Source organism: Pleurodeles waltl, chromosome 2_1 (genome assembly GCF_031143425.1).
Source record: "Pleurodeles waltl isolate 20211129_DDA chromosome 2_1, aPleWal1.hap1.20221129, whole genome shotgun sequence".
NCBI lineage: Eukaryota > Metazoa > Chordata > Amphibia > Caudata > Salamandridae > Pleurodeles > Pleurodeles waltl.
Window position 1 is genome coordinate 817,274,135 of NC_090438.1, and position 72,089 is coordinate 817,346,223.

The following is a 72,089-nucleotide window of genomic DNA, read 5'->3' on the forward strand; positions in this document are numbered from 1 at the left end:
GCCCAGCGGAGCGGTGCATAGACGGCGGGCCCCTGTTCAGCGGTTCTTGTCACGGCGGGCCCTGTTCAGCAGTTCTTGTCACTGCGGGGCCCTGTTCAGCGGTGCTTCTCCCGGCGGGCCCTGTTCAGCGGTTCTTGTCACGGTGGGGCCCTGTTCAGCGGTTCTTGTCATGGCGGGGCCCTGTTCAGCGGTTCTTGTCACGGCGGGGCCCTGTTCAGCGGTTCTTGTCACGGCGGGGCCCTGTTCAGCGGTGCTTCTCCCGGCGGGGCCCTGTTCAGCGGTGCTTCTCCCGGCGGGGCCCTGTTCAGCGGTTCTTCTCTGTTCAGTGGTTCTTGTCACGGCGGGGCCCTGTTCAGCAGTGCTTCTCCCGGCGGGGCCCTGTTCAGCGGTTCTTGTCACGGCGGGGCCCTGTTCAGCGGTGCTTCTCCCGGCGGGGCCCTGTTCAGCGGTACTTGTCCTGTGTTTCTAGGGAGCCAGACCTGGCCAAGACTTCCCGCTCAGTCGCCATCCGACCTTGCGGTCGCGGGGCCCTCCTGTGATGGAGTCCTGGGCCCGTGGGTGTCGTCCGTCACAACCGGAATGGGGCTGGTGGGGCCCTCCTGGGCAGCTCGCCTGCTGCCTGACTTCTCCGCCCTGCTGCCCTTGCCCTCCTTCGCTGAAGCTCTGTGGCCCTTGCCTCCCTTTGATGATGTGGCAGGTGACGGGGCAAGGCTACTGTCCTTGGTGGCAGCCATCTCAGGCTTGTCGCGCCAGCCCTTTTTTTTTTGTCCTCTTCCGAGGGGGTGGGCTGGCTGTCCCCTTGCTGCTGACCGATGTTCCTGCCCTAGGAGCTGGTGGACTCCAATAGCCCTGCACTATGGTCACAGTAGATGCAGGGCTGGTGGTGGCTGAGGTGCTTTTTTTACTCTTACCAGATGGAGGGGGTGGGTCAGTGATTGGAACGAGCTCAAGGTTGGAAAGGAAAAGGACTTGGGAAGGACAGGGACGGGTAGCTGTAGTGGGTATGGGAGTGGAGGAAGAGGATGTGGTTGTAGGAGAGTGAAGTGTGCTGTCTTTGGGTGCAGGTGCTTGTGACGGAGGCTGTCGTGAGGTGGATGGCTGTTGGGTGGGTGGCTGCCTGCGTTTGTGTGCTTTGGAAGAGGGGGTGACAGACACACTGGGAGAGGACACAGGGGACGTGTAAATGGCAGTGGGGGTGGTGACTGCACGTGTGCGGACTGTAATGGAGGGTGTGCTGGTGATGGAAGTACTGGCTGATGGTGGTGTGCATGCAGGTGTGAGTGGAGACATCACAGGGAGGGAGGAGGGAGATGAGGAGGTGGGGGACACAGAGGTGGTAGTGACTGTTGGCATGTCTGCATCTGGATGTTGCTTGGGTGAATGCTTGTGGGATCTGTGGTGCTTATTTCTGGATGAGCTGCCCTTGGGTGTAGAGGTGTGTGCAGGCTGGTCTGATGGTGTGGCTGGGATAGGCAGAGGAACAGGAGACTGGGACTGGGTGGAGGGAGTCAGAAGAGGGAGGCTGGAGACAGGGACAATGGCTGCCGTCGGTGCTGAGGCCAGAGCGTTGAACGATCGCTGATGGGCAGCCTGACCCGAATGAATGCCCTCCAGGTATGCATTGCTCCGATGCACCTCCCTTTCTACACCCTGGATGGCATTCAAAAGGGTAGACTGCCCAACAATGAGTGTCCTGAGGAGGTCAATGACCTCCTCACTGAGGGCAGCAGGGGTAACTGGGGCAGGGCCTGAGGTGCCTGGGGCGAAGGAGATGCCCGCCTTCCTGGGCGAGCGGGCACGGAGCGAAGGCTGAGGGGCTGCTGGGAGGGCGGGGCTGGTGCGCTGGGTGGCGGCTGTACCTGTTGTGGCGGTGGGCATGGATGTTGCCGCCACCGCTAGGGAGCTCCCTTCCGAGGACGTGTCGGTGTTGCTGACGTCTCCACGGGTCCCCGTTGTGGAGCTCCACTCGCCCTCCGTCTCACTAGTGTACTTGGAGTCTGTTGTATGGCCCTCCGGGGCCATGTGAGATGCAGCTCCGTCGTGCGCCGATGCCACTTCTCCTCTGCCTGATGATGCTAATGCACACATGAACAGGAAGACAAAGAAAATGGGGGGGGGGAGAAATGAAGACAGGTTGAATGCATGCATTGGCAACACCGTTGTCGGAGAGGACAGACACAGAAGCCCCCTGCACTAGGCCGCGCAATCGGGGTACACTACTCAGTTATTGTGACTAGGCCTACAGGTCTATGGACGACAAATGCACACATGGGTGAGGCCGGACCATGGATAGCTGTACTTGGCACCCTACAGAGGTGGGGGGCGGGGGCACAGGGCTGTGTCTAACGGAGGGGCCTAGCCTACAGAATGCGCCCTGGCCTAGAGATAGCCACAGCCCTCCTCCCCCACCCAGACACCTTCACTGCGCGCAAAGATAGCAGAATGTGCTGATACTCACCCCCTTGTGTCTGCTGTGATGTCCTCACGCGCCCATCCAAATCGGGGTAGGCCACCGCCAGGATCCGGGACATCAGGGGGGTCAATTGGCGGCTGGCACACCTCCTACGTTGGGAGGCCATCCCCAGCAGAGACTCGGCGGTCTTTCTGGTCCCGCGGCGGATGTCCTCCCACTTCTTTCGGCAGTGGGTGCCCCGTCTGTTGTGGACCCCCAGGGCCCGGACGTCCTTGGCGATGGCACGCCAAATGTCGATCTTCTGATGGGCGCTGACCTATATGGCATGTACAGGGTGGTAAAGGAAATCGCATCAGTTTTCTGCCTGGTCAATGTGAGTGGCCCCCCCCTCCCCAACCTTGCCATGTGGCACATGCTCTCATCTTTTGTGCGTTGCACTCCTCATTCGCTCCCCTCCCCACCATCTTACATACACCCCACTCAACACAGGCATAGCCCATTCAACATGCACCCTGTGTACTAACCTGTTGGTCTGGAGGACCGTAGAGTAGCGCATACTGGGGGAGGACCCCATCAACAAGTTTCTCCAATTCTTCGGAAGTGAAGGCAGGGGCCCTTTCCCCAGTCGCAGCAGCCATTGTATCTCCCACACCGAGGTCACAGCAGCACTTGCAGTATAGGTCCTCTCCTGTGGATGATCAGGTCTCGAGTGATTAAGCAGTTAGAAAATGGCGGTCACGCCCGCGGCGGTGCGTACCGCGGCGGTGCGTACCGCGACCGCCGGCGCACATCGTCATTGGCTCCTGAGACCCATAGGGTTCAATGTTAACCAATGCTGCTTTGTGCCGCGGTCTTCGACCGCCTACCGCCACGGTGTGCCACGGCAGCGCAGTGACCTCACATCCCACTGTCACACTTAACAGGTCAGGCAGCCGCCATTTCAAGGGCCCACATGGCATAATTTCGACTGCGTCACACAGGCCTAGGCCTTGAATTGCCACTCATACAAGCCTTTCAATGCATTTGCGATTCGTGTACTGTGCAAGCTGTGTGAACGAACCTGTGGGTTGCTTGACTCTGTGCTCCATGTTGTCCTTCCTAGGCACCGTCCGCTGGGACTTGCGAGGAGAAGGATGAATCCTCCTGTGTACCGACCGCTGGTGGACCTGTCGACAATGGAAGAACGACATATCCTACTTACATACAGGCTTGACAGAGCAACTATACATGAACTATGTGCCCAGCTGGAGCCAGACCTGATGTCCCCCATCTGCCAACCCACAGGTATTCCCCCTCTGGTGCAGGTTCTGTCAGTACTCCATTTTTTGGCAAGTGGGTCTTTTCAGACAACAGTGGCCATATCATCTGGGATGTCTCAGCCTATGTTTTCTAAGGTTTTGTCCAGAGTGTTGTCTGCCCTGATGAAATACATGCGGAGCTACATTATTTTCCCTGAGGTGGGCGAATTGGCTACAGTGAAGGGTGATTTCTATGCCCTTGGACATACCCCCAACATCATTGGTGCCATTGATGGGACCCATGTGGCTTTGGTTCCCCCCAAAGAAAGTGAGCAGGTGTACAGAAACAGAAAAAGTTATCATTCGATGAATGTCCAGGTGGTCTGTTTGGCTGACCAGTACATCTCCCATGTAAATGCCAAGTTCCCTGGGTCAGTGCATGATGCGTATGTCATGCGAAATAGCAGCATCCCTTATGTGATGGAACAGCTACAGAGACACCGTGTGTGGCTAATTGGTGACTCTGGTTACCCCAACCTGTCGTGGCTACTGACCCCAATGAGGAATCCCCGGACCAGGGCAGAGGAACGGTACAATGAGGCCCATGGGCGAACTGGGAGGATCATAGAAAGGACCTTCGGGGTCCTGAAGGCCAGGTTCAGGTGCCTCCATATGACAGGTGGATCCCTAATGTACTCACCAAAGAAGGTGTGCCATATCATCGTGGCCTGCTGTATGCTTCACAATCTTGCTTTGCGACGCCAGGTGCCTTTTCTGCAGGAGGATGGTCCAGATGGTGGTGTTGTAGCAGCTGTGGAGCCTGTGGAGAGTGAAGAGGAGGAAGACAACGGGGACGACACGGACAACAGGGATACAGTCATACAACAATATTTTCAGTAGCACACAGGTAAGAATCACCCACGCCATTTTACATTTACTTAAGGCCTCATGCGTCTCCACTGTCTGTGTTTCCCCCCAGTTCCTGTTAACTGATTTGTGACTTTCCCTTCCCTTTTCAGAGCTGTATGACCCACTGCCTGACTTCAGCTTTGTTTGCCCATGGACTGAAGCTTATTGAAATTGGTATGTTGTCATCACAAAGTAACTGGACATTATTGCACTGTTATGTGTAATACATTTGTTAAGAATACAAGCAGACTCCTGTTATTTTAAGTGCAATAAGTGATTTATTTTAAGTGCTACATATAGGTACATGATTGTAAAACGGTGATGGGTGGGGGTGGAGTAATGTCCATGGCAGAGTCCATTTCTCAGTCGCACAGGTGCATTGTCCATATGCCTGTGGAAGGATGGAGCAGGGGCAGTTCAAGGTTGGACAGGTGACAATGTGGGACAGTGGGATGACATCAGGGGGTATTGTTTGCTGGCGGGGGTCTTGCAATCCTACTCTGTCTTCTTGTGAGATCTCAGGTTCCGCTTGCGGGGTGGTTCTTCTTCTGCAGGAGGTGGGGTTCTGGTGGCCTGTCGTTGTGTGGGGGCCTCCTGTCCACTAGCGCCGGCGGAGGTGGTAGGCTGTTCCTGGCCTGGGCTAGTGACAGGGGCCCTTTGGGGTGCCACATGGTCCCGCAATGTGGTGACTATCTGGGTAAGGGCCACGACGATGGTCCCCATTGCGGAACCGATGTTCCTCAGTTCCTCTCTGAACCCCATGTACCGTTCCTCCTGCAGTGCCTGGATCTCCTGGAACCGGGCCAGTACCGTCGCCATTGTCTCCTCGGAGTGGTGGTAAGCTCCCATGATGGAGGAGAGGGCCTCTTGGAGAGTCGGTTCCCTGGGCCTGTCCCCCCCCTGTCGCACAGCAGCCCTCCCAGTTCCCCTGTGTTCCTGGGCCTCTGTCCCCTGGACGGTGTGCCCACTACCACTGCCCCCAGGTCCCTGTTGTTGTTGGGGTGGTGGGTCAACCTGGGTGCCCTGTAGTGGTGGACACACCGCTGATTGACGTGTCCTGGAGACAGAGGCATGGGCCCGCTGGGTGGGAGCTGTGCTGGTGTTCCCAGAGGGGGTTGGGTCTGGTGTAGCCTGTGGCTGTCTGTGGGGAACCGACTGCCCAGAGGTCCCCGATGGGCTGGGCTGGTCATCTGGGTCCAGGGAGACAAAGCTGCTGTCATCGCTGGGGGCCTCTTCTGGGGGTGGGATGGACATCTCTGTACCCTCTGTGGCGGTGTGGTGCCGTTCGGGTCCTGCAGGGGTATAAAGGTATGGTTATAGCTTCTGTGTGTGGCCTTTCGTGTGATGGGTGGGTGTCCGTGTACCCAAGTGCAGGCATTCCCTTGTGGGGGCTTTTGTGAGGGTGGCTTGTGGGGGTGATGTGTGTGTGCAGTGGGCATGCTTTGGTGATGGGTGTCCATGCTTTGTGGTCGCATGCTGGGCTTGGTGTTGGGATGGGTGGGTTGTGATGGGGAGCCTTTTTCTAGGAGTTGGTGTGATGGGGGTGGGGGTGAGGGTGGGGGTATGATTTGGCATGCAGGTGGGGTGGGGGTGGGAAGCAGTAGTGAAGATTTGACTTACCAGAGTCCATTCCTCCGCCTACTCCTGCGAGGCCCTCAGGATACAGGATGTGCAAGACTTCCTCCTCCCATGCTGTAAATTCTGGGGGAGTAGGTGGGGGTCCGCCGCCAGTCTTCTGCACCGCAATGTTGTGCCTTGATACCATGGAACGCACCTTCCCCCGTAGGTCGTTCCAGCGCTTCCTTATGTCATCCCGATTGCGTGGATGCTGTCCCACCGCGTTGACCCTGTCCACTATCCTTTGCCATAGCTCCATCTTCCTGGCAATTGTGGTGTGCTGCACCTGTGCCCCAAAGAGCTGGGGCTCTACACGGACTATTTCCTCCACCATGACCCTGAGTTCTGCGTCAGTGAACCTGGGGTGTCTTTGGGGTGCCATGGGGTGGTGTGGATGAGGTGTGGGGTGGCGTTTGTGGTGATGAGTGTGGTGCGTGTGGTGGTGTGTGGTGTTTGGTGCGTGGATTCTGTGTGGGTGATGGTGTTGTGTGCCTCTGTGTTGTGGGATTGTCTATTCTGTGCTCTCTCTCTAGCCTTCGTCAATAATTTCGGGTCGTAGGGGTTTGTGGGTGATGTGGGTGTGTGTTTTATATTGTGTTGGGTGTGTGGGAGTGGTGTTAGTATGTGTATCAGGTGTGCGTGTTTCAAAATGACCAATGTGGCTGAGTTTTCTTTGTGTGTGTGTATTTTGACCGCGGCGGTGTGTACCGCCAATGGAATACCGTGTTTGAAAGACCGCCGCGTGGATTTGTGGGTCGGAATGGTATGGGCGTTTTTCTGTTGGCGTGACGGTGGAGGTTTGGTCATCGCCATTTTTTCGCTGACCTTTGGTGTGGCGGACTTTTGTGGATGTCGGGTTTTTGGCGGTTTGCAGGTTGCGGGTCAGAATGACCGTGGCGGTTTACTGCGGCCGTGGTGGTGTTATGGTGGCCTTCTGACCGGCGGTAAGCGCCTTTTACCGCCGGGGTCAGAATGACCCCCTAAGTGTCCTCATGGGGTAGGAGTTTTTTCTCAGCACGTGGGCGCGTTGAAGGAGAAGACCAACCCACGGACAGATGTGGGGATATACCTCAATTCAGGCAGAGGTGCATGCTGGAACTTCAACAAGGGGGATGTTATTGTTATCCATGAATGTTCAGGCACAACTGGGGATGGAAGCTTTCACTCGTTCACTACTTTGAAGGACAAAGTATGGGTGCTGGTCTTTGGGGAAAAGGAAATACCTATCAGCACTTACACTCAATTTCCACACCAGGGATTAGATAGGTCTCAGCTGGTTCAATGTCGGGTTTAGTGTTGTGGACAGGGACACCAAATCCGGGTCAGATAGTTAGGGAGTTGGAACATTAGACTTTGGTGTGTACGATGAATGTGGACTGCATTTGTTTGAAACCTTTTCCAAGATGGGGACTTTCCTTTTATAATGGAATGTCTGGCCATGTGATGATTCCAATCCAATAATATGCCCACTAAGATGAATCTGTCCTTCTCTTTCTGTACTATGTCATCAGTGGCAATAACAGTATAACAGGTCAGGGATAGAGAAGCACTCTGCCTGGCAACATTGAGTGTTGGTGAGTTTTCCATTCTTCTGTGCAGTTCATAACCATGCTTTCCTTTTGTTGAAAAAGGATTCCACCCATTAAGTAGGCCAGGAGTTTTTGCTTTTTGATCACCTAGTTTTTGGACCTTTGTTGTGGGTGAGTCTCATTACCTAAGTCTCATGGTACTTTCATAATAATTGGACTTGTGTGTTTAAAGCTAGTATACACACTTTATGATAGGGCCACTGTGATGCAGGTAGGGTAAGGGGCGCTGAGCTACTTACACATGAACCTGTGCACACACATGTGTGCAGGGGTGCAGGCTGCACATGAGAGACTACAGTCAGCTGCAGCCTGATAGTTGCACACAGGTAACCTACCGGGGCAGTTTTAAACTGCATGTTTGAATTGTCAAAACATCCTGTTTGACAGGTTTAAACCTTCCTTTTGATTAGTAATAAATCGCTCACATATAGGTCTTATTGCCCATAATGGCAGGGTGCATGATATTGAAAAGTAGGAAATATAGAAAAGAATGCTGAATATGTCCTTTCAGTGAAATATACACAAAATATGTTTTACTCTAGCAAGGCTGGCTGCTTCCATAGCAAATCATTAAACTACATTATTAAATGTATTAAATGCTTAATGTGGATTGGTAGCATATCCAGAAATTCCTCTTCCACTCATTTTGACTGTAATTTAAAATCCTCTTTACTGGAAATTTTAGATTTAAAATTATTGTTTTGAAAATTACACTTTTAGACCGTTGCCTTTTCCCTGCCTAACAATTCTTGGGCCGTTCTGTGACTGGCCAGCTGCCTCAGCTGTTGAAGACTCTCACACTGGGAAATCTGTATTGGGGCCTAACAGTAGACAAGAGGACCCGGGTGTAGAACTTGACAGGATAACTTGGGAGTAGCTGTGCCCTGCCCTTCTTATACTTCCAAAGGGGTCTGCCCCAGCTAACACAAACTTGCCAGTATGCCTGCCCTTGCCTTTATTTCACTAGCCGGGCTGGATCCAAACCCATGAAAAGGGAATGAACTGAGTGCCAGTTTTAGGGCTAAGCACAGGGGTGTCCCTCACCAACAGGCTGGCACTGGCATAAATGTTGTCTCCTTAGAACCTGAACCTGAAGGAGAGCAAGTCTCTGCTATTGGAGAATGATGGTGGTAACACAATGGACAGCTGGAAGGACAAGCCTCCTAATGCTACGATGAGCAAAAGACTCTGTCTGCCGCTGACCCCCAGGACTAGACAGGTCTCTGTTTAACTTGGGCAATTCAGTGTTGCATACTTACGCAATTACTTAAGAATTCTGCAAGCTTAAGCAAAATTATGTGAGAAGAGTAATTCTGTATTTAATGTTATTTCTTAGAGCACAATTGCCCCCTTGCATCCAAAATGGGCACAAGAATGCATTTTTCCTTAAGAAATAGCACTAAATGCAATAGAAGATGAATGGTGAGCATAATGGCAAGCGCACGCAGCCACTCGCACAAGCTAAATGTGTAGGAATTTCCCCCAACTTACTCCCGGGCAGGCAGCTCTATTTTCTTTTGAGCAGTTGTATCTGAAATGGATGTGAGGATGTATTTTGAGCTCAGCCATAGTGCTAAACATAAATGGCCTGCTAAATGTCCTCTGGCAGTAGGATTTTCCCCCCAAATTAGTCTTAATTATGTGTTATTATTGGTAACTCCACATCATAGAGTACTGTAAAAGTGCAGAAATTAGCTCCATTACTCTGGCACAATTCTGCCCGGGCCTAGTCTTTATTGAGCCAGTGTTGCTGGCTACCTCATATCTTTGAGGACCAGTTGGGGCCAGGGAAGGAGAAGGCTTCTGCAGAGAAAAAAAAACCTCTCCTATGGGAGAATCCTCACTGCTGTGTGGTTGGGAATGCCCTGTAGTCCCCTGTAAGGCTTTGGTTTCCATATTTCTCTTTCCTGTGGTGCCCCAAGGAGGGGCACGGACACCACCATGTTATTTTCTCGTGTTGTGAAGGCTATAGGGAGTGCATCGTCCCTCTTTAAAGGTGATTTTAAAAACTACCCAGAAGTTTCCTGGGTCACTGAATTCATGGTGCCAATTTTTTTTTATTGTTTGTAAAGCATCCCAGAACTAGAGCATTTGCTCAAGAATTTTTGTAGGGATCTCTAGTGGTCATTTCATGGTGGTATTTTATGTGGCCTACGGGTGTAAAAGAAAGACTCAGAAACATATATTGATTTCTATTGCTTTATTTAAAGCATATTGTTGACATTGATTTTTGGTAAACATTACAATGCTTTTTTGACAATAATGCTTGTGTTTAAAAAATGGTTACTGATTCTAGTGATAGGATGGTGATTGATAAAATATGAGTATTGGTCTTATAATGTGGTGACCACTTGACAAAGCCAACAGGCTTGCCTTATATTGTAATGTGGGGACCCCTCTGACAAAAGCCAAATAGGCCTGTTTTAATTAAAATGACACCGCTCTATATTGTGATATTCTACGTGGTGTAGGTGGGAGAGGGTGGCACTATGATTTGGGAGTCATAACCCAGTAGGAGTCAAATGTGATTTCACAAAGTCACCAAAGGTAATTCTATCTCCCTGATGTATATATTTGTGAGTTCATGTGTAGTATTTAGTAGCGTGTGTGTAAAAAATTTACTTTCTCTTTTTTAAAAAGAAAGCACTAACTGTCATGTATTGAGTGTTATTATTGAATGCCAGCAGACGGAGATTGATAGCCTACACCACCTCCTGTGAGTAGGCCTTGGACTGCTCTGCTTGAAAGAGTCAAGTGCTACAATGGGGTACTTGGTCCACAATAAGGAGATACTTGAACAGGATTCATATTCTGCGCATATGTTAACCCAATTTCGTACACCTGTGCTTAAAGTTGTTGTTTTCCTTGCGTCACTTACCTCTGATTATCCTTGGGTAAGATTAGACTTTGTGCTTTCTCACAATTACTTGTTATGTCCAGTTATGCAATCTCCTTCACTTCCTCTGGGCCAGGAGTCGTCCCAAGCTTTGTAGGAGGTGAGTAATAGACAAATGCCTTTTCCTGTTATTATTGTATGGTTTTATGAATTGTATTAACATCTGTGGCCATCTTCTTTATGCATTCTCATCCTACATTCCTGATTCCTGGCAATAACAGAGGATTGTTGGGAATGGACCAATACTCCTGCTAACATGGAGAACGCATGGGAAACTTGCACGTTGTAGGAGCACCCTCCCACTTTTTGCCTGGTTTATTGATGCAACGTGGACTGGAGTGCACTGGAGTCCTGCTAACCAGGATCCCAGTCCGAATGTTCTTTCCCTAAAAATTGTAAAGGTAATTGGCAACACCTTTAGCTGCTACTATAAGTCTCCAGTAAATGGCACCTAGGTACCCAGGGCATGGGGAACTAAGGGTAGGCCCCTGAAGGCAGCAGCACTGATCGTGCCACCCTCTAGGGCCATGCATCCAGATGCACCCAGCACTGCCATTGCAGGCTGATTGTTTTGGTGCAATCCTAAAATGTAAACGCGACATGGCACACTGCCTGTGTGCCCTGCCCACTACACACTGCATGCAATATAGATAAGTCACCCCTCTGGCAGACCTCACAGTGCTAAGGCAGGGTGCACTATATTGTATGTGAGGGCATAGCTGCATGAGCAATATGCCCCCTCTCATCCTTGCCAAGCCTGGGACATAGTGAGTGAACAGATCAGCCATTTTAAATGTATGTGCTAGACACTGATCAGTACAAGTTTTACAGTTGCATGATGGCTGCTCTGAACCCTGAGTTGTTTGGTGTCAAACAACTCAGAATGATAAATTCAAACTGGTACCAGTAATGGATTTATTGTAAATGTACCCAGGGGTCACCTTAGTGATGCCCCCGCAAAAGCTAACTACCCTGGCATGGTTAATGGCCGGTCCCAACCAGCCTGCCACCTCCAGACACAAGACAGAACCCCCTGGGGTGAGAGCTCCTGTTCTCTGGGGGTCAGAACAAAGCCCTTCCTGGGTGGAGGTGCTAACACCCCCTCCCTCAGGAAAGTGCACTGCCCTGCTGGTGAGCTTCAAAGGGTTTCCTGCCCTTGAAACTTGACCCCCAGGCCTGCTGCTAGCAGCAGATCGCCACCCTTGTTGCAAAGCCCCACTTTTGGTGGGAGCAACAGCGGAAAAACCTAACAAAGTACAGGAGGAGTGGCCCCACCTAGTTTGCACACCCCCAAGGTGTTGCCTGTGAGGCGACCTCTCCATTTCATTCTTCCCATCTTAGATAGAAGGAAAAATGCCAAAGTGTAGGGAAGTGACCTCTGCCCACAGGAAGTGGTCACTTAGTGGGTGTAGCCACCCTAATTAGATGGCCTATTGGCCACTACCAGGTTCCCCTTGAAACGCCCACTAAATACAATATTTATTGGGCAGCCCTAGACCAAGAACTCATATTTTATGGACAGAAGAAGACCCACACCAAGAAGATCCAAGGCACGAAAACTGTGGACTTGGTGCACAAAGAAAAGGCTCCAAACCCGGCCTGCTGCTTCCAGGACCCGACAATCGCCGCTGAGGAGCTGCTAGAAAATAGAAAAAACTCTGAAGAACCCCAGAGGACCTCCAGGCTTTGCAAATCGCCAAAGAACTCCCTACAGAGCAGATGTACAACTATAAAATCCACAAGGAACAAACAAGCCAGTGAGGTCCACTTCACTGACTGGACACTAACTATGGAACTGAATGCCACAGCTAGACCAGACTTCACACCAGATATTGTGGGGATTATCCCTGCCAGTGTGCCAAGTTTGGTGGTACTGCCCCCTACAGCAGCTGAACCACACTAAATACCCAGGGTATTGGCCACATGACTTTGAACAAAGTGAAAAGCATCCCACCCATGATTGAAAATGGACCAGGAGGAATCCCGAGTCAAATGACTTCAGAAATAAGCTGGACCTACAATTGAACCTTGAACGGACCTACCTACTGCTTCTGAGGGCATCCTTGCACAAGGCTCCTGGATCACCATATCCCTCTGCCCCTGGCTGCCCTGTTGCTTGCATCGAAGAACCAGCTGTGTGCTAAGGGTCTCCTAGCCCTTGCAATTACAACACTCCCACGGGAACCTAAGGATCCATCTTTAAAAATGACTGTGCTGACCTTTTCCAAGTGGTCCCTCGCAGAGGCCAAAGACCTGCTCCAGAGACATTTTCCTGCAGCTCCTGCTGGAACCGGGAGCTGTCCAAACTTCTGCAGCTGACCCAAAGCCGCAGTCGGCGACCTCAACCAACCTGCAAAAGGAGAACTTGGGGACTGCTCTCCCTGATGTTATATGTATTTTTAAAGGTTATCCCTCATTTATTCCTATGGTGCGAAGATACTCACAAAAAGACAATTTTTTATTAAACTTCAGAAATTCATATCTTGAAAAATAGTTTTATAAAAATCTGAAGTATTTCTATTCATTGGTCTCTAGTTATTCCTCTGAGTGTGTGAGTTGCAAGATTCATGCTGTGAGTACAACAAATACTTTCCACTTCTCCAAGATTGGCCTAACTGCTCAACTAAGCTACCAAACAAATTAGAGCATTGGGTGGTCTAGATTTTACCCCTGTAAACCAACGTGTGGTTGCCTGGACCCTGTGCACAGTGTGCCTAGCTTTCCCACTACATAGAGGGCCAGCCTCCTACAGGACATAGATCCTTGCTTTAAAAAGTACCAAAGCAGACAGGAAGCGAAACTGAACAGGAATGGTGTTTTTTTACAAGTGCTGTAGAGTGGCACATTGTGGCCTTTGTGCCTCTTGTTTGGTGGAGAGCCTTTGTTGTGTAAAAAACGATACAGATATTTTACAAGATAATGACATTTTAGAGCTTTTCTCAAATAGTTGGGGAGGACCTTATTCACAAGTGTAAACTTACACTTTTGGGATGTTTACCATTGTTTGCTGTTCATAAACTATGAGTGTAGTATTACACGTCATTTTTACAGCTGCGGAGACTGTCCTATCTTTTATGTGCAGAGTTCTCTGCAATCGTAAAGATACTACACATAAAACTACACATATAATTTGTGAAAAGAAAAAATAGTAAACTTACAGCAACATCGAATCCGACCTGGAGAGAGGTGATAAACACTGAGCAGGGTTTGCACTACTCTGACCTTTTGTTAGTAGGAGGAGCAGGGGATAGAAGAGAATGACAGGCTGAGGGGGAGCCATGAGGAAGCATCGAAAAGGTTTGGTGCCATGAGTGCCAGAAAAAAAAACAAGGGCAAGCTGTAACTCTTACAATATTTAGGCATAGAGCTTGACTTGATGGCTTTAGTGCCTTGTCTGTCACAGGAATAAGTGCAGAATTGAGGTGGTTGCTGCAGCAGGTTATCGGTAAAGTTAAGTCGGGAACTGACGTCATTGCAAAAAATCTTATGCCTTTTGAACGTGCATGCAAAGTAGTGGTGCTGGGCAAAGCATTCTGCAGGCATGTAGTGTTTGCCATGGTAGCCGCTTCCAGATCCCCTCACCGGACTAGGATCACAGACAGTATTTCAGCAGAATTTGTCGATTTTTGCTTTGTTTATTGGAAAGTTATGAAATGACAATTAGGCTATAGAATGACCTGGTACCCTCGATGGTGGAAATGTTACATCAGAATGCGTGGAGGTGTATGAATCATTGACTGGAAGAATGAAGATAGAGAGAGGACTTTATTGCATTTCTGGAATTCTTTGTAATAGTGTTGTTGGTGACGTTTGGCATGGATAAAAGGGCAATAGTGAGAGAGATCAAAAAACGTCAGAGTACAATGTGTTTGTACTGTAGTTGGTGAGGGAACAGGTGCACATTGCCAGTAATGGAACCTATTTTTTAGATCAAATCGTTTTCGGGGTCTTAACAATAAGATGTCTAGATGGGTAGTAAGGACACCTCAGGGTTTTTCTATTGGCAGATAAAGAGACCTCAGACAAGACGAGGGCGAGCAATGAAGGTATTCGAAGCATTTATAAGGAGGAATAAGAGGTGGTCAAACACCTAGTGGGAGCTGCCTGGACACGTTGGGACTGATTTAGGTATATGGATAGAAACAAGCTAGAGAGAACAGGAAGCTAAGCAAGGAGATAGTTTAAGCTGATATTATAGGAAAGGGAGACTAAAGGCGAGATGTTGCTGTTAGAGTGTTGGTAATTATGTTTTCAATTGTATGACCAAATCTGAAGGATGCTGATTCTAAATGCAAACTCATGCTTGCTCAAGATCCCTGCAAGAGAATAGCCATACCCAGAAATCATGCCTTCTCTTTCCAAGCTCCTAAAGCCTGGAACGACCTCCAGTTACACTTTGGATCCTCCACCTCCCTCCTAGAACTTCGCAAGAAACTGAAAACCTGCTAACATAACGTAACATAGAGTAACATAATAAAACATAACATAACAAAGTAACATAACATATGTGACCTCATCTTGCTTCCAACAAACCAGCCTTTTCCACTTTAAACTAAAGCCTATCAATATTGTTGCCTTGAGCTTTTTCGGCTGCTAAGAAAGCACTGAAAGGAAACTTTAATGTATGTTTTCTCAATTTCAGGCCTACATGCTATTTCTATGCTTAATTCTGCACCTAATATTTTGTTCATTAAAACGCCCTTCCACTGGAAATCAATTATTGACAGCTATCCATCTACAATTCTATATGTCATTCATGGCTTCTCTTAATGAGTGAATAACCGCAATCTAAATCTAGTTTTCCACAGCTATGATGTAGCAACAGTGAGAATCAGAACTTGTTACATGTTGTTGCTACCTCATTAAGGAATTCCAGGCTGCTTTAGCGGGGCTCTCTGAAAGCCTGTCGGGGCTGTGCTGGAGAGCAGGTTTCTGGAGGAGAGGGAAGACAGAAAGAGTGGTAGGGTTGGTGGCAGGGTGCAAGGCATTTGTTTCACATTTTGGACTTGGAGGAGAGACCATCTTATATATGGCTCTTAAATTAATCATCTGATCATGAGCATAAGTTGAAACCAGGGGTAGATGGTTCTGCATGCATAATATAAAATGTAAAATTAGTAAAGATAAATAACAGGGATGTTTTCCACCTTAGGGTTCTGACTGGCATCAAGGACAGCTGAAACTTTGCTGTCGATGTCTATTTGATTTTACTCAGAACCCCATGTTGGAAAACATCACCGTTATTCACTGTTCCTCAGCTATAATTTTATTTATTTTGTATGGGTCAAATTCATAGTCATTAGCGATGTATTCTGGATTTGGATATTAACTGGTATGACATAGGAATAGTGGAAAACAAAAACTGTTTTACCACTGTTGCTCTATCACAAGTACTCGTGTGTCTCTGTTCCATAGTCTTGCCCGATTCTCCAAAAACCAGTGCGAAGCAGTGGCATGGCATTTGACAGTCTCACTCACCTTCCCCTGCATGTCTCAGTCTCCACAGACACCAGGAGAGGGGTGTGAACGTGAACGGGACTTTGCGTCTGCCAAATGCCAAACTCCCCTGCCGAGATGAATCTCTGCAGAGCCGCACTGACAGGGGAGTTTCAATATAACACTGACGGGGTCTCAAAGAGCATGGCAGTGCGGTGCCAGCCACCTGAAAGGCACAGCTTTGAATGGGTAAAGGGAGGGAAGGCACAGAGGTTGATGTGAGTCTTTGGAAATAAACCACTATAGTGTTTTATATTTGGGAGGAGGTGGGGGGCTCTTTAAAAAGTGGGTGGTGTGGATGGATGGTCATCAGAATTTGGACAGCGGAAAGGAAGCTAAATGCCATTGGCAGCCCACCAGGAGAGGAAAGTGGTGCAGGATGGTGATAGGGTGCCAGGTTTGGTGTTGGCAAAAGGGTGATAGGTGGCAGGACACCATTTGTAAGGTGGACAAAGGGCTGAAACTGGTGAAGCGTGTTTTCTTTGGCTGCTCACACAACTCCTCTACCCTTGCGTAGCTGATGAGGGATGAAATCTGGGTATACCTAAAGTAACAGTGTCGATGGATAAATGTGAATAAAGGGAATGTTTTCACTTCTGGAATGTGAATGACTTCATAGACAACTTGGTCATCAATCTCACTATCCATTTGATGTCACTCAGAATCCCTCAATGAAAAATATCTCTTTTATTCATAGTTCATAGTTTATTCATTTTATTCATGGTTGTATGTGTTGGGTTTAAATACAATACAAAGCAGTTATTGTGAGTAGAACTGTCTGCTCCCAGTTCTTTCCTGTTTTGACTTCATAGCAGTTAGAATAACCAAGGTAAAGGCTAGATGTACGAAGTCTTTCTGATGTTGTAGGCTGGCTGATTTGCAAAATAGGACTGTTTGTGACCTTAAATAGGCATTTCTAAATGTACAAACCCCAAATTGTGATTCAGTAAACCTTTTCCGAACCTCAATTTGAGTTTGCAAATCAGTATTTGGAAGGGGTATGTTTAGGGAGTCCCTTCGAATTACCCATTTGCATTGGCATGTATGAATGTTTTGCTACTGGAATGCGGTGTTAAAACATTTGCACTTTACCACCAACTCCTAGTTGGTGGTTACCCATTAGCAAATGGGAAGGGGTCAACAAGGGACCCCTTCTCCTTTGAGAATGGTATGAATTTTTTTTTTTAAGAGCAGGCTGCAGTCCAAGGGACCACTTCCTGCTCTTAAAAAATGAAACTTCAAAGTTTCATTTGTTTCTTTTTAAATGTTAATTGCTTTATTTAAATGCAATCATAATCATGGTGGTTTGCTGACCCCAGCAGGACACCATCCCTGTGATGGCAGAGAATTATAGTGGGTCACAAATTGCAACCTACCTCATTAACATTAATGAGGTAGGACTTCTTGGGATCCACTGCAAACACTAAATGAAACTCAATGAATTTCATACATTAGGAATCCTAACTGCGATTCCCAAAAAATTGCAATTAGCAAATCACTATTCCTAAACTTCGTACAGCTGACCCTAACTTTTTTGCAGTGCTGCGGCATCACAGTGCTTAGAAGGTGCAGAGTTTCCACTTCCTGTGCCTTCTTCCATCACACTGTGTCTCTATAGATCTGAAGGTAGTAGTAGAATATGAAATATTAGGTGCCCACTCTCAGTGTCTCCACAGACCTGGGGTAAACCATTCATTGGTGAATGGTGATATGTTGTCACTTCTCTATCCTCTGCTTCCCTTGCCTCCAACTGATCTGTGTCATTAGCAGATCTTTGCCATGCTTTACAATAACTCCACATTAGAGAGCAGGAGCGGAAAACGTGAACATGATGGGGAGAGAAGGCCAGGGAAAGTAAATGTTGCAGATAATTTTTTTAATTTATGGAAAGGGGCGGGGTTAGTGTAGGCCTGAGGGTGGTATGGCAGGTGAACTCTGAGGGCTTTACAGCTGAGCCATAAAATGTCAACCCTCGGAAAACTCTATTTGTTTTCACCTTGCTAAATTTTTACAGATCAATCCTGTTGGAATTGTACTGGGGATAAATGCCTGGTAATTGCCCGAACAAGCAGATCTTGGTGAAGTAAGCACCAACACCCATTTTTTTGTGCCAAAATAGGAATAGGTGGTGTTTATTGCACCCAATAAATAATTATTAGTAGTAATAATATTATTAATAATAACTGAGTCCTTGAGCTTAACCTAAGTCTATATTGTTATTTTGATCTTTTGTTTTATGAACTAAATGAAACCAAAATTTGGAATTTCCCCAGTGACAATGTACTTGTCCACATAGGTTGACAGTGGCTTAATTCAGAGGTCGGGTTTCATAATTAGTAATCAAAGAGAGAGACTCTAGGGAGTGTTGTATATTATAGGAAAAGCATTTCTTTTATCAATGTAAAAGTTAACTACATCATGTCCCAATATTTATCACTAAAAACTAATGGTTTCACAAAGGTAAACTTACTATTTTTTGTCAGTTTAAGATTGTTTGCCATTCACAAAAGGTTTTATGCCAGTTTAGGAGTATACATAGTGGACCCTATTTCCAAACCGCCAGCATCCCAGGAACAGTGCGAATCACAAACAAACGAATTAATCGAAGCCGAGTTAAGTGCGCAGAGCTGAACACGGATTTCATGAAGGCATAAAACTCACTCTTAAATATTATATGCTTCCAATGTACTTTAATTTCAGACTTAAAGTTTTGACAGATTAAGAGAGACTGTTTTAGTGATTTCAGTTTCCTCGTGGGCAGAAAGCAAGCGGTAACACCCTGTCGACGTTTTGCTGCTGTTTGTTTCTGCATGTAGTGAGGTGCTGTTAGGAACCTTTCCTCAGGCTTCCGAGGAGGGCCAAGCAGAAGTAAGCAAAAAGGAACACAGATTGCCTGGGGCGTGCCAGAAACCTCATCTGAGACCAAGTGAAGCAGAGAGAAAGTGTGGTTGTGAAGGGCATTCATTATAAAAACATTTGCTGAAAGGTCAGGATTGGAAAAAAACGCAGTTAACTCAGATACATTACTTAAAAGAGGATGTGACATAAATGAATACTTTAAAAATTTAAGGCAGAACTAAAGCAATAACAGGACATTTTAACAGCATCAATTATTAGCCAGGCTGTAGTATTTTCTAAATGCCTATCAACAGATCTTCAACCTCGTTCTGAGAGTAACAGTATTTTGAGGTAATACCGCATTCAGTAAATACCAGTACCGCCAGGTGCCATTTTAGCTGAACCAAATATTACGTCTGCATTCTGAGTTCTGCCCCTGAGATGGGGATTAACACTGTATTGTTGCATTTGCCTTTATTCTTGGGTGCACGATATGCAGGGTAGAACCTCGATGTTACCATACATGTTGTAATCCTGCTTTGGGTGCAGACTACTACTTGCAACCGAATCGACTTCGAGAGTGATGCCATAACATGAAAAGCAAGCCTTTTTTATATATTAGAACACATATCTGCCTAGAATATCTGTCTTCAGTATTGGTGACCCTCTTAAAATCATGTGCAACCGAATGAGACTTCTGTTCATCAACTTAAAAAAAAACAGTAAAAGAGGGCATGACTTGTATGATATTCAAATCAGAAGAACCGGCTACCAAGCAATACTTTACCCTGATATCCAGTCGCTGAAATCCCATTTTAATGAATGCAACATTTTTTGGTTTCCTACAGAGACACACAAAAGAATAAGAGTCCAAGTCGAGCTGGCTTTCACACTGATAAAACAATAGTTCAGTTTATTTATGCAAAGCTAAGAGAACAGAGAACGTTCACCCTACCACTCAGAATCAAGTACTGCCAAACACAATTCAGGTGGGGAATCGGATTGTTGAAGTTGGAATAGCTCCAATATACTGTAGTGCGTGCCTTATAATCGTATGACAAACAATCGCATCCTTTACATTGAACTAAACACTACATCGCAGGGCAAGTCTATATAAGTAGATGTTGAGGTTTAAATAGTAATTATATTATATTATATTATATTATATTATATTATATTATTTTACGATGAAGTAGGTGGTGATGTAGTGAATGTGATTTTATTCTAGATAAGTATTATCACCTTACAAGTTGTTATACAATCATTAATTAATATTTGATGGCTGCTTAAGAAAGGCACCTACTTGCTAGATGATCAATGGCTATAACTGTTCTGTTGGTCTTCAATTCACAAGAATTGTCTCTTTGTGATTTTGGTTGTCCAGCACAAAACAGAGGGACCAAAGGCAGACTGTGGTAAAGCAGATGTTTGACAAGTGAAACATTTATTGCAGCAGCATGTTTGCAATAAAGGAAAATGAGAGTCACTGGACAACTATAGACTACAATGTTTTTACCTCTAGGTTATTCACTGTATTCATGAGAGTTTGGTCATCACCTATTTCACGGCTAACCTTGAACAGAATAATTTTCTTAGTAACCCCCCAGTGTACATTCTGCACAAGGCAAGAAACTCATTCTTCCCTGTTGTGTATCCAGGATATTCTGGTCACTCCATTGGACGATGGTTGGTCATGTGGTGCACTGATACTTTTCAATCCTCAGGCTTTTCTAGACTGTTGCCCATTGTATTTTCGAGAGACTCCCTCATCACTGACTCTTTTAATGCCTAAAGGTTATTCTTGCATGTATCTTTGCCAGCCTCAACATAGAGTACCTTATGTGTCTTAACAACACCAAGTACATATCAAGGTTACAAATTAAAAACGAACAAACACTGAACTTTGCATTTGATAGGTAGGGCAGAAATTCATAACGTTTTTATTGTCTTACCCTTTTGGGTGTGTGTGGGACCTCCATGATGCTACAGATCAAGACTGGGAATTTCATCCCTGTCATAGAATCTTTTATTTAGTTATGGTGACCCCATTAACGTAGGCTCAGTTATTATTGTTTTCCTAACAGAGGAGTCCCCATTTATGAAACCATCAAAATTCATAAGACACCTCCAACTGTTTCCATCTACAGATCGAAAGCCAACTCCAATTTTTCCCCCATTTTCCCCGCTCCTGCTTTTACTCTCTACATCCATCCCTTTTTTTTATTTTAGACCGCAACAGGTGCTTTGACCTGCACCACAATCAAGGTGACCACATAATAGCAATTGGTTGTCAAAGGTAACCTATTACTCATGGATTTATTATAACTTGCAGGCTTAAAAGTGTTCCGACCCTTTCCCTGACATACAAATACTTTTATACATTATTGTATTCTATGAAAAATATGCCTATGGGAAGGTCAAAACGAACTTCTTTTACATAAGTTATAGCTTTCACATGTCAGTTTGTCAGAAATGTAACATTTCACATTCTTAACCTGGGTCAGACTTTGTAGAAAATGGTACATCATCTATTTAAGCATAAAATGTGTAAATGTGAACGTTTACTGCTGTCACTTGATTTAAAAACATTTTGTTTTCTTTAAGCCCTACATGTTAATTCATTACCATTGTGACATTCATTTTCAATATTGTATAAAAACACTCTAGCAACCTCTTCCAGTAGACACTCAGAAAGTATCTTGTGCAGGAAAACCTACTGGGTCTGACAGAAATGGGAAAATGTGGGCACCTCAGATACTTTCAACCTTATTACAGTTAGTACATCAATAATCAGCAGCAGACAATTGTGAAAAGTAAGAAAAATGAAAAAATAAAATAAATCAAATAATGACTAAACATCTTTACTTTTTGAACAGTTATTATAAAGAAAATTGCGTTTGTTACAACTAAATGTGTTTATTTAGAATATGTAAAAAAAAGGCAATTGCTATTCTGAAAAAGAACAAAATGAAAACCCCAAAAAGCATTACAAACATTAATCTGCATTTAAGGGAAATACCACTTTTGTTTAACTCTTTACTGGTGCAGTTTTATTAGAGATCAGGAGATTGAATTGATCAGAATGTTTCAGCCATAAAGGAAATAGATGATAGAAAGAGGATGCCGAATAAAGTGACGGTCAGAAAAAGTGGAGATCTAGCTCTACAAAAGCAGATGGCAGGAAGAAGAGGGATGTAATGTCAAACTAGTTAACTGCAGTAAAATTAAATACAAAAATGTGAAATGTGGTGTTAGGGATTTGAAGTTGCCTGTATTGTTACCTTTAAGCAAGTAATGTTCCAGAATAGGTTAGGAAAGGGAGATGAAAAGGCTCATGCAATGCACATCCTCAATACACAATGTTGTTAAAAACATTGAATAAATATCAGGTAATTAAAGAAAAACCATATGATTTGAAAATAAAACTGTTATTCTTAGTTCATTTTTATTTTAAATATTTGTGCAACAATGGTTATTTTTGCATCTCACTGGCTAAGTTGGAAAGGTAAGAAATGGCTTCAGGCAGATCTAAAAAGAGTAAAGGCACACATAAGAAAATACAGCAGATTCCACATTGGGGGAGCATTGAATGGAAGCAAATATATCAGACAGGACGCGAAGGGAAGGTTAGGAGAAGGGAAGAAAAGAGGCAAGGAGTTGGTTTGTAAATAGAGCTAAAAAGTGCAAGAGCGTGAGTCAGAAAAGGACAAGGGTTGCAGAATAAACAGACAAAAGCATTAATGAAAGGAGAAAATGGCTGGGTTGGATGAGTACTTTGGTACTGATGATGGGGTACAGATGCCTATACTACACGGATTTAATGGAAAAACAGAGTAGTTTGCAATTATGTTGGTAAAAAATACTAACAATAAATCAGTATTGGTTCGAGCCTTATTTTCACGTGAAAGCTGGGATTATAAGAGGAAGAAAACAGGTTGAAAACACAAATGTCTAGCACATAAAAGTGGAGGTATTTAATTTTAGGGAAATTATTATGGCAACAGTAACCGGCATGGATGGTTGAGAGATGAATTCTGAGATGCATTAATGTAAAGATTAAATTAATGGGGAGATGGTAGAAAGTTCTTGGAAACATCTGTGAAGAAATAGAAATAAGAGAGGCAGTGATCAAAAAGCTGCCAAAAGTAGAGGACCAAAGAATGAGCATAGGGGAAGCATAGTACATTTTGAACTGACAGGCGTAAGTTAGATAGTTAGGACAGACAGTTTTCATACAATATGATTTCCCTAATCTGAGATCATATTCAGTTTTCATTGTGTGCTATATTCATTTTGTTAGTCACTTGCCTATTGAGAACATTTCTCCATCAATCTGTAATACTTTCAGTTTGAAGCTTTCAACGTTGCATTCCTAAACGATGTAGTGCAGGATGTTATTATAGTAAACATTTGCTTTTCCTCTGTAGGTTGGTTTGTGCACCTACTAAGCACTTTAAAGTACAATCAAACATTTTAGATAGTGAGTGAAATTTATGGTGAATACCTGCGGTCAAAGTAGTAAGAGAGGATACCTTGCACCAACCCTAAAAGTGGGAGGTGTTACACTCCGGAAGTTCCAGTTCGAATTGTAAAATGTTTGTTTATGTGTCAGGCTGGGCGTGACCCATGATCTCTCAAAGTGGTTGTAAAATTAGTCCACTTTAACAACATTATCATGTATAAAGTAACTATTTTGTTAGAAACCACTGCCAGAATGAGTGTCAAATCACTTGTGTGTTCCTAAAGATTGCTAAGATTACAGTGATTAATTTTTTATGGATTGTAAATGACATTTCCACAAATGAATTACACTTATATTAAGTGTGGAGAAATATGTGTGCTTTGACAGGTTATCGTCAATGAAATATTGTATAGACAAAATACCGTCCCCAAAATATCGAGTACCAAATTTTCAAGAAGGTAAGTTTCTTAGGGTAAGCAAAGGTTTACTGTTCTTAACTCCACATATATGTACCTTGACGATGTATATAATCACTAAAAAAACAAAGGTTACAGGGACTTTATAGTTAATTTCAGACTTAACACACACAAAACCATAGAAATGTAGGCGTTATAGTTATACTGATCTCAAGAAACTATAACTCATGCCCTAAGGTAATTATAACTCAATCCCCTCCACGCACAGTTTTCTCATCAATACTCTTATTGCTAAAATTGCAGTGATATTATCAATGACATCATAGAAGACTGATGTAATATGTGGGGTACTTTGCTGTGCATGACAAGGGTGCGAGATATAGTTACCTTAGGGTATGAGTTAGAGTTTCTTGAGATATGTATATGTATAACTGCTGACTTTCTATGGTTTTGTGTGTGTTAAATCTGAACCTAACTATGACATCTGCAACATCATTCATTTTAGTGAATTTGTAAGGGTTTTTAAATGCTATTTCTTAACTATAACAGTCTTGAAACCTTTGTTTTTTTCAGTGAATTTCTAGTTTTTTTTAGCATTTAGTAATATTTAATAACCATACGTTAATCCAACCACGGCTCCACACAGCCTTTAGCTGTATAAGGCTGGGGGTTGGTACAAGGCCTGGTCTGTTTCCAGGCCCTGCAGGCAATCACCTGCATGCAGCCCACCCCATGCTGAGCACGGCCTTTGGACGTGTGCAGTGGGGGATTGGCTGCAGGGTCTCTGCAGGGTCTTCCTTACATGCAACCCCTGCACCCAACCCCTCACATGCAGTCAACCCCACGCTGAGGGTCTGAGTGGGTGTGTGAGTGGCTGTATGGGTGTGTGACTGGGTGTGTGTGGTTGTGTGGGCATGTAACTGAGTGTATAAGTGGGTGTGCGAGTCAGTGTGTGAGTGGGTGTGTGGGTCAGAGAGTGGGTATGCGAGTGGTTTTGTAGGTCTGTGAGTGGGTGTGTCAGTGTCTTTATGGGTGTGTGACTGGTTGTTGTAGTGGTTTTGTGGGTCTGTGAGTGGGTGTGTGAGTCGGTAAATGAGTGGCTGTGTGGGTCTATGAGTGGGTGTATGACATTGTGTGGGTGTGTAAGTGGGTGTGTGAGTGGGTTTGTGAGTGACTGTGTCGGTCTTTGACTAGGTGTGGTAGTGGTTTTAAGTGGGAGTGTGTGAATGGTGTGTGAGTGAGTGTGAGTGGGTCTGTGAGTTGGTTTCTTTTTGATTGGGGTCTGTATCCCGGGATATACGGAGAGCTGCGCTGAGCGCTGCGGGAAATCAGCAGATCCTCACAAGCCCCTAAAAAACATTTTGGCCATTTTTGTTCCAATGAGGGGTCCCTCACAGACCCCTCCATCAGTCCTGTGGAGTCAGGGTGCCTCTACCCTCACCCCTTCTATCACTTTTAACTTTTAACTTTTATTCACCCCTGGGACCGACACACAGAACAGCAAGGAGGGACTCAGAGGTGAGGTTTGTTACTACGTATAGTAGGGATCACTTCTCATTGAGGAAGGTGCTTCAGAAACAAAGGCATCTATTAAAAAATGAAGTGACAATTTTGAAGAATATTCAATGCAAACCCCTCAGACCCCTCATATCTTACAGGAGCGCAAGGTCTTTGAAAGACAGGCTGGTGTACAATGATGAAAGAAGTAAGCAAGGTGGATAGTTAAAGCCAAAATAAAGTTTCAATAAGTGCAATGCAATAAGTGTAACATGTGTAGACACAGCATGAACATGACCACAGTGTGAATACCTTTTGGACAAGCACTGAGAATCGCTAAACATCTCACCTGCAAGATAGGTTATGCAGTATACTTGTTAAAATGTAGCTGCAATTTAATTTATATAGGGAGTACCATTTTACAGGCCCATGAGTGGGTTTTGCAGCGCTTAAGGGCAATCAGGAATAGGGACAGTACTTACCCTAAGGCTAGGCATTTCTGGAAAGTACACCCAAGAGACACTGAACATCTACAGTATCTAGTGCTAGATACTATATTGAAAAACTGAGGGGTGGAATAGAGAAAAAGCACTATGTAGGCCTCGAAGCTCGCTATCTTCTGAGGTTTGATAGTGTAGACCCAAGAGGATTGAATGTCGATGCAGAATTGAATGAATTTATTTGAACAGTTGTTTCTGCTATCTCTCTTATATCTTTCTGTTTATACTATTTTAATGCATTTCCTTTTTACCTTTGGTTTCAGTAATGACAGGATCAGAACAGATTAAAATGAAAATTCAATAGTAGATTAGCATAGGTAGATCTTCTGACATTGACAGTGATGTGCAAGTATACAAATATAAGATATATTTATTGTTTATAATTTGGTTGTCATTTTTAGTGTTTAGCCCACTGGGTCTGAATTGGGGAAACAAATGCCCTCATTATGACATTGGCAGTAAATCCCACTTACTGCCATGCCGACTGCCGCCAACCATATTAGAACACACACATACCAATCCGTCACTATACAGCCACACACACAAGTCTGCCAGCCCAAAGGTCAGTGATAAACTGGCGGTAGCAAAACCCACACCGTTACGCCAACAGAACAACGCCCATAACATGATGACCCACGAATCACTGTGGCGGACATTCAATGGCGGTAAACCATTGGCGGTACATACCGCCGCTCTCAAAATACATACACATACAAAACTACCCTGCATTGGTCAATTCAAACTGCACACACCTGACACCCATACACACACCACACCCACACACCCACACACCCACACCACTATAAAACACACACCCACAGTACCCACAACCTTTTACAACTACAAAGCATTGCCACCAGAGAGAGATACAGCAAGAGCACCCACACAACCAGAGCCACATAACACCATCACCTATACGCCACCCACACACCTTACATCACACACCCCAACACATCACCCCACACACCCTCACCCACACCACTCACACTACACCCATGGCACCACAACAACACCTCAGGTTCTCAGAGGAGGAGCTAAGGGTCATGGTGGAGGAAATCATCCGGGGAGAGCCACCGCTGTTTGGATCACAGGTGCAGCAGACATCCATGGCTAGGAAGATGGAGCTATGGCGGAGAATCATGAACAAGGTCAACGCCGTGGGACAGCACCCCAGAATAAGGGATGACATCAGGAAGAGGTGGAACTACCTACAAGAGAAGGTGCATTCTGTGGCAGCAAGACAGCAGCTCGCAGTACAGAGGACTGGCAGTGGACCCCCGACTCCTCCCCCACAATTTACAACATGGGAGGAGCAAGTCTTGGCAATCATGCATCCTGAGGGCCTGGCAGGAGTAGGAGGAGGTCTGGACTCTGGTAAGTCAAATCTCTATTACTATCACCCCCCTACCCACATGCCATCACAAACTCCCACCATTACCCTCACTCCCATCACTCCACTCCCTCCACATACCCCACCATCACAACCACTCATCCCAATACCATGCCCTGCGTGCAACACCAATGCATGGACACCCCTTGCAGACCTTCATGGACACCTATCACCACTGCATGCACACTGGAGAGAATCACCTAACCCACCAAATAACAACTCACACAAGGAAAAGCTGCCAGGGCAATAACAACCATAGAGGGCAACACCACCCTGGTCTCCATTGCAGGGGTGCTGGCAGACATGGGCAACACTATGAGGAAGGCACTGGCACACCACCGGGCCCCTGACACTAGCCAAACCAATGAACAGCCCTCCACCTCCGCTGCCACTAGTGGACAGGAGGCCCGCCACAGGACCAACAGGCCACCAGCACCCCTCCCCCTGCAGAAGGAGAACAACCCCACAAACATTCCCTGTGATCCAGGCAGAAGCCAGAGACAATTGCCAAGACCCCTGCCAGAAAATAAGACTTTCCTGATTGTCACCCCTGTGTCCCACTTAGTCACCCTGTCCACCTTGAACTGGCATTGCTCCACTTCATATGCCCCCTTGGACAATGCACCTGTGATACAAATAGACTGGACTCTATCCTGGTCTTTCCTCCATCATCACCCCAGCCCATTGCACTTCCCCCTCTACTTCTTAACACTTAAATAAACACCCTTTGAAAAAATACAAGTATGGAGTATGCCAAATGATTTAAGTAGGTATTCGTTTATCAAGGTTTAAACATTGCAATTCAACTGTACAGTAATGTATACTTAGGAAAGACCTGTAGTTGGCTGTAGTGAACACACCAGGAGTGATAGTGGAGCACCAATATCTGCAAATAGAGATGCAAAAGGGTACAGTGAGTGGCCATAGAAGTAGGAAAAACAGCCTACCAGTGACAATCTCAGACACAAAACTGTCAATTACACGTGAAGTTACACTGTCTTATCTGTGTGTCATTGGAAGTATTGATGAATAATTGCACTTCTGTTGTCCTCACCCTCTGCGTCCTCATATTCAATGTCCACAGGGTCCACTGCTGCCAAACGGCCATCTCCAGCCTACTCCTCCTGAGGAAAAGGCACCTGGTGACACGAGGCAAGGTAGTGCAACATACAGCATGCCACGATGATCTGGCAGACCTTCTTGGGTGAGTGGCACAGGGGGATCCACCTGTTAGACGGAGGCAATGAAACCTGGCCTTCAGGAGGCCAAAGGTCCTCTCTATAATTCTTCTTGTTCGCCCATGTGCCTCATTGTAACGTACCTCTGCCCTTGTCCTGGGATTCCTCACAGGAGTCAGTAGCCATGAGAGGTTGGGGTAACCAGAGTCACCTGCAAATATCAAGGGACCACTGTTAGCCACACACTAACCCTTAGGGCCCACACCATACCCATACACCAACATGTACTGGGTGGGAGCCAGGGCTCACCTATTAGCCAAACCCTGTGCCTCTGGAGTTGAGCCATCACAATTGGGATGCTGCTATTCCTCAGGATAAAGGCATCATGCACAGATCCAGTATACTTTACATTGACGTGGGAGATATACTGGTCCGCCAGGCACACCATCTGCACATTCATGGAGTGAAAGCTCTTTCGATTTCTGAACACCTGTTCATTTCACTGAGGGGGGGACAAATGCAATATGTGTTCCATCAATAGCCCCAATAATGTGGGGATACGTCCCTTTGTCTAGAAATCAGCTTTCACTGTAGCCAAACCCTCAACCTGGGGGAAAATGATGTAGCTGCACATGCGTTTAATCAGGGCAGACAACACTCTGGTCAGCACCATTGAGAACATTGGCTGAGACATTCCTGCTGCCAAGAGCACTGTCACTTGGAAGGAGCCAGTTGCCAGGAAATGGAGCACTGATAGCACTTGTACAAGAGGGGGGATCCCGGTGGGGTGATGGATAGTAGAGATTAGGTCAGGCTCCGATTGGGCACACAGCTCTGTGATTGTGGCCCTGTCAATTCTATAGGTGAGGATAATGTGACTGTCCTCCATTGTTGCCAAGTCCACCAGGGGTGTGTACACGGGGGGATGTCTCCAGCTTCCATTCATCCACAGCGTTTGCAAACTATGAGGTAAAATAGTGAGCAGCTGGTCATTAGCTCTTCATTCTAACCACTACAGTTCAATGCATGTTGTGGTTGTAACAGTATTTTGTTGGAGATGTCCAAATGGTGCATTTGTGTACTGTGATGAAGTTAGGATCCATGTCCTGCCCCTCCTGAAATGGGGTTCGCCTATCCTGTATGGAGAGACAGGTGGAAATGAGGTAATTCCGCTGACGTTGTGCGCCGTTGCGGGAGGCGGTCGAGAAGCGCCGTGCAACTCCTCATTGGTTAACATTGGGCACTATGGGGTACACTGGCAAATGGTGATGTACGTCAGCGGTGACGATATGCACCGCCGCGGACGTCACTGCCATTTTCTATCTAATTCTTCACTTGCTACCTGACCTTCAACAGGAGAGGACCTACACTGCATGTGCTGCTGTGACCTGTGTCTGGAACTGACCATGGCTCGCGACTGGTGGATGGGGTCCTACCCCAGTACCGAATGCTGTATGGGCCTCCAGACCAACAGGTGAGTACACCGTGAGTAGGATGCATGGTGCATGAATGCATGGAGTGCTGTGTGTGAAGGCCTCATGTAGGTGGTGGGTGGTGGATGTGCCCAGGGCAGTGTGCTGCATGTATGGTCAACCAGGTCTGTGCTAATGGGGATGGGAAGAGGCATGGTGAGCCATGAGTGTAAGAGGCAGGATGGTCAGACTAATACCTTTCCCTGTGTCTATTTCCCTGCAGGTCAGAGCCCATCAAAAGAAGGGTATATGGCATGCCATCACCAAGGACGTTCAGACCCTGGGGGTCTATGGCAGGCAGAGCACCCACTATCAATTTTGACACTGTAAGATGGCTGCCGGGAAATTGAGCGTTGGGAAGTGGATTATTGGTAAGGGCGGGTAAGCACCTACACTTAGCAATAGTCCACTAACTCTCACTAGTTCCAGTTAGGTCTCAATAAATTAACCTCAGCTCAACCCTTGGTAGCTTGGCAATTAGCAATAAGGCTTAACTTAGGAGACAAAGGCCCTCATTTTGACACTGGTGGTAAATCCCGCTTACTGCCACGCTGACAGCCGCCAACTTACCGCTGCGGTGACGGATATCCATTCACCATATTATGAAACACACACCAATCCAACAGAAGTCAGCCACATATACAAATCCGCCAGACCAAAGGTCAGTGATAAAGTGGTAGTACCAAAACACATACCGTTACGCCAACAAAGCAACGCCCATCACATTATGACCCACGAATCACCATGGCGGACAATCAACAATGGTAAACCATTGGTGGTAATACCACCGAGCTCAGAATGGACACCCACATACAAAACAACACCACATTGGCCAATACTAAAGACACACACCTGACAACCATACACACGCCACACCCACTCACCCACACCACTATAAAACACACACCCACATTACCCACAACCCTTTACAAACAACATTTACTGCCAGGAGACTGAGAAGAAGAGCACAGAGACAACTAGACACACACCACATACAGCCATACACACCTCACGCACTCCACATCACTCACCCCACCACATCACCCAACACACCCTCACCAACACACATCACACTACACCCATGGCACTACAAAGGCACACCCATTTCACTGAGGAGGAGTTAAGGGTTATGGTGGAGGAAATTGTCAGAGTAGAGCCATAGCTCTTTGGAGCACAGGTACAGCAGATATCTATAGCAAGGAAGATGGAGCTATGGCGGAGAATCGTAGACAGTGTCAACGCCGTGGGACAGCACTCAAGAACAAGGGACGACATCAGGAAGAGGTGGAACGACCTACGGGGGAAGGTACGTTCCATTGCAGTAAGGCACCAGCTCGCCATACAGAGGAGTGACGGTGGACCCCCACCTCCTCCCCCACAGCTCACAACATAGGAGGAGCAGGTACTGACAATACTGCATCCTGAGGGATTCGCTGGAGTAGCCGGAGGACTGGACACTTATCACCCCCATACCTGCATGCCATCACAGCCCCTCACCCTCACTCCCATCACTCTACTACATCCCACACACTGCACCTACACATATGACTTACCACAATGCCCAGCCCTGCATGCAATACCAATGCATGGACACCCTTGTGTCCCACGCTGTCACCTTGTCCACTTTGAACTGCCACTGCTCCCCTTCCTATGTTCCCCTGGACACTGCATCTGTGCTACAAGCAGACTGGAACAATACCCTGGACTTTCCTCTATCATCACCCAATTCCATTGCACTTTCCCCTCAATTTATTACCACTACAATAAACCCCCTTGGATAACACTCGACTACTACTATTTCATGTTTTGAAAATTTGTATTGAATGAAACAGCTACATCCATTGCAAATGAACTGTACATAGTGAGAGCATAGAATAAAGGACCTGTTACTGGCTCTTGTGACCACATCACAACATTGTTGTCATATCACCAACATCTGTAATATGATAATCCATAGGCGACACTAAGTAGAGGAAACAAGTGGATAATGCCAGCATGCCAATGCCGCACAGAATACAATGATAGTCATAGAAATGTGAAGTTGCACTGTCTCACTTGTGTGTCATTGGAAGTACTGACGGATCACTAATGTTCTTTTGCCCACATCCTCATCCTCTGCATCCTCATCCTCATTGTCCTCATTGTCCACTGCTGCCACAGGGGTATTGTCCGTCTCCTCCTCCTGCAGAAAAGGTACATGGTGTCTGAGGGCCAGGTTGTGCAACATGCAGCATGCCACTACTATCTGCCAGACCTTCTCAGGTCAGTAGCACAGGGATCCACCTGTCAAATGGAGAAACCTGAACCTGGCCTTCAGGAGGCCGAAGATCCTCTCAATTATCCTCCTGGTTCGCCCATGTTCCTCATTATAAATTTCTTCAGCCCTTGTCCTGGCATTCCTCACAGGAGTCAGCAGCAACTATAGGTTTGGGTAGCCAGAGTCACCTGCAAGTATTGAGGGGCAACGTTTAGCCACACACTATCCTATTTGGCTAACAGCAGAGGCAGACACCAACATACACTTGGGGGAGAACCAAGGCTCACCTATAAGTCACACCCTGTGCCTCTGTAGTTGGGTCATCACATTTGGGATGCTGCTATTCCTCAGGACAAAGGCATCATGCACCAACCCAGGATATTTAGTATTGACGTGGGAGATGTACTGGTCTGCCAGGCACACCATCTGCACATTCATGGAGTGGAAACTCTTACGATTCCTGTACGCCTGTTCATTCTGCTGGGGGGGGGGGACAAACGCAATATGTGTACCGTCAATTGCCCCAATAATATTGGGGCTATGTCCCATTGCAAAAAATCTGGCCTTCACAGTGGCCAAATCTTCCACCTGGGGGAAAGCAATGTAGCTGCACATGTGTTTTACCAGGACAGACAAGACTCTTGCCAGCACGATTGAGAACATTGGCTGTGACATTCCTGCTGCCAAGCCCACTGTCACTTGGAAAGAACCTGTTGCCAGGAAATGGAGCACAGATAGAACTGCACAAGAGGGGGGAATCCCAGACCTGAGATCAGGTCAGGCTCCAACTGGGCACACAGCTCTGTGACTGTGGCCCTGTCCAGTCTATAGATGAGTATTATGTGCCTGTCCTCCAGTGTAGCTAAGTTCACAGGGGTCTGTACATGGGGGTATGTTTCCATCTTCTATTCATCTGCAGCGGTAGGTATCTAAGGGACACAAGTGTGAGTAGGCTGTCACAATTTGAAGAACTATACCACAACAGCAGTCCACATCGTGCAATAATGTTTTGGGACAGTGAAATTGAAAAATATCTGCCTATTTATCTTGTGACGCAGAAATTATCGATAGGCCTGTTCCCCCCCCTGAAATGGCGACTGCCTGTCCTGTGTGGAGGCACGGGTGGAAGTGAGGTAATTCCACCGACGTTGTGCGCTGAGGCGGTAGGCGGTTGTGAACCTCAGTGCAATTCCTCATTGGATAATATTGGGCCCTATGGGGTACAGTGGCAAATAGGCATGTACACTGGCAGTGACGGTGTACACCCGCCGTGGACGTGAGCGCCATTTTCTAAATCATTCCTCACTTGTTTCCTTCAACAGGAGAAGACCTACACTGCATGTGCTGCTGTGACCTGTGTCTGGAACCTACAGTGGCCCTTGTGACCGGTGAAAGAGCCCCAGCCTTCACTTCGGAGGAGTTGGAGCAACTGGTGTATGGGGTCCTACCCCAGTACAGACTGCTGTATGGGCCTCCAGACCAACAGGTGAGTACACTGTGGGAACGATGAATGTGGCATGGATGCATGGAGATGTGTGTGAAGGCATTGTGTAAGGGGGGATTATCTGTTGGTGTTGTACATATCGTGCGGTGGGCAATGTGTGTGCCAATGGTGATGGAAACGGGTATGGTGGGCCATGTGTGTGACAGGCTGGACTGTTTGTTTTATGGAGTTCTATTGGATTTATTACCTCTGCAGGTCAGCGCCCATCAAAAGAAGGGATTATGGCGTGCCATCACCAAGGACTTGCGGACCCTGGGGGTCTATGGCAGGCGGAACACCCACTGTCGTAAATAGTGGGAGGACCTGAGACGCTGGGCACAGAAGACCGCGGAGGCCCATCTGGGCATGGCCTTCCAATGAGGAAGGGGTGGCCGTCGGACCCTGACCCCCCTGATGGCCCACATACTGGTGGTGGCCTACCCTGAGCTGGATGGGCCCTTGAAGGAATCACAGCAGCCACAAGGGGGTGAGTACAGTGGTTATCATTACAACTTATGGCTGGTGGGGTGGTATCCGGGTGATGGTTCTGTGTTAGTGCTTGCCCCCAGGGCGAGGGGAGCACCACGGTGGAGATTGGTGGGGACAACATAGACTTTGATACCTCCCCTGATGTGAGCTCCCTGGTGGTGGCGGACACCTCTGTGACCACCCCAGCTACAGGTACAGCCGCCACCCCCATACCAGCACAGCACTGCCCTCCCAGTAGCCCCTCATCGAGTTGCCCGTGCCCGCTCACCCAAGATGGTGGGCATCTCCTTCGCACACAGGCACCTCAGGCCCTGCCCCAGTGAGCCCTGCTGCCCTGAGTGAGGAGGCTATTGACCTTCTGAAATCCATCTCTGTAGGGCAGTCAACCATTGTGAATGCCATCCAGGGGCTGGCATCCCAGATGCAGCAATTCAATGCATTCCGAGAGGGCATTCATGGTGGAATAGCAGTCCAACAGAGATCGATTCAGGCTCTGGCCTCCTCTCTGATTGCAGCCATTGTCCATGTTTCTACCGTCCCCCCTCCAACTACCACATCCCGGGCACACATACAGACGAGCATGCACACAAGGCAACACACAAAAGTGACATAGGCAAACTCAAGCACCACACTTCTTCCCACAGGAACTCACACAAACATCATACCATTACAGACACAACAACATCCATTACCTCCACTGTCTCTCCCTCCTCCTCCTCCACCTCCCTCCCAGTCATGTCCACACTCACACCTGCATGCACTACATCTACATCCACTATCAGCATCACCATACCAAGCAGAACACACACCTCACGGGCAGACACCTCCAGAATACCCATGCACGCATCTACTCTGTCCTCTCCCACCCTGTCTGTTCCCCCCACTCCTAAAGGGCACAAATGCAAGCACTCACATACCCAACAGCCATCCACCTCATATCAGCATACAGCCCATGCATCTGCACCCAAATCCAGTAGACATACACCTCCAACAACCACCCCCTCATCCTCCACTCCCATTACTCCTCCCGACCAACATCCCTAAAAGGCTTTTCCTTTCCCAAATTGACCTCTTCCCTACCTCTCACCCCCACGTCCTGCAGGTGTGGGCAGGGTACCAAGGACACAGCCCAGCACCTCAGCCAAGCAGTCCACTGGGACAGTGGTAGCACCACCTACTCGTGGTGGTAAGGATACCAGACCTACAACACAGAAGGGGAAGGAGCCAGCACCACCAGGGAAGAAGGGTAAGGGGCCTGCACCACCAGGGAAGAGTGTGAAGGGGCCTGCACCAGCTGTGAAGAAGGGGAAGGGGCCTGCATCACCAGGGAAGAGTGTGAAGAGTCCCGTACCACTAGGGAAGAGTGTGAAGGAGACTGCACCACCTGTGAAGAAGGTGGAGGGGCCTGCACCAGCTGTGAAGAAGGTGAGGGAGCCAGTACCACCAGGCAGAGAGGGGAAGAGCCCATCCACCCCTGCCAGGAAGGGTAAGGGATCCACAACCCATGGACAGGAGGAGACGAGGCACTCTACGCCTGCGGAAGCTGTCAGGATAACACCGTCAATACCACCAGCTGTCACAGGGTCCCCACCGCCAGCTGTGGAAGTACAGCCATCAGGGAGTGCAGAGTCTGCCCAGGATGCTCCTCCAACCACCACCACAATGTAGCCATCAGACAGTGCAGGGGCTGCCCAAGAGGCTCCACCAACCGCCAACTACCACCACAATGCAGCCATCAGACATTGCAGGGGCTGCCCAGGAGGCTCCGCTGATCACCACCACAATGCAGTCATCAGACAGTGCAGGGGCTGCCCAGGAGGCTCCGCCAAACAACCACCACAGTGCTGCCGTCACCGCTAGCGGAGGCCATCTAGGCCACCCTCCAGGGGCAGCTGTGTGGGCTGCCCCCTCCAGAACCAATGGGCAAGTCACCCACTTGAGAGACTGTGGCCTTGCACTCGCCAGGACAAAGCAATGGGCATGTTGCCCCCTCCAGAACTAGTGGGCTTGTTACAGCATCCAGCGGAAGTGCACCCCCTACCCCTGAGGTGCCTGCCTATTTGCAAACTGATGCCCCTGCAGTGTACTATCCGGATGTGGTCAGGACTCGAGTTGGGCCTTAGACTGTGCCCCGTGGCCATGTGGGCCCTTTGAACTTTGGAATAGACAGTGGGGGTGATTCTAACTTCGGCGGGCGGCGGAGGCCGCCCGCCAAAGTTCCCCCACCAAAATACCGCTCCGCGGTCGAAAGACCGCTGAGGGTATTTTGGGATTTGCCCTGTGCTAGCGGGCGGCCGCCAAAAGGCCGCCCGCCAGTCCAGGGCAAATCAACCTTCCCACGAGGACGCCGGCTCAGAATTGAGCCGGCGTAGTGGGAAGGTGCGACGGGTGCAGTGGCACCCGTCGCGTATTTCAGTGTCTGCATAGCAGACACTGAAATACTTTGTGGGGCCCTCTTACGGGGGCCCCTGCAATGCCCATGCCATTGGCATGGGCACTGCAGGGGCCCCCAGGGGCCCCGCGGCACCCCCTACCGCCATCCTGTTCCTGGCGGGTGGCGGTAGGGGGTGTCAGAATCCCCATGGCGGCGGAGCGCGCTCCGCCGCCATGGAGGATTCTGCAGGGCAGCGGGAAACCGGCGGGAGACCGCCGGTTTCCCGCATCTGACCGCGGCCGAACCGCCGCGGTCAGAATGCCCTGCGGGGCACCGCCGGTCTGTCGGCGGTGCTCCCGCCGACCCTGGCCCCGGCGGTCTCTGATCGCCGGGGTCAGAATGACCCCCAGTGTCCCTTTGTGTACATGTGTACATATCTGTTTCATTGACAAATCGAATTATCAAATTTGATGTTGATCTGATTACAATCACTTTAGTCAATTCCTGTTGTTCTTGCATTTTTCTGGCATTTTTCGGGTACAAATTGATTTTCGTGTGCAGCTGGTTGTGTGTGTGGTGTGTGTGTGTCAGGTGTGTGTGGCGCGGGTTTGTGTCTCTGTCATTTTCCTCCCTCCCTCCCTTGTGTGCTAGGCAGCTGTACTCACTGTCGTCGTCTTTGTCGGCGTTGGTGTTCCAGGTGGAGCATAACGTAGAAGATCATCTGGAAAACATGCAGTTCGGGTTCCATTGTGGCTTGGTTCTTCCCTGTGTCTCCAATAGTGAGTCCTTTCACTTCTGAGCTCTGTTTCCGCCAGACTTTTGTTGGCGTAGGTATCGCCCCAGAAAAGGTGGTGGTTTCCTGTATCAAAATATGGTGGCCAGTGCTTTGTCTCCCCTCTGGCTGTTGCCGGCAACCCCTGTGGTGGCTGTCGTTTCCGCTGTGGCGGTTGGTGTGGTACATTGGCGGTTTATGGGAGTTATCACCGCCATGGTCATAATTTGCCTGTAGTTACCACCAGCCTGTTGACGGTATTACCGCCACTTTATCACCCACCGCCAGGGTCATAATGAGGGCCAAAGTGTAAAGCCTTCAAATATCATAAAACACAGGAAACAGTTTAAATATCAAAAAACAATTTATAAAAATTGGAAATATTTTTATCTTTAATTTGACACCAAAACAAATAAAATCGGATAAGGGGAGATATGAAAGAATGAATGTTTTCTACCGCATAGAAAATAAAAGCGCCCCTCGGAACATCTGGTTGCACCTGACCGCGATTGAGCCCTGCTCGGCTACAGCAAGCGAGAGACCTCTGTCAATAGTTCACCTTCGGACTTAGGCGGTCATTATGAACACGGCGGTAAACACCACTGACCGCCGTGGCGACGGTGAACAGAAGACCGCCATTGGCGGTGAACAGAAATTCGCCATATAATGAACCAAAATTCTGTTTCCGACAAAAATCACCAGTCCACCAGTCTCCGCCAGGACCTTGTCGGCGGAAATCCTGGACCTCCCATCCCGCCACCGCCGAGCACACCCACACCCCGCCCTCCAAATAATGATGCACAAATCACCTTGGCGGTCAGTGGAGGCCTAACAACCATTGACGGTGCAGCCCGCCACGGGCGGCAAGTGGACCCAACAGTAAGAAGTGCACACATTGGATAAGTTAGAAACCCACACACCTGACACACATCCACAACACCATAAAACACTCACAGACACACCCCACAATCCTTTGCAACAAAAGTTGGCCAACGAAGACAGAGAGCACCAGAAGCAGACACCGAACGCCACATTCCATGATACACCCACTCACACAAGAGCACCCTCACCGAGATCCACAACAGACACCAGTCACGACACTCAACATGGCACCCCCCCAAACACCCAAGGGAGATAAGACCCATGGTGGAGGAGATCCTGAAGGTCGAGCCACAACTATTCAGGGCTCAGGTGCAGCACACACCCATCGCCATGAAGATGGAGCTATGGCAGACCATTGTCAACAGGGTCAATGCAGTGGGACACCATCCACGCACCAGGGACAACATCAGCAAGAAATGGAACGACCTGCGGGGGAAGGTCAGGGCCATGGCATCCAGGCACCACATTGCAGAAGACTGGAGGAGGACCACCACCAACACCACCCGAATACACTGACTGGGAGGAAAAGTTACTGGCCATCCTGCACCCTGAGGGACTCACTGGAGGAATGGACTTGGGTAAGTCATCTATATTTACCCCATATCCATCACACCCGGAATGCATGCACCACCCCACCCCTCTAACACCCACCAGGACCACTACCCCACCCAGGCCACAATCACTACATCCTGTCACCCCGCATGCCCACAAACCCACTAACAGGCCCACATCCCTCCCCCGGTGCACTGCCACCCACCCCTGCAAGGAAACACAATGGCCTAAAACACCCACAATGCACCTCCACATCCCAGGCTAAAAGCAATGCTAACCCCACCAAAGCATCCTGCATGGCCCCAAAGTGTGTAAGCTGCACAAACCCACCCAGGCGCCTGCCCCAATCCGACCTTGCAAATGTAACAGACATGTTTATTTCCCCCAACAGGCACCACCACCAATGCCACCCTGACGGACAGGACAAGAAGTGCCAGTGCCCCACAGGGAGAGAGAGGACCCTCACAGGACACTGGGGATGGAACCCTGGACACTGATGAGCAGGCTAGCCCCTCACACAGTCCTGGACTGTCACCATCCAGCAGCCCTACCCAGGATACCACTGACACCCCTACCACCCAGCCAATACCATAAGGCCAGGGCAACACACCTGTGTATCCAGGCCACAGACTGGTGGAACACAAGTACAGAGGCCAACAGGCACAAGTACAGAGGCCAACAGGCAGGAAGACGATGGCCCCAGTACAAGTGGCACCGCCAGACCTGTACAGGGGACACAGGCACAGGAGGCTAGGCCCAGTGGGAGGGCATCACTGGCCCAGAGGGGAGGCCACAGGATGGATGCAGCAGCCCAGGACGTGATTTCTAAGGTCCTGGGAGCCTACCACCATACCCAAGACAGATTGGCCGAAATAGTATCCACCCTGGAGCAGAGTCAGAGGATGCAGCAAGCACACCACCAAGAGGCCATGGAGCAGTGGAAACTGCCTAATGCCACAATGACCAGCATAGCAGGTGCACTGCAGCAGCTTGTCCAGACACAGCCTGAGGCCCACACAGAACAGGAAGCCCCCACTACAGCACAGGAGACAGACCGGACAATAGGAGCATCAGCAGCAACCTCACATGTACTACCTTCTGAGGAAACACAGGGGTCATCCATTTCATCCCCTACAGGACAACAACAGGCACCCAAACGGACACTCAGGCCAATACAGGAACACCTGCCAAGAACAAGGCCCCCTCTAAGAAGTGACTTTGCAAACAATTGTCCACCAACTATCACACACAATCAACCACCAACCAGTGCTACCAAGAATGAAAAACACATGTAAGCAGGGATGGACCTACCAATAGTGACACCAATGCTGTCACCATGTTGCCATGTCTGATAACCACCCTTGACCCACTGCACTCACTGTAATTTGTACGATTTCATCCCTGCACCAAATAAAACACGTATCACACCTGTTACAATGTCCCCTGTCATTATGTATGAACAAAGTGAGGTATGGATGCACCACTTGCCTTAAATGTTGTTCTGCCTAAATCTGTTTTGAAACAAATTCACACAATTGTATTCTGTCCTATGCCGACCTGGACACAGTGGCAAGTTGTATATTCCAACCCCCCCCCGATGACAAGGCACACTGACAGTATGATGCATAGACACCAATCACATCCAATTGTCCTACATAGTTACTGGATGTAGAGTTGTATCAGTTGGCCCTGGAATTGACATCTTCCCCTTCCTCATCCTCACCATCACTCTCGTCCCCTCTCTGAGGAAGCTGGTCTGGATATACAGCACCCTCCTCCTCCAAGAGGGGGATTGAATTTCTCATAGCCACGTTGTGCAGGATGCAGCTGGCCACCACTATTCTACACATCTTATCAGGCCCATAGGCCAGGGAACCGCCAGCGATATGTAGACAACGAAATCTAGCCTTCAGGAGACCTATTGTGCGCTCATTCACCCTCCTTGTACGTCCATGGGCCTCATTGTAATTCCTCTCTGCATCTGTCCCAGGATTCCTCACTGGTGTCAGGAGCCAACGCAAATTGGGATAGCCAGAGTCACCTAGAAAAAGGTGAACAACACAACTTAAAATGACAATCTGTCTGTCTGTCAGAGTCACCAGATCCTCGGGGTCTGCGCACGTTCCCAACACGTCCACCACTGAACAGCTCCAAGACTCTGATAGATAAATCACAAAGGCTAAGAGAGTTCAAGAGGGGAAGAGGGGATTAGGAAGTGAAACAGCTGGGAATTAGACCTGTAGTAAGAAAAAGGTTAGAACACACAATATGAAAATTATGGTGGTCATTCTGACCCTGGCGGTCTTTGACCGCCAGGGCGGAGGACCGCGGGAGCACCGCCGACAGGCCGGCGGTGCTCCAATGGGGATTCCGACCGCGGCGGTGTCCTGCCATTTGATAAGTTTTGTTTTGACCAATGACTTTGTGTTTCACCACTGCGCATATTAGTTGCTCAATGTTCACCAGTAGCACATGGTATGTTTTGTTCAGTTTAGCCGCCTATGGGCTTTGACATTGCATTAGTCAGTTGAGCCGCCTATGGGCTTTGACATTGCATTAGCCATTACATTCTGTATTCTGCCTATTGGCTTTGACATGCTGTATCCAGTCTAGCCGCCTATTGGCTTTGACATTGCATGCCTATTGACTTTGACATGATGTATTCAATTTAGCTGCCTATTGACTTTGACATGCTATTAGATATTCTGCCTATTGGCTTTGACATGATATCATATATTACATTTTGTATTCAGCTTAACTGCCTATTGGCTTTGACATGATATTATACATTACACTTTGTATTCAGCTCCGCTGCCTTTTGGCTTTGACATGATATTATACATTGCATTTTGTATTCAGCTCAGCTGCCTATGGGCTTTGACATGATATAAGACATTGTATTTTGTATTCAGCTTAGATGCTTATTGGCTTTGACATGACACTAGACATTGCATTTGATATTTAGGTTAGCTGCCTATTGCCTTTAACATGACATTGAATTTGATATTTAGGTTAGCTGCCCATTGCCTTTAACGTGGAGTTCTGTATTTTTCCAAGCTGTGTTTTTGCACCAGAGAACCAAGATGTTTTGCTCTCACAGTAGACTAGACCTGATAAGAGAGAGTACATGGGCGTCGTTTCTCTTCCCTTGAGCTTGGGAACAGGAGTAGTCTTGGAGACCTGGCCAGTCTCCAAAAGGCTTGCTCAGTTTCCCAGGTCTGAGAGGAGGGGGCACACCTTTGTAACGAATGTAACAGGCTGCAGAGAGTCAGATTCGAATCTGCCGGACCTCGTGCTGGAGCTTGGCGCAGGCTGCCAGCAATCCCGTGTGGGTAGATGAATCTCTCTTTCTCGCGGCTGACAGGGGTCCTCAGCTTGCAGACCTTAGAAAGATGAAGCTGTGAATAGTTCCCACACGGTGAAGTATTTGTTTTGCTTTGCATTCAATATCTTATAAATATAACCTGCTGTGTATATTGCAAACTGATATATTTTGTTTGATTAACGCGGACTTGAAAGCTACTAATTCGTCATTCATTCATAAACATTGTGGTTGGGGAAGAATAAAATAACAATAAAAGTCTTCTTTGACCTCAGAAGTGCATTTCTGTTGTGTTATGTTAGTGCTTAGAAATTAAATAAGAGGAAAGCACTACAATTGGTACCAGAGGTCGTGGGGCGTCGGTCATTAAGAGGTGATTAAGAAGGGGTTTGACGAGTTAGTAGATTTTTAAGTGCACACTTTAAAAGTGTAATTGTTTTTTTGTTGTTTGGAGAATTACAGAAATTGTTTTCTGTTTGGAGAATCACAGTAGCACGGCAGACCATGTCTGAGAATACATGTGTTGATGAACTGCCTGATGGTGCTAAGAAAAACTGTGAATTGTTTTCTGTTTGGGGAATTACAGAAGAAAATGCATGTGTAGCTAAAAGGCCTGATAATGTTTTGAGAAATAATTCCTGTTGTATATATGTAGAAAACGTGTGTTTTGGAAGTAATGATGACAGAAAGGTCTGGATACCTTTATCTGCTTACAGAGAAATGCAGGAGAAATGTAGGAAGTTGGAACATGAAAATAGGAATTTACGTGAGCAAATTAGCCAGGATACGATAATTCAAAATAATGCTGAAAGTTATAAAAATGAAGAATCTTTCTTGTCCCATTCCAGTAATGAGGGGGTTAAGACAGCTCTGAGCTGCACTGAGTTTCCGTGTGAGCCAGGGTTTTTGGCAGCCAAAGTGCATTCCTTAACTGATAACACGGAGGAGAGAGCTCAGAATGTGATTTACGAGTTACCGTTGCAAAATGCACAAGTAAAACGAAGGATTTTAGAGGAAGACACCCCGAGTTTCATTAGCTTGTTTGATTTTTGGAAAAAGAATAGCCCTCATTTGAGAGAAATCCTAACACTTTTGTATATGGTCACTGTGAAAAATAATATGCAGCTGCGCGCTTGTGATTTGGCAAATGAAATAATGCAGACTTTAGGTTTCTGCGCAGTGCAAGAAGGAAATACTTATGTATATTTAAATCAAGAACAAGGAAAGAAAATAGTGCCCCTAGCTAGAATCATACAATGGATCTGGTACTTGCAAGACAGGGCTAGAGTACCACAGGTAAAAGAATTATCAATGAAATTGTGTGCACCATTTGAATTCGTGTCTACTGAAGATAAAAAGCATGTTTGTTTTACTAATGATTCATTGACTGAAATGTTGCTTTCTGGCACAGTAGAAGAAACAGCGTTGTATAATGTGTGTCAGATTTTAAAGCAAGAGCTACGTGAGATGTGTCATTTTTATGCTGATTTTTGGTTCTTTGATAATGTTTTAGCACCTAACTGGTTCAATTACCTTGCAGATGTTAATGAGAAAAATGCAGAGAGAGAAGTGTTCACCCAGAATTCTGCCTTAGTGGGGATGGCTATGTGGGTGCCCCAGAAATGTGAAAAGGCCACTTACAGGTGGGCAGAGATGAGAGAGATGCCCATTCCCCTAGATTTGATAAAAACTGTGCAGCACGCACAAAAGCAATCTGTCATGCAAGCAGTCACAGAGCAGTTGGGGAGAGGAAAGTTACCAGAACAGAAATGGCAAATTGATCAGGTTTTAGGGAGAGTGATTGCTGCAAATTACCAAGGAAAAATCGAAATTATGCTGATACCTAGAAAAGAATCTGATTTATTCATACAAATTGGAGACAGAATGGCCCAAATTGGCGAAAATGCAGTGAATGGAGGTTTGGTAAAGAAGGAGTCTGCCCCAGCCCTTCTGACAGTGCAAGAAAAGGGGAGCTGTGGCGCAGCAGATAAAAACCTCAGTGCTGATGTGTGGGCTGACGCCCCAAGTGACCCTCCAGAACCTGCAGAAAATATAACAAAGGGCCCCAAAAACGTCCTGCTGATTATAAAACAGGGAAAGAAAGAGGAAGGGTGCAGTTTAAATGAAAAATGTTATTTGCAAGAAAAGTCATACTTGTTTCTTTTGCAGATCCTACCACGTTTCGCCACTGTCCCTGAGTGCGCTGTGTGGTCCCCCTTCCGGTGTGTGCGTGTGGGGTCGGGGAAGGGACCGAATCCCCAACCTGAACCTGGCTGAGTAAAGTGCCAGCACCATGGATCCATTTTGCGCAAACTGCGCCTTCAGTTCAAGTTCAACTTGTTTGCTGTGTTTTTTTTTTTTTTTTCCTCTCGTATGGAACTCTGACTTTTGCTTATCTTCCAGCAAACCTTTCAGGTGGACCGTGCACCTTTACATGAGCAAAACTCATGCCACATCAAATTGCTAACACTGTTGAATTAGAGACTCATTCAGAGAAAAAAAAAAAAAAAAATGTGTGCCCAGTCTTTTCTATGTAGATGTATCTGATGTGAAAGGTTATGAGATCAATGTGTTAATTCACTTCTATTGCTTTACAGGGATTGCTTTGATCATAATGTTTTTTGTGCTGATGTTTTTTTTTTTTTTTGTTTGAAATATGAGATATATGAAACAAAAATTCATTGGTCAAAGGGCGGAATGTCCTGCCATTTGATAAGTTTTGTTTTGACCAATGACTTTGTGTTTCACCACTGCGCATATTAGTTGCTCAATGTTCACCAGTAGCACATGGTATGTTTTGTTCAGTTTAGCCGCCTATGGGCTTTGACATTGCATTAGTCAGTTGAGCCGCCTATGGGCTTTGACATTGCATTAGCCATTACATTCTGTATTCTGCCTATTGGCTTTGACATGCTGTATCCAGTCTAGCCGCCTATTGGCTTTGACATTGCATGCCTATTGACTTTGACATGATGTATTCAATTTAGCTGCCTATTGACTTTGACATGCTATTAGATATTCTGCCTATTGGCTTTGACATGATATCATATATTACATTTTGTATTCAGCTTAACTGCCTATTGGCTTTGACATGATATTATACATTACACTTTGTATTCAGCTCCGCTGCCTTTTGGCTTTGACATGATATTATACATTGCATTTTGTATTCAGCTCAGCTGCCTATGGGCTTTGACATGATATAAGACATTGTATTTTGTATTCAGCTTAGATGCTTATTGGCTTTGACATGACACTAGACATTGCATTTGATATTTAGGTTAGCTGCCTATTGCCTTTAACATGACATTGAATTTGATATTTAGGTTAGCTGCCCATTGCCTTTAACGTGGAGTTCTGTATTTTTCCAAGCTGTGTTTTTGCACCAGAGAACCAAGATGTTTTGCTCTCACAGTAGACTAGACCTGATAAGAGAGAGTACATGGGCGTCGTTTCTCTTCCCTTGAGCTTGGGAACAGGAGTAGTCTTGGAGACCTGGCCAGTCTCCAAAAGGCTTGCTCAGTTTCCCAGGTCTGAGAGGAGGGGGCACACCTTTGTAACGAATGTAACAGGCTGCAGAGAGTCAGATTCGAATCTGCCGGACCTCGTGCTGGAGCTTGGCGCAGGCTGCCAGCAATCCCGTGTGGGTAGATGAATCTCTCTTTCTCGCGGCTGACAGGGGTCCTCAGCTTGCAGACCTTAGAAAGATGAAGCTGTGAATAGTTCCCACACGGTGAAGTATTTGTTTTGCTTTGCATTCAATATCTTATAAATATAACCTGCTGTGTATATTGCAAACTGATATATTTTGTTTGATTAACGCGGACTTGAAAGCTACTAATTCGTCATTCATTCATAAACATTGTGGTTGGGGAAGAATAAAATAACAATAAAAGTCTTCTTTGACCTCAGAAGTGCATTTCTGTTGTGTTATGTTAGTGCTTAGAAATTAAATAAGAGGAAAGCACTACAGGCGGTAAAGCCGCGGTCGGACCGGCACCACTGGCGGGCTCCCGCCAGTGTACCGCCACCCCATTGAATCCTCCGCGGCGGCGCAGCTTGCTGCACCGCCGCGGGGATTCCGACCCCCCCTACCGCCATCCAGATCCCGGCGGTCGGACCGCCGGGATCCGGATGGCGGTAGGGGGGGTCGCGGGGCCCCTGGGGGCCCCTGCAGTGCCCATGCCACTGGCATGGGCATTGCAGGGGCCCCCGTAAGAGGGCCCCTACATGTATTTCACTGTCTGCTGCGCAGACAGTGAAATACGCGACGGGTGCAACTGCACCCGTCGCACAGCTTCCACTCCGCCGGCTCGATTCCGAGCCGGCTTCATCGTGGAAGCCTCTTTCCCGCTGGGCTGGCGGGCGGTCTGAAGGCGACCGCCCGCCAGCCCAGCGGGAAAGTCAGAATTACCGCCGCGGTCTTTCGACCGCGGAACGGTAATCTGACGGCGGGACTTTGGCGGGCGGCCTCCGCCGCCCGCCAAGGTCAGAATGAGGGCCTATATCTCCTGAAATCAATACTAGACTATGGCTGTCGCCTTCAGACCGCCCGCCCGCCAGCCCAGCGGGAAAGAGGCTTCCACGATGAAGCCGGCTCGGAATCGAGCCGGCGGAGTGGAAGCTGTGCGACGGGTGCAGTTGCACCCGTCGCGTATTTCACTGTCTGCGCAGCAGACAGTGAAATACATGTAGGGGCCCTCTTACGGGGGCCCCTGCAATGCCCATGCCAGTGGCATGGGCACTGCAGGGGCCCCCAGGGGTCCCGCGACCCCCCCTACCGCCATCCGGATCCCGGCGGTCCGACCGCCGGGATCTGGATGGCGGTAGGGGGGGTCGGAATCCCCGCGGCGGTGCAGCAAGCTGCGCCGCCGCGGAGGATTCAATGGGGCGGCGGTACACTGGCGGGAGCCCGCCAGTGGTGCCGGTCCGACCGCGGCTTTACCGCCGCGGTCAGAATCCCCATTGGAGCACCGCCGGCCTGTCGGCGGTGCTCCCGCGGTCCTCCGCCCTGGCGGTCAAAGACCGCCAGGGTCAGAATGACCACCTATGTTTGTAAGCATAGTCATTCTGAAAACATGAACAATCTAAGAATTAAGTTTAAAATGACTAAGTTTCAAGATGGCCGAATACCTGTAAGGGAATCAAGATGGATTAAATGAAAACTTTCTTATTCAAGTACTTTCCTTTACATGAGAATCAGAAAAGCATTCTGACTAAATTTTAAACCAGTCATATAAATTCTTTTTTGAGAATGCATACTAGGACCATACAATATTGCATCTAGAAACTCTGATCTTCTGTGTACTCTTAAAATGTTTCAACACAAATTGCGCATATTTTAGATTTATATATATATATGTATATATAGTAAACACCATAAAAGGATTGTGCACCATGAATAACACAATATGGATTCAGGAAAAAACAAATCACATAACTTGTCAACTCGAATATTACATGATAAATATCTACAACATGAATTAAACTCGAGGAGAGAATCGTGCGTCTTGCCGATTCGAGTGTCACCATGTAAAAAGCCAAGAAATGGTAGTACGAAATGAATATCAAAGTCAAATCATCATTAAACGAATTGCGCGTCTTGCCGATTTGTAAACCACGATGTAAATGACAAGAAATAACAGCTCACAATGAATAACAAGATCAAAGTACAATGAAACGAATTGCGCGTCTTTTGCCGATCCTTAAGCCACCATGTAATTGTCAAGAAATGGTAGCGCGCAATGAACAACAAAGTTAAAACACAATAAAATGAATTGCGCGTCTTGCCGATTCTTAAGCCACCACGCAACTGTCAAGAAATGGTAGCGTGCAATGAATAACAAGATTAATTTATCATGAAACGAATCGTGCGTCTTGCCGATTCGTAAGTCACCATGAAAATGTCACAAACACTCAAAGCGCATATTTCACACGCGCAAAGTACTCTGTCAAATCATAAAAGAATTAGGCCCAAGAACATGAGAGTTCTCGATAACGGCATCTGGAGGCCAGCCCAACCACCGTCTTACCACCCAGAACAAGGATCTCCAAATGAAGAATGAAAGTCAGATGTCTGGAAGATCAAATAGGCCACCGGGACAGGAGCTCAGGAAGTAGCTGCTGCTCTGCACCGGGACCTCAGAATAGTGAGCACTCGGAGCTGGGCTGGCTCCTTTTTATAGAGTCTTGGCCCAGCCCACAACCACACCCAGGCATGTTGCAGGGAAAGTCTCTAGAAGGCCCTGGAAAGGGACCACACCCTAACACACAATGAACGCCTGCAGCAATACAGTGCAAATGAACAGCATTTGTAAGCACATTAAAAATAAGTATTCAGGATTGAACTCTGAAATGCAAAAGGTTAAACAACAACATATCAGCACAATGCATAAATTACGTTGTTTTGAGAGTGCTGGGTTTTTGCATTCTAGTCGCCAATAGAGCGCGCACTGCCCTGGTGTTGACACTGTCTGCAAGGTGGCAATAAGTGACCGAAACACCTATCTATGATCCACCCTCCGTCCTCTTGTAGTTGTTCCATCTTCTGTGGCCCACTACTGTTCCTCAGCACAAATTCATCATGGACGGAACCAGGGAACATGGCATTCACATGTGTGATGTACTGGTCTGCAGTAAACACCAATTGAATGTTCATGGAGTGAAAGTTCTTCCTGTTTCTGTACACCTGTTCACTCATTCTTGGGGGGATTAAATGCATTCTGGAATCTTGTCAGTATAATGCTAAACATAGGCTGTGAAAAACCAGCACCCATGCACAGTGTCACTTGAAATGAGCCTGTGGAAATGGAGTGTAGAGAGCACCTGTTCTTCAGTAGGGATTGCATGCTGATTAAGATTTTCTGGAGTCAGTGCAGGATCTAGTAATGCACAAAGTTCAAGAATAGCTGCACGGGTGAGTCTGTAATTGATAATGATGTTACGCTCCACCATGGTCTGCAAATCAACAAGTGGTCTATACATCGATGGTGCCCTTCCTCGCCACAGGGGTCTGTACCTAGGAGGATTTGGAAACACGAGTGAGGAACACACATACATGGGCACACATTGTCAGTCATTGAGAACTGCTGCCTTGATTGTCGCGACACAAATGCATAATGTGTACGACATAACATCAACTTGGCCACAATGATAGATCAGGGCTTGTCAGGTGAGACAATGTTAATTGTCACATGCCTATGTGTGTTTGGGGAACAGTAGGGCCTGCATTGTGCAGATGGGACTTTTTTTATAACTGCGTAGTTTGTGCCAAAATGTCTGCCCCCTGTAATCCTGAACTGTCGTTGTGGAAGTGACCTCATACCGCTAGCGGTTGACATAACAGCGTAAGGCGGTGTTTACCACTGTCCGCAAATTCATTTGTTAACATGGATGTCAATGGGGAATCTTAGCGTATCATGCTCGCCAGTGGCGGTGATGGTGCGTACATCAAGTCGTCACCCCAACTTCACTTGACTCCCGGATCTTGTGCAAGCAGGTACTCCACTGAGTGTACTGCTGTGTCCTGCCTCTGGTCATGGAAGTGGCACAATAGCACACAGCCATACATGCACCCCAGACACCACACCTGCACTCACCACAACTACTTTAGTTGACACATGCAGCACACTCACCAGACTGTGCAGATGCCCAAACAACATACATACACACTGGCAGCCTGTCTTGTCCTACTGTGTCCACCCCACCTCCTCCAAAAACACACAAACGTTCCAAAACACCCACCCATCACACATCCACCACACCTCAGCATACTGTCGAGTCACCTGCACCCACAACACGCACACCTACACCACTTACGACCACACCCTCTATCTCCACTCCCACGCCTCCCCATAGGCCCAACCCAATTGCACCAAAAAAACTTTTCCTCTCCTATGCTGACCTATTTCAACCCACTATCCCTCCCCGTCTCGTCCCTAAACGTGCACACCTCCTTGCCCTGTCCACTCCTTCCACATCACAGGCCGCCTCTGTCTGCCCTTCACAATCCCGTGCCCCTTCACCAGAGAGAAAGAAGCCCCATGCTGAAGCAACTCCACCTGCCTCCACCCGATCCAAGCACACTCCCCCACCTTCCAAGGCCAAACCCAAACCCCCTCCACCTTCCGACTGCAAATCCAAGCCCAACCCCCGTCATAAATCCCTACCCCCCACCCCCTGCCCCTGTTCCCTGAGGTGCCTGGATGCCCCATTGTTGCCCCTATGAGGTGGAGTACCGTAGCACTTGTGGGAGTCAGGTTGGGGCCATTGTGGCCCATGGGACTTGTAGCACTGTGGACTGGCCATTGGCCTTATTTACTATTCGTTTGCTCAGAGAGCTGCATTAAATGTTTATGTGTGCCCTGTGTTTTGGTGGCACACTCTGGAACTCTGGTCTCTTGTTTCATTGTTTATGGGTGTGGGGCACATGTATGTACTTTGTACAGGTTGAATTTGCCTTGTGTCGGGTAAGTACCTCTTGCTGTGGGGTGTATGGCTTGTGCTGCTGTGAAGGGTTGTGGGTGCTTTGCGGGGTGGGTGGAGTGGGTGGGTATGTAACTATGCCCTTTCTTGCCTTGTTTCGTCGGTTGCAGTACTTACCCTTGTCGTCTTCGTCGGCGGTCTCGGTCGTGTAGGTATATGGCAAGGAGAAGGGCTGGCATGATCTGCAGCTCTCTGTCCATGTCAGCTTTGGCGTGTTGTGTGAGCCTCCGGTGAGTGATTCCTTATATTTGGTTCGTTTCCGCCTGGCTTTGCGTGGTGGTGGTTCCCGCCCCAGAACTGATGGCCGTCTAGTGGTTCATTATTTGATGGGTGGGTTGGGCCTTTCCGTCGGCCTGTGGGTGGGCTCTGCCATTGTTGTCGGCACTCCTCTGCTGGTGGTGAGTGGTTTTCAGGATGCCTGTGTTTCAGTTGGTTCAGTTGGTTCATTATTTGGCGGTCCGACCCGCTCCTCTGTTGGCGGTTTTTACCACCATCGCCGGCGGTGCAGTGTTTACTGCCGTGTTCATATTGAGGGCCTTTGTTTGCTTTTAAAAGACGTAAGACACTTTGGGGCATATTTATACTCTGTTTGCACCGAATTTTGGATGCAAATTCAGTGCAAACCTAACACCATATTCATACTTTGACGCCCGACCCCGCAAACGTCAAATTTCCGACATGTGCGTCATTTTCTGGATGCGTGAAACTGCCTTGCGTTAATGACATGCAAGGTAGGCGTTCCCATCCAAAAACTGACTTAAACACCCGTGCGCCATATTTATCCAACCGCGCAAAAATGCTGCACAGCTGGGAGGAAGAGGCGGAAAATGGTGCACAGCCCGATTTGCGTAAAAAATTAACACCTGGGTCAGGGCAGGCATTAAAATGGGGCAAACACACCAGTACTTAAGGAAAACACACAGAGGAAACATCAGAACTCTAAAAGGAAGACATGAAGGTGCTATTCATCCGGCATGCATGAAGACGCAGAGCACAGGACCAACAGCAGCAGCTACCACCACACCAACAGGGACCCTGAAGGCAACGCCAAAGGCAGGAGAGGATATTCCGGACCAGGACAACCCTTCAGGGCCTCAGGGAACATGAAATCATCCAGAGGTACGGACTAAACTGGCAAGCCATACAGCAGCTGCTGCGCAACATTGAGCCACAGTTGGCACCCAGCTTGAGACACCCCGCACCATTCCACCAGAGACCAAGCTGCTAGCTGTCCTCTACATGTTGGCAAGTGGGTCTTTTCAAACAACTGGTGCCCTGGTTGCCGGGATCTCACAGCCCTCATTCTCTGCCTTCCTACCCAAGGTACTGGATGCCATCATCTCCCTCACACCCCACCACATCAGCTTCCCCAACACACAGCAGAAGCAGCAGGAGACCAAACAGGGCTTCTACCAAATCAACGGCTCCCCACACGTGCTTTGTGCCATTGACTGCACACATGTCAGGATTGTGCTACCTGCTGCCACCGAGCATCTATACCGCAATAGGAAGCACACACACTCCATCAATGTGCAGGCCATTGTGGATCACGGGGATTGATCACCAACATCATGGCAAAGTATCCTGGGAGTGTACATCATTCATTCATCTTCCGCCACTGCACCATCAATCAACACTTCCAGGATGGACGATATGGCAATGGCCTACTTGTTGGTAAGTACAGAAACCTAGTAATATACACACTGCACAGCAACCCTATAGGACACACAACACATACATCACTACATTGACACGTGGCCAGAAAGACACGGAGGTTGTGACACTGCTAGTCATGTTTGATATCCTGACCCAATGGGATACACACCTTTGGACAAATGACAGATTAAAATAACAATAGATGCCATGCCAGAGCCACAAGGGACCAATTTAAAACCACACAGTGACAATGACATTGCCTTAGCTGGCAGTTCAACTTGGAAGATTAATCTTACAATATCACATCAATAACACTCAATCACACACCCTTCCAAGCAATACGTACTGTATAAGGGGTGTTTCACTGCAGGTCAAACACCATGAGATGCCTAGCATGATGATGATGACTCTAATGAAGGTGACATGGAAGCATTGAGGCAGTACCAACATCTCGCATCACTCCTGGGGTGGCATTGCCCACTACCAATAAGCAAGTGGACTGTGCTAAGAACACATATTGATGTGACACTAATGCAAAATGCACACTGCTACACATATGGATTGAGACAATTACACATATACATAACAGATGTACAGGCACATGGACCTTCTTACACTAAAACCTTCACCCCCACAACCAAGTTAGCCAGCTTACCTGGAGCAGGTTCAGTAGTGTAGGTACACGTTTACACATGAGCCAACTCAGTGAGGGCACAACAATAGGTTTGCCTAGAACTTGTCACACATCGGATATTTGTGCATTGTCAATTGTCAACACTTCAGTGCTGCCACCTTATGGAGATGTGTTGTACATTGTCACCTAGCCAAATCAAAGGGCCTCACTGTTGTTTTTCACATGCTATTACATATGTTGAATTCGATGGGATGTTCAGGCCATACAGTGCAACCGTGTTACCACCACAGTGGAATCTATTCTGTGTGTGGTAGTATCATGTCACCCCCAGAGAAGACACATGGACACTTCTTTCACATGACAAAATGCATGGGAGTACACAATGTACTGCAAGTGTACCCAACTACTGCTGATATCCGGTCAATCAGCCAAACACCAGTTTAGATATTTAAACAACCCAATGCTGATAGTACATCCTAGAAGCCTAGGATTCCACACAATAACACAAACACAGACGAGTCACAGACAACACAAGATAACAACTGCAATGCAAAGTGATAATCATGGTGCAAGCTACATCAAAATAGAGGTATGGGATCTAGCCATGGATCATGACCCCATTTGCCAACCCAAGCACAGCATCAGAGCGTGCCTATAATGAGGCACATCGGAGGACACGCACCATAGTAGAGAGGACTTTTGGCTTCCTGAAGACACGATTCAGGTGCCTCGACATCACCTGAGGCAGCCTCTTGTATTCACCTGAAATGGTCTGCAAGATCATTTTGACCGGTGCCATCCTGCACAACATATGTGTAAGGAGGAACATTCGCCTCTATGAACCAGAGCCACAAATACCTGAAGAGGAGGAAGAGGAGGATGTTGTACATCAACATGAGGGGACCATCCAAACACTGCAGCAGGATTGCATCGGAGACAACACATTGTACAAAACTTCTTTTAACTCTACTCACCATCACCACTGTCTTACCATATGTCATTAAACACCTCACTTCATCACTAAATCATGGTCTGGGTAATTATTTATGCGTCACATGATCCCTAGGAATCATAATCAGAGTTTAGCCACATGGAGCATTGCAGATATACAGATTAGGATACTGAAAAAGCCACAACACATTTGATGGGTATGAATGTACACCGAACTTCACACACAGTGGAAATGACCTATATCCTGTCCATTTCACATTTGAAGGGCAATATCAGAGTAGCACAGCTATGGCACACATCCTTGTTGGCAACATGGTTCATTGCAGCATATGGCACAGAACTAAGACACCATCAATCATAAGTTTTTTTAAAACTGCTTCATACATGAGGGAGTGGATGTGCTATTGCATTGGTAACAGGAATGTATGACCAGACCCTTGACAGCAGTAAGTGTGACATCATCTATCTCTGCAAGGAGCATTTGTGACAAGAAGTCCATCTAAGCTGAAAATGGATAGCACGAGTGCCTCAGGTATGAGAAGCATTGCTCACAAGACATGCCCTGCGCATGCCATCCCAGGTTATAAGTCCTGCCACAGGCATGTTTTCAGTCTCACCCCACCCTTCTCTAGGGGGGCCTGTAAATGGACTATTTGTACCCTGATAATCCTTCATCTACACACTCCCAGACTCACATTCTGACTTCAGTGTGCTTCCCTATTTAGTATGGCATGCCATAGTCCTAGTTCATCTGTCTGCATGGACTTCAGGTCCGATAATGCACTGCCTGGTAGACTGTAGGACCTGTAATCACCTGTCCATTGCTTCCCATGTGAAAGGTACTGTTGGCCATTTGAACTGGATTCTCACCTACAGGACTCGTGAGAGACTGAAGCTGCACACACCTGTGAGCACTTCCATGCAGACCACCGATTTGAACCTGCACTGCCATTGCTGCTGCCTGGAACGGCTTAGAAGTTGCCATTTTATATATATCCTTGTTGTGCATTGCCGTATAAATCACTTGTCTAACGCAGGCCTTGGGTTATTATGTAAGGTTGCAGCCCACAGCACAAACACAGTTTTTAGTTCCAACAGTGTTGTTCCAGCTTTTCCCAGTCAGAGTCTGCTCACTGTGCATTTGCCTTGTTAGTTCCTGACAGAACCTGCATCCTGTTAGCCTGATTGGTTCCTGTCTTTGTGTTACCATAGAGGTTCCCTGTGGCTACATTTGTCTCATAGTTGCTTTTCATGCCCTCTCTTTCCTCCTGGGGTATTGCGTCTGGTAGGTCTACGATGAATCCTCAAATAAATTGTATAGTGTAATAAGTTTACTTATCGTATCATGGTCTGGGACATGTATTTTAATAGCCTAATCCTGGCCCTATCCCTTGTCTGGGTTTCATGTATGCATGAGTGACAACAAGAGAGAGTGTACCATGGCTGTATCCGTGGATTGGGTATGGTGCCTCCAGCACAACAAACAACGTTTGCTAATGTGCATGAAAGGACAAAACATTTTTGTGCCTGACGGTCCACACACAGATTCACATTGGCTGCAAACCAGTGATGGTGCTTGCGTGGTGACTAGCTGTGAGATTAATCAGCACAGAGGCACTGATGTTCCCTGTTGCAGTGGGAATTTCAGAGGCCACCCTGTTTACACATGTTGTGATGAAACCTGCCAGTTTCTAATTACTGATCCAATAAGTTTGTGAGCACACCAAGGTTGCCCTGTTGTCAGCCTCATAAAACTTCTGCAGTGCCATAGCTGGACTATCCCCATGTGTGTTGTCAGTTCCTCTTTGGCTTTCGGTCATTCTGCTTTGAAGGATACTCTGTTAATGCAGGGAATGGCTCCACAGACTCATGACTAGACCTGCACGTAACTGTGACAACATGGAGGCCAATAATGACACAGGGTACACATGGCCACACACTTGAACTGGACACTTTTGTGCATTTAACCACTGGAAATATGTGAACACATGCCGCTTGGTCAGCTGGTCCTCCACTGCCACAAGAGAAACATAGGTCATTTATATGACTCAAACTGTGGAGTAACATTAAATTTTTGGATTGGTTTTGGGACTCTTTGTAACAAACACTGTACCTACATAGCATTTTCAAATGCCTGACTCATGGGTAGTATCCAAACAAGTGACCAGGAAGTGGTATCCAGCATTCCAGTACATGTGATGGCTTACTCTTGTAACATTGCCATTATCAACCATCCTCTATCTATCCTGTGTATAGTTTGTCATGGGAGATGTTTTGTCCCAAAAGTCAGGAAAGTTCACACAGCATTAGATGCTACGTGTATGACAAACACATATCCTGACTCATTGCCACACTGAATAGTATCTGAGGGTTATCTACATTTACAACACATCCATACAAGCACATTAATGAAAGCACGTCTTGTGACGTTCACACAGAGGCCCACCAACAATTGAAATAGCCAATTCACAGACATAAACACACAGGCCATGAGTGGAGGTATTAAGTTACGTAGCCTTGATATCCTCTATTGATGCACCACCTGCTCAAACTCGGTAATACCAATTTTCATCCAAAATGTTTGGGTAGCTGTTGCATCAATTAAGAGTGCTCATCCGGTACAACAACATGAGTATTATGGTCCACAGTAGTGTGATTTGCCACATGTGTCCAAACACTGGAACACACAATGCAGGCGCAGACAGCATATCTCCTTACAGTTAGAGCTTTCATGTACGTTAAAAATGATAGATGTGCGTCTAATTTTCCTGCATATGCATTGAAAAATGACGCTCACAGACATTATACATCCATTGGGCCCGAGAGGTAATTCCTACACTGTACCCCATGAAATTGGTTACCAATGAAAAATATATGGAAGTATGAATGCGGGTGAATTTTGAAGAATTTGCGTCAAAGAATTTTGACGCACAGCCCGTAAGCGTCATAAAATTTTCACGCATCATAATAAAAACGCACCGCATTTGAGACAGGAAGTGATGTAATAGGATATCCTGTTTACAGAAATGATAAGGTGGGTGTACTTTCACTTTCACTTTACAGTCTGTGATTTTTCTAGACTGTGATGCTGTGCTGAGAGTTTTGTCTGTCCGAATTGTGCTTTTGTCGCCTGTGTGCCATCCTATCTCTCATCTGTTGTTTTAGTAATTGTCTCAGTTGTTCAGTGTAAGTGTGTTTTGGTCATATTTGGTGTCTAATTTTGTCTTTGTACTGTTGGGAGTGTGTAATGGGTATTGTTACTTTGGGGATAGTTGGGCTGTTTGTGGGTTACTTTACTTTCATTTTCCTCCCTCATTTCCCTGTATTTTCCTCTGTACCCTTTCCTATAACTATTATTTCGGTCATGTTGGGTAGGCCACGTCTGGGGAGAATGGGTGAGGAGGAGCTGGGGCATTCATTTGGATGGTGTGGCACTTCCTTCCCCTAATTATTGAGGATGGTGGCAGGGTGATAGAGGGGTATCACACGGAGGCGAGGAGGCTCAGGTGGTCCAAGGTGCTGTACCATCTGAGGAGAATTTTCAACACACCACGCAACGGCCACCAACTCAAGCATCGCTGGGCTGACCTTGTTGCCAGAGATCAAGACCTGCTGGACCACCTGGGTGTGGAGAGTGGTGACCCTGTTGGTGAGTACAATTCAGAGTAATGTGCACATTTAAATGCTCTGTAGTGACAGTGACATATTTGTTGATGTGCTGCATGCAATGGTTTTGGACATGTGGAATGTAAGTTAAACATACAGTGGCCCTGAGTTATACAATATTTGCTACACATTACCATCATTTGTTGACGCAACAGCTGCACAAACTTACAAAACACAGCTTGATCTTGTAAATTAGTGCTGCTTTGATGTCAATAGATGATGGTAATGCGGCTCAAACACATGTTTCATTCATGGTCTGTGAGTGTACCAGGAAAGAGATGTATTTCACAAGCTAAAGCAAGGAATTAATGTGGTCCTCAAATATTTTGAATACATGTATGAACTACATTCCTGGCCATACGTACAAAGTTCTTCCTAACCTCAGGTAGTATCTTAGGCTGATACTTTGACTTGGTTTGTGCCGCAATTAAATTAGAAATGGATGCCAAAGTAATGCACACGGGTTCATATCTAAATGTTTGGTGCTACTTTCCATAGCTGTAGCGTAAAACATGAAGCAAATGCTACAAATTGAGGAATAAAAAATATATCTGTCCCTCTGTTCATTGTTCCTGTGTGTTTTAAATTGCCTTGGGCACAATAGCTGGAACAGAGCTGATGCAATTGCCATCTGTGTTACTTTATAGCCATGCAATTCTCATAAGTTATTGGGTCATCATGAGACACCTGAAGTTGGTGATTGCATGGTCACAATTTATTACTTGCATGATGTTGTGCAAGGGACCCCTGACCGATTCCATTATACATATAAAGTCCCCAAATACTTTGCTACTTTACGTTTGGTACACCCCTGCTGATCTAGTGCAGCATATGTACAATAGCTAACTTCCCAATATGAAGGCTATAACAGACATGGGTGTATGCTAAGATCAGAAGACCAGCATTCCTGTGAATGTTGCCATTCCCAAGGTACATACAGATTGAAACCTACATCATCAATATTGCCACAGTAGGACACTTGCTAAAGCATGTTTCAATAATGGGACAGTGTCAGTTTGCTGTATACCCGCACATCACCCAACTTGGCAAATGTAAGATGATGAATGTGGCTAACTGTGAATTCCAATACCCGAAATGGGTACAGAGGGCAATGAGTGACACATTTTAAGTGCAATGACTACACCTGTGCCCATGCATTCTGTCATGGATGACCAAAATATACACTGTCAGCATATATTTCTTTGTTGTATTAATTTTGATAAATGTCCAATCCATGTTTAGCGTCAGATTGTCATCAAGTAATACACAGGATCCCTGCCATTATGGCGTCATAGGAGGCACATCTGGATCAGGGTACACTGTCAATGTAGCATATGTAACCTACACACAACACATGCCCACATGTAATGGACCATAGAAAGCATAATAATTCATGAGCTAAATGCAACCCACATGAGAATCACACAGTACCTGATTGTCCCCTGATGCACAAGCCACAATACCTGAGTGACTGGTATTGCTGTGCTCCAGGAATGTGGCTTTGCATGTCTCTCATAACAACAAATGAATAAATAGAGTACACTCTATAAATGAATCTGCAACCATTTGAGAAATCATGTTTGTCAGCACGTGATAGTTAGGGCCACTGCATGTGTGCATATGTGTGTGTGTCACTCACTGGAGTGACAGGGTCTATACATGTTTGCAGTGATATGTCGGTTGGATTGTCATCATGCCTGAGGGGCTGGACTTTCAGATATAATGTCACACACAGTACTTTTTTCTTCAAAGTGTTGTACAGTGCACAGACATTGAGCACATTTCACCCTTCCATGCTTTACTGGTGGATCTGCCCCCTACACAATTGGAGAAGTGGTTTGATTTGCGGACCCAGACATATCCAGTAAGTGTTGATATTTCAGTTCTGTGTTGTGTTTGCAGCTGTTGTGTGATTGACTCCTGTGTGTGAGACACATAGCAAGGTATGATTTGCTGGCAAATGATCTGATATGTGACTTGACTGGAGTTTGACTTGTTTTTCCATATTTGAGTTGGACAATCAGTGGCGTAGAGTCATATTTTGGGATTGTAGTGCAGCTCTGTAATCATGGCCATGTGAATAGGGTGACATATGTTGTTACATTTCCTGTAATGAAAAATTTGGAGAGAGCCATTTTCATGATTTAGTCAGCAAGTCATACCCTGAATCACGCAGAATAGGGATGCCGAAGTATTACCCACAGACTTGAGCCTCCCTGTTCACTAATGAACGTTAGACTGTATGTTTGACTTCCTAGCAGCATCTAGCTCCACATGTTGTGCTACGTTTATGTGGCACTTGAGTACAATGTCATAGGTGTGCATGCAGCTCATGCCCAGATGGGTGCTTGCATCTATGTGCTTGTTGTAGGACAGGTATTGGTGGTATCAAATGATGTTGACAATTGCCCGCAATTAGGAACATAAATGTGGATGGGATTGTACAATGTTTAGGTCTATCCTAGTTGGACACCCTCCTTACCTGTGGTGGACTGACTAAAGCCATGGACAGCTGTCCAAAGCTTCCTGGCTGTCCTTGATGTTTGAAAGTATGTGTTGCTTGTCCATCCCCCCCGAGGCACAGACTTAGTGTTATGAAATATGTGTAGCTAGGTGTGAGTATCCAAGTGTAGTACACAGACATGTAATTCTGAAATTCATTTGTTTGAACCTAGGATACCCACTCATGATTAGCAACTGCATACCATCCTGGCTATTCCATTTACAAATCACAGATCTTGTAGCCCTTGATTGTCATCCAGAAGATAGTCATTAGTTGGCCTGTCACATGTGGAGGACTTGCAGCATTTGTTATGTGACTAATGGCAGAACAATGATGCTTAGATCATTTAAGTAGGTACACATCTTTTCGAGCATTGCTGTGCTGTTAGAAAGGACGTGTGTAGGCTGCTTTGGCATGTACTTCCTCAGGGAGAATATGTGATCTGTACTGTGATTTGGCCTGTTTAAGCTAAATTTGATGCTTTTATTGAAATCATCAGTAGCTGTATCACACAATGATGTGTCTAATGTTTGGCTTTATCTTTTTTAACAGCAGCCAATATGGATGCCAATCAGATCCACAAATTCCAGAGGAAAGCGATGCGTTACCGCTACATTCAGGATGTTGAGTCTGGGTTCCGCCACATGGCACGGCATTATGAACATGAGAGAGCCACAGGGGTGTGGAGGGCATTTACCTAAGGGGGCCCATCTGTGTCCACAACAGCCGCCACCACCAGCACCATCACTCCAACCCAAGTGGAACCAAGGATGACATCCACCACTGCAGGTCCATCAACATCATTCGCTCCTGGACCACTGACAGCAGCCCCTGCACCTCCCCCTCCAAGCATGGCACCGGCAACTGCACAACCCTCCACAACTGGCACACAGACCACCCCTGCTGCAGTCATTGACAATGTAGAATTTTGTAACATGCAACGGATGTTGCGCAGACTGGACAGGCTGCAGCAGGAGGTGTCCCAGATCAACAGGAGAGTGCATGGGATAAAGAAGATCCTGCGGAGGGCAAACTTGTGACATTGTGAACCTCAGCCATGTTTCCCTCCCCTCACATCCCTCTTCTTTCCTGGTTCTTATATTTAGTGGATTTAGGGGGCGTAGTGTTAGGTTAGAATGGGCTGTTAGTTTAGTTAGTATAAGTGGGTTGGGAGGTGAAGGGTATGATATTTTTTCACGTGTTTGTTTGTGGGTGGGTGGGTGGGGGATGATGTTGGGTTTTTTGTGTATTAAAAAATACAAAAAAATACAAAACAATATATTAAAAAAATATATAATTGTTTAGGATAAGGTAGTATGTGTTTAGGTAAGTATATGTTGTCCTCCATGTGTCCCGTCATATAAGAGGGGTGAGGGGTTGATGTTTAGAGTGTTTAGTTAAATGTGATAAGTAAGTTTAGCTTAGGGTAGTTAGGGCCAGTTGTGGGTAATGTGTAGTTAGGATAGGTTAGGTTAGTTAAGGTGGTTCCCCTAGTTTTAGCATCTTTTTTTCAGTTAAATAAATACTTATGTACTTCTTTACAGTATGTGTCATATGCTTGGGGATCAGGGCCTTGGCATGGGTGAACAGTGTCAATTTAGTATTTGTATTTGTGTTCCATCCTGCATCCAAATCCCAATTTAGCTGTTACATTGGCAGTTACACCAAAGCTACTTCTCTATGCATCTGCCATCCATTGCACCCACCACTCAAGGTTACTATGGTTCCTAATGTGTTGTGAAGTTTGAATGTATGTTTTCAAACTGTCATACTCTGAGACCAGATTTTGTATCGAGGACACTGTGGTATATCTGCCTGCAGCCTGATGTTCAAGTGAACCCTGATAAGGTGAGTGATGGTATAATCTTATGTAGTATAGTAGACATAACTCACACCTATCATTTCTTACATTCTACTGCCAGGTTACTTATTTGTCTGTACACTCGTACACATCCATTCCTGCTGTATGGTGTGTGTGTGATGAGATTTTAGAGTCAAATGTCACATACCTAAATATTGTGTGGAAGAAAAATTTGAAGACATTGATTTTCTGTTTCGACATCCTTTGAAGCAGACTTTTTCTGTCCAACACAGCATTATACTGTAATTTTTCTATTTACTTCAGAATTAACCCTCAGGGAGGGTAGATGATGGTATAATCCAGACCCCAGTGCATAGTTATCAGCCCACAATCTTTCAAGGCAGTTGTTTTGACATTCTATGGGCATTGACATGAGGCAAACATCACTAATCTCCCTCACGGTTGATGTGTCACATTACACAGAGACAAAGTGGTTGTGTAAGTGCTATTTATTTTAACCCCTTCTCTGCCAGGCCTTTTCCCCCTCCTGTGCCGAGCCTTTTTTTGGCTATTTGGTGCAGTTCGCGCTTAGGCCCTCATAACTTTTTGTTCACATAAGCTACCCACACCAAATTTGCGTCCTTTTTTCCAACATCCTAGGAATTCTAGAGGTACCCAGACTTTGTGGGTTCCCCAGAAGGAGGCCAAGAAATTAGCCAAAATACAGTGAAATTTTCGTTTTTTTTTAAAAAAATGGGAAAAAGGGGCTGCAGAAGAAGGCTTGTGGTTTTTTCCCTGAAAATGGCATCAACAAAGGGTTTGTGGTGCTAAAATCACCAGCTTCCCAGCTTTCAGGAACAGGCAGACTTGAATCAGAAAACCCAATTTTTCAACACAATTTTGGCATTTTACTGGGACATACCCCATTTTTATGATTTTTTGTGCTTTCAGCCTCCTTCTAGTCAGTGACAGAAATGGGCATGAAACCAATGCTGGATCCCAGAAAACGCAACAATTCTGGAAAGTAGACAAAATTCTGAATTCAGCAAGGGGTAATTTGTGTAGATCCTACAAGGTTTTCCTACACAAAATAACAACTGAAAAAGAAAAATATTGAAATTGAGGTGGAAAAAACATCAATTTTTCTCTACGTTTTACTCTGTAACTTTTTTCTGCAATGTCAGATTTTCGAAAGCAATATACCGTTACGTCTGCTGGACTCCTCTGGTTGTGGGAATATATAGGGCTTGTAGGTTCATCAAGAACCCTAGGTACCCAGAGCCAATAAATGAGCTGCACCCCGCAGTGCGTTTTCATTCTATACCGGGTATACAGCAATTCATTTGCTGAAATATAAAGAGTGAAAAATAGCTATCAGGAAAACCTTTGTATTTCCAAAAAGGGCATAAGATAAGGTGTTGAGGAGCAGTGGTTATTTGCACATCTCTGAATTCCGGGGTGACCATACTACCATGTGAATTACAGGGCATTTCTCAAATAGATGTCTTTTTTACACACTCTCTTATATTTGGTAGGAAAAAATTTAGAGAAAGACAAGGGGCTATAACACTTGTTTTGCTAATCTATGTTCCCCCAAGTCTCCCGATAAAAATGATACCTCACTTGTGTGGGTAGGCCTAGCGCCCGCGACAGGAAACGCCCCAAAACGCAACGTGGACACATCACATTTTTTTTAAAGAAAACAGAGGTGTTTTTTGCAAAGTGCCTACCTGTAGATTTTGGCCTCTAGCTCAGCCGGCACCTAGGGAAACCTACCAAACCTGTGCATTTTTGAGAACTAGAGACCTAGGGGAATCCAAGATGGGGTGACTTGTGGGGCTCTGACCAGGTTCTGTTACCCAGAATCCTTTGCAAACCTCAAACTTTGGCTAAAAAAACACATTTTCCTCAGATTTTGGTGACAGAAAGTACTGGAATCAGAGAGGAGCCACAAATTTCCTTCCACTCAGCGTTCCCCCAAGTCTCCCAATAAAAATGATACCTCACTTGTGTGGGTAGGCCTAGTGCCCGCGACAGGAAATGCCCCAAAACGCAACGTGGACACATCACATTTTTTTTAAAGAAAACAGAGGTGTTTTTTGCAAAGGGCCTACCTGTAGCTTTTCGCCTCTAGCTCAGCCGGCACCTAGGGAAACCTACCAAACCTGTGCATTTTTTTAAACTAGAGACCTAGGGGAATGCAAGATGGGGTGACTTGTGGGGCTCGGACCAGGTTCTGTTACCCAGAATCCTTTGCAAACCTCAAAATTTGGCTAAAAAACACATTTTCCTCACATTTTTGTGACAGAAAGTTCTGGAATCAGAGAGGAGCCACAAATTTCCTTCCACCCAGCGTTCCCCCAAGTCTCCCAATAAAAATGATACCTCACTTGTGTGGGTAGGCCTAGCGCCCGTGACAGGAAACGCCCCAAAACACAACGTGGACACATCACATTTTTTTATATGAAAACAGAGGTGTTTTTTGAAAAGTGCCTACCTGTAGATTTTGGCCTCTAGCTCAGCCGGCACCTAGGGAAATCTACCAAACCTGTGCATTTTTTAAAACTAGAGACCCAGGGGAATCCAAGATGGGGTGACTTGTGGGGCTCTGACCAGGTTCTGTTACCCAGAATCCTTTGCAACCCTCAAAATTTGGCTAAAAAAACACATTTTCCTCAAATTTTGGTGACAGAAAGTTCTGGAGTCAGAGAGGAGCCACAAATTTCCTTCCACCCAGCGTTCCCCCAATTCTCCCGATAAAAATGATACCTCACTTGTGTGGGTAGGCCTAGCGCCCGTGACAGGAAACGCCCCAAAACACAACGTGGACACATCACATTTTTTGAATGAAAACAGAGGTGTTTTTTGAAAAGTGCCTACCTGTAGATTTTGGCCTCTAGCTCAGCCGGCACCTAGGGAAACCTACCAAACCTGTGCATTTTTGAAAACTAGAGACCCAGGGGAATCCAAGATGGGGTGACTTGTAGGGCTCTGACCAGGTTCTGTTACACAGAATCCTTTGCAAACCCCAAAATTTGGCTAAAAAAACACATTTTCCTCAAATTTTGGGGACAGAAAGTTCTGGAGTCAGAGAGGAGCCACAAATTTCCTTCCACCCAGTGTTCCCAAACAAACAAAAAAAAAACCACAAAAAAACAATTTGCCCTGGCGCCTAGAGGTTTCTGCCCCCCCTGGGGGCAGATCGGCCTAATACCAATAGGCCGATCTTCCCCCAGGGGGGGGCAGAAATGGCTTAAAATAAATTTGCCCCCCACCCTCCCGGGAAGCGACCCTTGCCTACAAGGTCGCTCCCCTTGCGTGACGGCGCAAAAAAAAGATCCCTGGTGCCTAGTGGTTTCTGCCCCCCTTGGGGGCAGATTGCCCTAAAATCGGCCGATCTGCCCCCAAAGCGGGCAGAAATGGCCTAAATACAATTTGCCCCTCAAGGGGAGCGACCCTTGCCTAAGGGGACGCTCCACATCTGTAAAACACAACAACAACAAAAATCCCTGGTGCCTAGTGGTTTCTGCCCCCCGTGGGGGCAGATCGGCCTAATAAAAATAAGCTGATCTGCCCCCATTGGGGGCAGAAATGGCCTAAAATAAATTTGCCCCCCAGGGGAACAACCCTTGCCTAAGGGGTCGCTCCCCTTACGTGAAAAACAAACAAACAAAAAAAATCCCTGGTGTCTAGTGGTTTCTGCCCCCCTTGGGGGCAGATTGGCCTCATAAAAATAGGCCAATCTGCCCCCAAGGGGGGCAGAAATGGACTAAATATAATTTGCCCCCTAGGGGAGCGACCCTTGCCTAAGGGGTCGCTCCCCACCTCAAAAAAATAAAACTAAACAAAAAAAACAACAACAATTTTTTTTTAGCCCTGGTGCCTAGAGGTTTCTGCCCCCCCTGGGGGCAGATCGGACTAATAATAGGCCGATCTGCCCCCAGGGGGGGCAGAAAAGCCCTTAAAAAAAATGCCCCCCCTGGGAGCGACCCTTGCCCAAGGGGTTGCTCCCTTTAGGCCAGTTTCATTTTTGAAAAGACATCCCTAGTGTCTAGTGGGCGTTTTGACAGCCAGATTGCATGCTTTGCATTTCTCTTCTGATCATCGCGCTGGAAGCTGAGCTTCCAGCACGAAGGAGGAGGCATTGTGATTGTCTGACATCACAGTGGGGGTGGGGGGGTCGGGGTGGAAGTGGAAGGGATTCCCCTTCCATCCCTGACTTGGGGGGGTGGGGGAAAACCCACAGAGGGAGCGCTAGCGCTCCCTCTGGGCTGGGTGCCCAGGACGTAATGGTTACGTCCTTGGCACAGCAGCACTGTGCCGCAGGACGTAACCATTACGTCCTCGGCACAGAAGGGGTTAAAGTGCTGTAGTGCAATATTTACATAGTCCAGGATTGTGAGTCCATTAGTGTGACGCCTTCTGTTGTGATTCTACACAAGTGCAAAAGGACATGTCATTGGACATGCTGGGCTGAAGTGTCATACAGTGCAGAGGAACATGAATTGCCAATGAGGTAGTGAGAGACAATCACAGAGCATAGTGTCAAGGTAAACAGTGGGCTGGGGAACAGTGCTTGTGAGCAGCTGTTGCAAGACTGGCATGTTGCGAAGCACAGGACCTTCGTTATAAGTGCCCATTTGGCATGGACTTGTGCTACCAGGTACTCTTACGGGTGAAGGTGATCTGTTCCACGTCTTCATCTTCTGATGTGTGTGTCGTCTCCTCTGCCCTTGGTGGTGGTGGGTTTGAAGGACAACACACATTTCAGTGTTTGAAGATGTGGAGTCAGAAATCCCGGTAGCTGCCAACTGTGGGGCTATTAAGGGCAGTACTGCAGCAAGGAGAAGCTGCTGGTTCTTAAGTATAGCAGCTACATCACTGTGGTGGGCAGCCAGGTCGGCCCTGAGGGGGTCAATATTGCAATTGTGCATGCGTTGAAAGGTTTGGTGTGCGAGGTGTTGTGTCAACTCCCTTACTGCTGTGCTGATTTCCTTCACACTTTGCTGAAGTTCTTGCAAGATAGATGTTCGCACTTGCATGGCTGCTGCCTGTTCTGCAGATTACATCATGCACGAAGGCACCCCCTCTAGGCTGGCTGCTATATTTTGCATCCCCACCCGCACCTCCTTGGCCAGCTCCTGCTGTTCTCCAACTACTGTTCTCTCAAAGCTGATGCCAGTGTCGTCAGAGTCCCCAGCTGGGTTGGAACTGGCACGTCGTACTATTGGGGTGGTGGGTGAGTCCTCTGTGATGGCTACTACTTCTGTGCTCCTCCTTGCGACTGAAGGTGGGGTCTGGAGGGTTCCAAGGTCTGCTGGCTAATTTTTGTCAGCTCATCATCCATGTCATCAGGGAAGTCCAGGACAGGCATATCCCTAGAAGAGCCATCGTCCTCTGCAATGAGATATTGTACAATTAGTGTGTCTGTGTTGTGGCATTTGTAATGTGACGTGCCTGACTTCCTATTAGTTGCACATTGTGATCTTGGTTCCTCTTCATTGTTCCTGTCATTAAGATTAGCATTCTCCCAGGCCTATGACCCACCTGCATGTCACATGTAGTGTGGGCAGTTTGGGGAATTGTCTGCGTCACATCTTCTAGGTGTAGGTTCTGCCCAAATTGTATGTTGCCACCTTATTGTACAACTCAACCCTCCATCTACTTCCATTCTCATGTTGTGGCCTTGCACTGGCTGTGGGTGTTCTGATGGTACTTGCACCACACTTAACAATCTATAACTGCCCCAGTCTCAGATATTTCACATCCAGCTATATGTTGCTGGGACCTAGCATATACTATGTATAGCATTGGCATGGCACAATACAGGTGTCAGCATTGGTAGTGTGTAATGTTGATGTTGGGGAATGTGTGCTACATTGGATTGCATTGATGGTCCTAGCAGTGTTCCATTTCCTCTTCTGACTGTGCGGGTGTGTTTTAGTAGCCGGAAATATATGTCCTCCCCCTCAATGCTGTTGTCTTAGCAGTATGACAGTTGGGATGTTTCATGGTGGCATTGCAGCTATTGTGACCCAGGCCCAGGGTAGACCCTGACATGTGCAGCATGGGTATGACATCACTGCTGTGTACCTCATAATGTTTATGACAATGGCTGATGTTTGTAGCGACTATGGACATTAGCATTTGACAGGATTAGCACATTTTTATTGATTACAGGGGATTGTTAACATTGTCATCCTGAACCCTCTAATTTGGGTGTGTTTGATCCATGGGCACGTAACTACCATTAACTACTTGACCTGAACACAGCAGAGGTGGTAGTGGCAGCTGTTGTCAATGTTAAATTCCACTTGCGGATATGGCCTGAGACTGTTAATTGAGCCCTAGTTCATGTAGCGAGAATTCCAGCTCTCGTGTGACAGCATGCCAGTTTTACGTTGTGCCCTACCCTCCTGGACTGGCTTTGCTTTTCCAACATCCTTGGCATGGCAGTATACCCCAATGCAAAGGTTGTTGGTGTAGTGTTGTGCTGTGCCCCAGGTTTGCCCTGCACAGCCCATGCCCCCGTGCCGTGCCCCTTTGCCCTTTCCACTCCCTGATTACCATGACTTACATGCATTGTGTAGTAGGTATGCCCTCCGCTTGCAGTTAAAAATTAGGCGTTTTAGTTCCCCATGCCACTTACCCTGAATCTGTGTTGTATCCTAGTAGTCTGCGCTGTCCTGTCCTTAAATCCCTGTGACGATCTCCTCAGGGATGACGGCTGCCACCATCTCCTCCATGTGGTCTAGGGCCTCCTGCAGTGCTGGACTCGTACCTCCAGTCTGGAGTGCTGCCTTCCTGTTCCTTGCCATCTTTTCCTTGGTCCTGCATTTGCAGTCATGCCAGCGTTTCTTGCACTTGATTACTCTTCTCCCTACTTCTGCCACACTGTTGATCTTAGCGACAATTTGTTGCCAAATTTCCTCTCTCCTCCCAATTGGCAATTTAGAGGTAACAAAAAGTTGATGCTGGTGTTCCGTCACCTCCTTCATCAGTATTTCCTACTCCTCTGCACTGAACTGACACTTCCTTTTCTTCTTCTCCCTCTCATGGGTCTTTTGTGGGTCCTCCTGGCTGGTTCCTGGTCGGTTGTCATCTTCCTGGGGTCTCTCATAGCTTCTGGGATCCATTTTGGCTCTCCTTTGCACATTCTGATATGTTTGCAACGCTTTTTGATGCAATTGCAGCAAAAAAAGTGCGTATCCAGTTTGCGACGTCGAAACCGGATTAAAGCCATTTTCGCTGCATGTCTTTACGGCGTGGTGCATTCGTTTGAGTAAAAAAAAATTACTATGACCAGTGGATTGCGCCGCCGAGCATCAAAGTATAAATTTTACGCCCGAGCGCTGCAAAGAAATGGCGTTAGCCGGCGGTAAAAAAATGTATGCAAAACTGCGATGGCATAGTTTTGCGTCAAAAAGTATAAATATGGTTCTTTATATCACTTTTACAGTGACATCTCAACATATACTTATTGCATTTTAATTGTGTTGACCTGCATTTATCCAGATAAATATTATATATTTTCTAAACACTGTGTGGTGTATTTTTGTGGTGCTATATGGTGTTATTGTGTGATTTATTGCACAAATACTTTACACATTGCCTTCTAAGTTAAGCCTGACTGCTCAGTGGCAAGCTACCAGAAGGTGGGCACAGGATAATGTGGATTGTGTGTGACTTACCCTGACTAGAGTGAGGGCCTTGCTTGGACAGGGGGTAACCTGACTGCCAACCAAAGACCCCTTTTATACAATATGCAATGGGTGTTGTAATGGCACAGCCACACTATTTGCACATGCCTACCAGGCAATGTGGTGCTTAGCTACATGGTGGAGTTTTGCCATAGTGAGTGGTCTATGTTGACGTTGTGTATATTTTGGTGTGCATAGCACAACGAAAGAGTCAGTACATATGTGGCTTAGGTGAAGATGGTGCATTTTGATCCAGGACCTATGTGTCCCAATGCAACCCTTTAGCATGCATTGAGTGTATCCTATGTGCCTCACCCTTCTACAATTACCCTGCAACTTACCCCTTGCATTTGTGGTGGCTCCTGGTAGTCTGCACTGTCCTGTCCTGTCCTGCAATTTCAGTGACTAGCTCCACAGGGTCGACCGCTGTAAACATATCCTTCAGCTATCCAGGTCCTCATGTGGTGCAGGACTTCCACCTCCAGTCTCCAGTGCTGCCTTACAGTTCCTGGCAAGTTTCTCCTTCGTCCTGCGCTTGCAATCGTGCCAGTGCTTCTTGACCTCAGTGAGAGTCCTTTTCACCTCTGCGACACTGTTTATTTTGTCCACTATTTGCTGCCATATTGCGTCTCTCCAACCAACTGTCAATTTGGAGGTGACGAATAGCTGATATTGGAGTTTCGTCACCTCTCTGACCAGGATGTCATGTACCTCCTCGCTAAAGTGACACTTGTGCTTTCTCTTCTCATCCTGTGATTTTACTGTACCCTTTTGGCTGGTACTCGGGGGTCTCCCTGCGGTCTCTCCTGGCCTGATGATTCCTTCTTCTCTTGCAATTGCACTCTTTCCTGCTTTTGTGTTTTATTTTGATGCTAATGCAGTGTACAAATGGCGCTAACTCTTTTGCCACATGTTTACGTGCTTCAAAACGGTTTCGCGACATTTTCACGGCATTAACGTAATTTTTCTTTATGGCATTGCGCAATTGATAGTGCCTTTTTTTTACGCTATGCATTCCTTAACGCCATCCTAAGTCATTTCATGAATATGGCGCAATGATGGTGCTAAGGAATGAAGCTAGCTCACGTTCATAAAAATGACACACAACTGCGCTAGTGCGTCATTATTCATAAATATACCCTCAAGTGTGCTAAGTTATGTGGAATTGATCCTCCGGTAATCAGTGATTCTGGAGAAAGAAATGTGTTTCTGGGTGTTCCCGAGCGAGAATGAGATTGTGAACCTGCCCATGTTGTTGTTGAACGTAGATCTACTGCAGGGTGTGGAAATGTTTCCTTGAAATGTTCAAGAGTTTGAGGAAAAGTTCCCCATGTAGACGTTCACCTCTAAAATGTAATAAATACAGAAAGTATTGCTAGCATTATTTAATGTTGTTATGACATGAAATGTAACTTAATGCTTATAAATGTTATTGTTTCTATGTTTGTATTTATTTATTTGTTGTTTTTCAAGAGAAAGAGGTGTGTTATATTTTCTATTGTAAGTACCGAATAGGGCATAGAACGTGAGGGGAACTCTGGGTGGTACGTTGCGGATGATTCGAGGAAAGACAGTTGAAAAGGATCGTTTTCGACGAGCGGTGTTGGTAGAAAGACGTGTCTGCTCCTGTATTGTACATGGAATAAACTGTACTCACATTACTTTCGGAGTCTGTGCTTGTTTCAGGGAGGATGAAGCAATGCTTTGCAGGTACTGGTCCTCAACTGCAGGGTTTAATAAAAAGCCTGCACTGGAATGTTGCTTTATAGTCTTGCCCGCAAAGAGATTAAAGCAAACTCTGAACTACCTTCCGGAGTCACTGCTGTGCCGACTGTGTATGTTTTTTAACTGCATCACAGTGCTTGGTGGCTGCCATCCACCACAGAACTTTTTTTTAAAACGGCCAGAATTCAGCATGAGCCCATGAAGCTCGCCACGGATCTGTGTAAGAATCTGCTGACACTGAAGAGACTTTATAATTACTTTATTTCGTTTAAGTTATATCGCAGAAGGGAGAAGTGCAGCTGCCCGGTCCGTGTCAATAACAGTCCTTCTCCACACCGTTCTCGAATACCTCTGTGCGCGCACAGAATTCACAGCGCGAGGCAGAATTCACAGCGCGAGGCATTCAAGAACGGCGGCTCCCGAAACTACATATCTTCTCTCTTTTCACAAACAAACATATAAGCAAAAAAATACTATATATATCTATAAATAAACCGTTATCTATAAATAAAACAGTTGGACATTCCAATAACCCATTTCTATAGAACATTACTATGAATAATAGTCTTTAAAACAGTTGGACATTCCAATAACCCATTTCTATAGAACATTACTATGAATAATAGTCTTTTAGCTTCTTTGGTTTTACAATTCTCCTGCCAAATATACTCCATCTTCCACTCCTACAGCCTATTCCCTCCAGGTCACTAAAGTCTCTGGAACGGTTAGATGATCTCAGGTCATTTGACGGAAGATGGCGATCATCAGTACTCTCTGAATCCACTCTATGTTGACACTGATGAACACGTTTTTCTCTTCCCTCATTCTTCTCTTCTAACCATTCTTTCCACATATGACTCCTCGGCATCTCCGTTCTTGAGTCCATTCCTGAGACAACTCTGGTACTCTTACACAGTGACAAAGCCG